The sequence below is a fragment of the Rhipicephalus sanguineus genome, chromosome 10, assembly GCF_013339695.2.
Source record: "Rhipicephalus sanguineus isolate Rsan-2018 chromosome 10, BIME_Rsan_1.4, whole genome shotgun sequence".
NCBI classification, from domain to species: Eukaryota; Metazoa; Arthropoda; class Arachnida; order Ixodida; family Ixodidae; genus Rhipicephalus; species Rhipicephalus sanguineus.
This window is the reverse complement of record NC_051185.1, coordinates 85,165,494-85,237,582: the sequence shown is the minus strand read 5'-3', so window position 1 is coordinate 85,237,582 and position 72,089 is coordinate 85,165,494. Positions and strand designations below refer to the sequence as shown.

At 46.7% G+C, this 72,089-nt stretch overlaps 2 protein-coding genes across 3 annotated transcripts; both read right to left on the bottom strand.

Annotated features, from left to right (window-relative positions):
* Positions 1-25,717: 25,717 nt before the first annotated feature.
* Positions 25,718-51,694, bottom strand: LOC119372200 (uncharacterized). Of its 2 annotated transcripts, XM_049420230.1 has the most exons (4): positions 51,543-51,694; positions 41,017-41,177; positions 29,206-29,560; positions 25,718-26,747 (listed from the first exon to the last, which is right to left on the bottom strand). In XM_049420230.1, the coding sequence occupies exons 3-4, from the start codon at positions 29,542-29,544 to the stop codon at positions 26,415-26,417; spliced, it is 672 nt and encodes a 223-aa protein (XP_049276187.1). In that variant the 5' UTR covers positions 29,545-29,560; positions 41,017-41,177; positions 51,543-51,694; the 3' UTR covers positions 25,718-26,414. The 2 variants fall into 2 exon arrangements, with proteins under 2 accessions (XP_049276187.1, XP_049276188.1); XM_049420231.1 differs by lacking the exons at positions 25,718-26,747; positions 29,206-29,560 and adding an exon at positions 31,132-31,980 and having other exon boundaries at positions 51,543-51,691.
* On the bottom strand, positions 42,142-66,649 carry LOC119406566 (uncharacterized). The gene is made up of 5 exons (XM_049420139.1): positions 66,544-66,649; positions 64,622-64,875; positions 60,427-60,718; positions 54,995-55,130; positions 42,142-42,240 (listed from the first exon to the last, which is right to left on the bottom strand). The coding sequence occupies exons 2-5, from the start codon at positions 64,848-64,850 to the stop codon at positions 42,142-42,144; spliced, it is 756 nt and encodes a 251-aa protein (XP_049276096.1). The 5' UTR covers positions 64,851-64,875; positions 66,544-66,649.
* Positions 66,650-72,089: the final 5,440 nt, after the last annotated feature.

Below are 72,089 nucleotides of genomic sequence, written 5' to 3'. Positions count from 1 at the left end.
GCATGTCCGAAGACGGTTCTATGGGTTCGATGAGGTAGTTGACCGGGGATGTGCATTCGACGACACGGTATGGGCCTTCGTATTTGGGCAGTAGTTTGGAAGAAAGGCCAGTTGCAGTGGTAGGGACAGAGAGCCAAACGAGCGCTCCAGGGAGGAACGTGGGCGCAGAAGTGGTGTTGTCACCGCGAATGCTCTTCTGCCGCTCTTGGTTATACGTAGCGAAGGTCTTGGAGAGCTCACGACATTCCTCAGCAAGTCTGGCTGTGGCAGAAATAGGCGCACATTCAGAGCGATCCGGCTTGTATGGAAGTATCGTGTCCATGGTGTGCGACGGGTGCCTTCCGTACAGTAAGAAGAAGGGTGAAAAACCAGTAGTGCTCTGAGGGGCAGTGTTATAGGCGTAGGTGACGAAGGGAAGAATGGCATCCCAATTGGTGTGATCGGCGGCGACGTACATCGAGAGCATGTCGCCGAGCGTGCGGTTAAAGCGTTCGGTTAGGCCATTCGTCTGCGGGTGGTAAGCAGTAGTTTTGCGGTGAACAGCATGGCACTCTTTGAGAATGGCTTCCACGACTTTCCGACAAGAAGACACGGCCTCGATCGCTGAGAAGCTCTTGGGGTGGTCCGTGACGCAGTATGAATCGGTGTAGTAGGAAGGAGGCAACATCGCGCGCTGTAGCCGCTGGGAGGGCGGCGGTTTCGGCGTATCGCGTTAGATGGTCAACAGCGACGATGGCCCAGCGGTTGCCAGCCGAAGTCAGAGGAAGTGGTCCGTACAAATCGATGCCCACGCGCCCAAACGGACGGTTAGGGCACGGTAATGGTTGTAGACCTGGTGGCGACACGTGCGTTGCAGGTTTTCGGCGTTGGCAATCGAGGCAGGAGCGAACGAACTTCTGCACGTAGCGGTACATCCCTCACCAGAAGTATCGTTGTCGAATGCGGTGGTAAGTTTTGGATACCCAGAGTGCGCGCATTGCGGGTCAGAGTGGAAGGCCTCGCATATTTCAGAACGCAGAGTGCGGGGTATCACTAGTAGCCACTGGCGGCCGTCGGCGTCGTAATTGCGTCGGTGCAGTAGGTCGTCGCGAACGGCGAAATGGTGGGCTTGACGACGCAACGCGCGAGTGGATGGTGTTGCGGACGGATCAGTGAGCAAGTCGATCAGCGAGGTGATCCATTTATCCTTGCGCTGTTCGGTAGCGATGGTGTGAACGTCGATTGAAGCAACAGCTATGTGAGATACTGAGCAAGGGGCATTGTCGTCAGGCAAGGGAGAGCGCGAGAGGGCGTCGGCGTCAGCATGCTGCCGTCCGTTGCGGTACAGCACTCGGATGTCGTAGTCTTGCAGGCGAAGCGCCCAGCGGGCGAGACGGCCTGAGGGATCCTTCAGTGACGACAGCCAGCATAGTGCATGATGGTCGGTGACATCAAATGGGTGGCCATACAAATAAGGTCGAAACTTTGTAAGGGCCCAGATGATCGCCAGGCACTCTTTTTCCGTGACCGTGTAATTGGTCTCGGCTCTGGTAAGCGTACGGCTTGCGTATGCCACGACATATTCTATGAACCCTGGCTTGCGCTGCGCAAGGACAGCGCCGAGGCCTACACCGCTGGCATCCGTGTGTACCTCCGTTGGGGCCGTAGGATCGTAGTGGCGTAGTATGGGAGGAGACGTCAACAAACGACAGAGCTTTGCGAACGCGTCGTCACACTCGGACGACCACGACTTTAGGGGTTTAGCTTCGTCAGCGGTGATATGATGGTGGCAAAGTTTCGTATGAAGCGTCGAAAGTACGAACACAGTCCTACGAAACTGCGCAGTTCTTTGACGGACGTAGGTTTGGGAAATTCGGCCACGGCCCGAAGCTTGGTCGGATCGGGAAGAATTCGTCCTTGGACCACGACGTAGCCGAGGATGTCAGCTGCCGTGCTGCAAATCGGCACTTCTTCCGATTCAGTTGGAGGCCGGCGTTGCGCAAACGCGTCAAAACATGCCGCAGACGTTGGAGATGCGTGGAGAAGTCCGGAGCGAAAACCACGACGTCGTCCAGGTAACACAAGCACGTGTGCCATTTCAAGTTGCGCAGAACGGTGTCCATCATGCGCTCGAAGGTCGTGGGCGCATTACACAGACCAAACGGCATGACGTTGAACTCGTACAAGCCGTCGGGCGTGACAAAGGCTGTCTTCGGTCGAGCGTCATCCGCCATGGGCACTTGCCAGTACCCCGAGCGCAGATCAAGAGATGAAAAGAATTCGGCTCCTTGCAGGCTGTCAATCGCGTCGTCGATTCGCGGCAGCGGATAAACATCCTTGCGAGTGATCTTGTTGAGCCGTCGGTAGTCCACACAGAACCGCACGGAACCGTCCTTCTTCGCAACGAGAACAACGGGAGACGCCCATGGGCTGTCCGAGGGCCGAATAACGTCGCGTCGAAGCATATCGTCGACTTGCTCATTAATGACCTGACGTTCTGCGGGAGACACGCGATATGGACGTTGCCGCAGTGGTGGTTGGGCGCCAGTGTCGATGCGATGCGTAACAACGGAAGTTCGGCCAAGAGAAGTTTGCCCGATATCGAAAGAAGAACGAAATTCGTCCAGCAGGCACAGAAGTTGGGAACGCTGGACCGATGTGAGCTTGTCAGCAATGGAGGACTTAAACACATCAGCAGGTGACGAATCGGACGTGGAAACAGCACTGAGCGTACGGGAACTGGGACAGTGCGTGTCGTCGGGTGCGTCCACAACTTGTGCGTCTTCGAGGGGTTCCACTCTGCCGAGACATTCCCCTCGCACCAACGTAACAATGAACGGGGATGGGTTGGTCACAAAAATATCCGTGTCGCCCTGAGTGATTTCCACGGTCGCAAATGGCACCAGCAAGCCTTTCCTAGTGAAAACGCGGTCACATGGAGAAAGGAGTGCAACGGCGTCGCAGAGACCGGTGCAATAGACTGACACAGCCCTTGACGAATTTGCAGGAACTGTGACGTCGTCTTTGACGAATACCTTGGTCGCAGCCGATGAACTGTCTGCCGGCGTCAAATCTGAGAATGGTGAGAGCTCTATTTCGGCTGGTGCGCAATGAATGACGGCGTCGTGGCGGGCGAGAAAATCCCAGCCCAGGATGACATCGTGAGAGCATGAAGAAATTATAATGAATTCGACGGCGTACAGAGCGTCCTGAATGATGACGCGGGCGGTGCATACCGCCGTCGGGTGAATACTTTGGGCGCTGGCTGTACGGAGGGAGAGCCCGGAAAGTGGCGTCGTCACTTTTCGTAGCAGGCGGCTTAGTTTAGCGTCCATAACGGATACGGCGGCTCCAGTATCGATAAGGGCAGAGGCGCGAACACCGTCCACAAAAACGTCTATCACGTTCGATGGGCTTCGCTGAGGGCTTTCGCAGTTCGATAGCGTCGCAGCCCTTGCCTCGTGGACTGCGACGACTAGTTTTCCTGATCGCGTGGGACCGGACGTGGCCGCATCGGTGACAGCGAGCGGCGTCGTGGTGACTGTGAACGGCGGGTAGATGCAGCTGGGCGAGACGTCGGCGACGGAGGCGCAGGTGGGTCGTAATATGGGCGGTTCGACTGGCTGGTGGCAGGCGACACGTCTCTAGGCGGCTGCACGCGATTGCAATAGCGCGCCACGTGGCCGGCGTAACCACAGGCGAAGCATATGGGGCGATTGTCAGGTGTGCGCCATCGGTTCGCCGGGGCAGGGCCCGCCCATGGTGCAGGACGGGATGGACGGGGCGGCAACTGATAGGACTGCATGGTGGGCTGCAGTCGTGGCCTGTGCGTGACGTCAGCGTAGGTTACCGGTACATCCGCTTCGAAAGAGTGAGGTCGAGCGGAGGCTTCGGCGTAAATGTGTGGGGCAGCCGTAGCGATTGGTGGGGGCGTTCTTGCGACAACTTGGGCGTAGCTCAAAGGTGCAGGAGCCAGATGGTGCTGGTGGTACTCGGGCATGACCTCCGCGATTTCCTGCTCGATTGCTCGACGGAGGGGAGGCAGAAGGGTGGGCGACGGCTGTTGAGCGTACCGAGGGCGAGCAAAGTCCAGCAGAGAGAACTGGCGCGCGATTTCCTCGCGCAGGAATGTCTTGATCTCTGCGAGCAACGCGGAGTGGTCGGGTACGGTCGACAAGCCAGCGAGCTCGGCGTCGCGTGATGGAGAGCGACGGGTCATCGATCGCTGCCGGCGCAGCTCCTCATAGCTTTGGCAGAGCGTTATGACCGCTGCCACTGTGCTGGGGTTCTTGGCGAGCAGCATGGTGAAGGCGTCGTCGTCGATGCCTTTCATGATGTGCCTGATCTTGTCACACTCGGACATGGTGGCGTCGGCTTTCTTACAGAAATCGAGGACGTCTTCAATGTAACTGGTGAAGGATTCGCCGGCCTGCTGAGTGCGTTCACGTAAGCGCTGTTCGGCCTGCAGCTTACGAACGGCAGGGCGGCCAAACACGTTGATAATAGCGGTCTTGAAGTCGGACCACGTCGTAAAATCGGATGCGTGGTTGTTGTACCACAGGCCCGCCACACCCGCGACGTAGAAAACCAGGTTAGTCAATTTTCCTGCCTCGTCCCATTTATTGGGGACACTCACGCGCTCGTAAATCGCGAGCCAGTCCTCCACGTCGGTACCATCGGCGCCAGTGAAGACGGGAGGGTCGCGAATACGAGGGACACCAGGACATGAGGTCGGTGCGGGCGGGGGCGTTTGCTGGGAGGCGTCTTGAGGCATGGTAGGCGACAGGGTACGGGATCGAAGAGCCAGGGGCATCGAATGAGGGCCGAGGTTGTTGTGAAGGCCCAGCACTCTCCACCAAATTATAAAGAGGTTTATTAGCGGCGACGATACTCGACGATACAGCGACAGTCAAGGCGTAGAGTAGAGTAGAGTAGAGTAGAGCCTGGAAGCTGTGGCTCATACCCACACTGGGGGATTGGCCAAGAACCGGTTAGTTTTTAAAGGAAAAATTGAAATTGAAGTTCAAACTTTGTTTAATTAATACGAAAGAAGTATAAATGAATTAGAGTTAAAATTATACTACTATTATTAATATAGAATAGAATTGAATCAATAAAACCGATAATTTTGGGGAAAAATAGTAATTTTGGAAAGGTAAATTTTACAATCTAAATCTTTTTGAACCTTTAAGAAACTCCTGCAATGCATCAGCAATCTTCCCGTCACTGTGGCCCAGAGAAAAAGCCCCGAAAGACAGTACACTTTGTTCATTTAATTCTAATCTAAGCAGACGGAAAACAACACCTAAGGTATTTTTGCGCAAGGTAGAGTACCTCTTGCAGGAAATGAGAAAGTGCTTCGTTGTCTCATGTATTCCGCAAAAAGGACAATTAGGTGATGCTGCCAGACCAGCTCTGTGTAGATAAAAATTTAGATAGGGAGTTTGACAACGTAGTCTTGTGATTGCGACTTCTATTGCTCGTGATTGACATACTTTACTATTCCACTGATGATTTAAATGCTGGAATTCTAATATGGTCGTTAATGACGGTGCGGAAAATTCTTCTAACATCATTTTCCTCCTAAATCTAGCACCTGTAATGAATTTGGATGCGGGCAATACCTGAATTACCGGGCCATTCAATGATGACCTGGCTAGCGCGTCTGCCATTTCATTCATAAATATGCCCTTATGCCCAGGAACCCACACTAATTTGATGAACTTTATGTGCAGTGGAACTAATGATTTGAACGCATCCAAAACATGCGAGTCCTCGTTTGCAGTGAGGGAGGAACATACTGATAGTGAGTCCGTCAAAATGATTGCGGAGCTTATTGATGCTTCTAATTTACGTAAGGCTAGACTGATGGCTAAAAATTCTGCTACAAAGATGGGCACAAAATCTGGAAGGCGAAGTGAAAACGACCAGTCTAGAGTAGGAGAGAAAATCCCAATTCCACATTTTTCGTCATTTTGGGAAGCATCCGTCGCTATCACTGTCTTAATTGGCATATGCTCCAGGTAATCACTTAATATATCGTTTAATAATCGGTATGACATTAGTTTTGCATTTTTTGGAAAAATGTCATCAAACTGTATTTTAATAGAGTTGTTACTATTACTGATTATACACAGATCATTAATTTGAACGTTTATTTTGTCAAGAAGGCTTTCTATAACTAAAATTTGGGGCTTATGAAATCGCGGCCAATATAATCCTAAATACAAGTCAGGACGTGTAATAAAAACTGTTTCGGGACGTCTAACGGAGGATTCATACAGCCTTAGAAATGCCTGTACTGCTAACAATTTAAACCGGGTAGCAAGTGAGGGGAGTCTAGCTTCCATATACAGGACCTTTATTGCAACAAATTTATGAAGACCTAGGCATAATCTCAAAGCTTGTCTCTCGAGAACTACAAGAGGATGAAGCTTGTAAGCAGCAGCCCCAGCGTATAATATGCACCCGAATTCAAGCACTGGACGAACATACATGCAGTATATTGATATAAGTGTATGTCTCCTCATACCTAATCGGCAATGACTGATCTTCCTTAATAGTCCGACTGCTCGAACACCCTTTGTTGCGATGTTTTCAATATGCGCCTTCCACGTCATAGATCGGTCATATATGACACCGAGATATTTTACTTTCTCTACTTGTGGAATAGGCTCGAGATGATAGGAAAGTGACATGTGGATAGGGTCTTTTAATGGAAATGTTAGCACGGCGCATTTACTGACATTCAAATGTAGATGTATACTATCAAGCCAGCTTTCTAGTGCTGACAAGTATGACTGTAATATTTGGAACAGTTCGTGAATATCACCTGCTGATGAAAAAAAAATGCGATGTCATCAGCATATACATAAGTGTGGACATCGCCATGTAGAGGGATAGAACTCATTAGGATATTAAATAATACTGGGGAAAGGACTGCGCCTTGCGGGACACCTCTAGTTTGAGCGTAAATAGAAGACGAGATGCCGTTTTGGAAGCAATAGAATGTTCTATTTCTTAAGAATTCCGCAATCCACGCCTGAATATATTTTGGAAAGTTAAGGTTGTGAAGCCGATTGATTAAAACGATGTGTTCAACGCTGTCGTATGCTTTTGAGATGTCAAGAGTGACTAACGCTGCATATTTTCTTTCACGCCTAGCTAATAGTATACGACTTTCGAGATCTATATGGGCCTGCCATATAGAGCATCCTGATCTGAACCCAATTTGTGCTGGATTTAATATTTGTCTCTCATTAATGAAATTTATTATGCGGGTGTTTAACAGCCTCTCGATTAATTTTACAAAATTTGAAGTAAGCGCAATGGGCCGAATGTTGTCCAATACATACCCCTTACCCGGAATCTTAAGTAATGGTATTACCTTAGCTAATTTCCAATCTGATGGTAGCCATGCCATTCTTAGTGAGTGATTGATTACATCCAATAAAAACACTTGGGATTCCTTATTTAGCATTTTCAGCATTGAAGACGGGCCAGGAGCAGCTGATGGTAATGTACCTAACATCTGTGATAATTCCGAACCGGAAATTTCTGAGAAATCTTCATCAAATAATGCTTGCAAAGGAGGTAGTGATAGTTGAAAGGAAAAACGATGTTCTAGCCCTCTACCAATTGTTTCCAACGATTCTTTTATTTCTTGCGGAGACAAACTGATAGAATCTGCATTGATAGGCCGCGGAATCATTTTCTTTTTACGCAGAAATCTATATAATGCGCCTTTATTGTTAGATTTAGAAAGGTAATCGAAAGTCCGAATATAGTAATTTTCTTTTGCGTTCAAAACAGTTCTTTTAAAAACACCAGCGTAGAACTGGTAGTCCTTCCAATTTTGAGGACATTGATTGCACAGCAACTTTTTCCAGGATGCTTTTCTACGTCTGTAGTCCCTAGAACAATCGTCAGTCCACCAAGGAGAGTTAGGATTGTGCGCAACTGACGAGACCACTAATTCAGCTTTCTCGCGAGAATTCTGTAAGACCGAGCAGATGCTCAACGCTTTCGACTTCGTGCTCATATGGGATATTGAAGCGAGTGAAGAAAGCAGTGATTGTTTAAATTTTTTGTAATTAATGAACTTATGCGCGTTCGAAACTGATAGGACAACCGGACTTATTATTTCAAATGTTATCGGCAGGTGGTCGCTATTTGTAGCGCAGTCAACCACTGACCAAGTCGAAATATTCATGCTGGAGCTAGCGAAAGTCAAATCCAAGGCTGACGCGATGCGACCTTTCACGTACGTAGGGCTTCCTGAATTTGAGCATGTTAAGTGATTATCCTGTGACCAATCCCACAAGCGGCTGCCGCACGCATCAGTTTTTAACCCCCACGTAACATGATGGGAGTTGAAGTCTCCTGCTAATAAAAAATTTCTTCCACACATGCCAATTATCGTGTACAATGGCCGGGTGTCGTGCACGCCTGAAGGGAAGTAAGCATTGGCTATTGAAAAATTCTGACCAGACGGAAATTTTATGCTTATAACTAATATTTCATATTCTGGATCGAGCAGTTTTAATGTCAACTTTGCTTTGTGACAAATCCTGTTTGATATCAGTGTAATTATGCCACCACCTCGAGAAGGGCGGTCTAATCTAAAGGAACGATAATTCTTAAAATAAAACTTGTTCTCTGGAGAAAGCCAATATTCTTGTATTAGAATTAAGTGAGGATTTAACTGAGAACTAAGACAATGCAAATCTGTAATAGCAGCAAATATCGAGCGACAATTCCACTGTAAAACTTTCAGGGATCCTATTTTGGCTGAAGAATTGTTGTGGAGATAACTTTCTCCAAAATACTCTCCTTCAGAACTTTACTGGGCGGAAGCTTTTTTGATTTAGTCTGAGGAGAAGGGGGAGCAGCACTGTTCAACGGGGATCGGCTGCGTTTTTGAGCCCGGGCCTCAAGATCGACATCTGTGACCACATGCAGGTCAAGCAAATGTTCCCGACTAACATCCGAATGACACGCTGGGGAGCCACAGATGGTATCGGCAGCATTCTCCTTATCGTTACACAGTGTATTAGCTTCACTTGCATTTAGCAATTGAGGGGACTCCGGAGTGCCTGTTGGTGCTGGCGTTAGAAGCTTAGCAATTTGATTACTGACAGCTTGAGCAATGCACTCGGTAATACTAATTGCTATTTGATCCATTACCTTAGCCATAGCTTTTTCTACAGCTATCTCAACCGCCTGTGCAAGAGACGTCTCAGTGTACATTTGGCGGGCTGTAACGCCAGCATAACCATGCAACCTCTCCTTTACAGTAGCAATGGCTTCTCTCCTAGAGCACCGTCGTTTGTCTACAATTTCTAGGACCTGCATTTCTTGCTGTCTAATTGGGCAGTCTGCATTGTCAGCAGCGTGTTGTCCACCACACAAGCAGCACATGTCTTCTTGGGCCGTACATTCTCGATTTGAGTGGGCGTCGCCACATCTGCAACATCGACCGTCTGATTTACATCCGCCGGCGCTATGCCCAAATCTCCAACAGTTCCTGCACTGTAATGGACGAGACACAAGCTGATCCACTCTGAAGATTAATGGCCATGCTTTAATTTCAGAAGGACATGAAGTACCAGCAAAAGTCGCAATCACTGACTCCGTGGGGACTCGCTTGTTGTCTACAACTCGATTGCATCGATAGACAGCCACTACTCCTGCCACAGAAAGCTTTTCAAGTGTCTCAGCAGGGCTCAGTTGTGCGTCTACACCTCTTACGATGCCTTTAGTACAGGCCAGATGTGGTGGTATATACGCACTCACCGGGATCGATGCAAAGGAGGAACATTTTAGAAGGTCTTTTACACATTCCTGGTCTGGCGATCGGCACACAATTCCACCACGACCAAACTGCCGCACGTCGGTGATACTCTGGTAGCCTGGAGTCACTGCATGGAGCTGTTCCTGAATCGCCTTGGGGTTATTCAACTTAATGAAGTGCCCACCCAAGGGTACCAGAGCGACGGGAATGCTGCTTACACCACTGCGGAGAAATAGGTCCAGAGGTAAGTCATCGTTATGCAAAGACGCCGTCCACGGGGAACGATCCTGACCAGGAGAATTCCTGGCCATCAGTGCGATCTCAAGCAGAGAGAACCAAGCAAATAAATCGAACCTGCATGAGATGAAAAAACCTAACGATATTAGTCAAATAATACAAACTATCCGGTACTCAGCCAATCAAACCAGCACAAGGACACGACAGCAAAGCACCGAACACCCGCGGACCGCAGTCTTGTTCGAGCTCAACCGCTTCGTGCTGAAGCCTTGGGGCCGACTCTCAGCGCGAGCTGCGTTCTCTTCGAGCCGGAGAGGGCGACCCACTAGAAGGTGCTCGAGAGGACGACCCATTACGAAGTTCGAACGCTTCGCTACAATATATATATATCAAAGCCACAAAGAAAAATAATTCAGAAAAACTTTCCGACGCGCGGAATCGAACGGGCGACCTCCCGCTTTCCAGCGCGCGGAGTTAGACGATTAGGCCACCAACAGCATCGTCTTTCAGCCTGCTAACGGCGAGCTATTTATATACGCCACACACATCAGCATGCTTTCTTAGTTACCACAAAGATGGAGCGATGTGCACGCGTGGCGCGCTTTAAAGATAGTCGCCCCGTTCCTGAGAACGCCGTTGCTCTTCGCCCTACAGGGCGTGGTCGCCTTCGTGCGCTTATCTCGAGGAAAAAGGGGGCGGCTGGCGGGAGGAGGGGGAACGGGGGTTGTATGTCTTGTGCTTTCCCCGCGATGTCCGCGCTGAAGTCACAGAGCGTACGAAGGTCGCTTCGCTCGCTGCAGCGGCCGCGTTTGCGAAAGGAGCGCGCTGTTCAAACAGAAATAAGTAACAACTGTGACAGTTCGCGCTCGTCCCGTGTGTACCTGTTCGTTCGTTTCGAGCGTCCTGCTTTATGTTTGAGCAGTGCGCTTCCAGTGTCGAGGAGTGACGCATGATAGTTCGTGCTCGTCCTGTGTGCGTTCTTTTCGTGCGTCCTTGGGGTCGAGCGACGCGCTGGCAATTTCGAGCTGCTTTCCGTTCTTCGCGTTACATTCCAATTTATTGCTATCGCATTCATTGCTACGCCGTTGCGGCGAAACTGTGACTTTTTTTTTCTAGTCCTGTAAAATTAATTTTTTATAAATTGTTAGTGCGTTTAAAACGGTAATATGCTACATCTGTATAGGACCCCAGTCAATGAACGTTCATCTCTCATCTTGAATCTGTCCATAGCCGGGCTGCTCGTTTCATTTTTTCTATCATCGCACCTGCAGCGTCACTTCCATGAAAACAAGCTTATCATTACCTCTGTTGTCACAACGTAGGAAAATATTTCGCTTCTGCCTGTTCCACAAGGTATATTACGACAATCCGATTCTCAAGAATAAATTGATAACCCCTTCTCACGTATCTGCCCGCATCGGCCATCGTCATTAGGTTGGTATTCCCACGTGCCGCACTCACCAATTTTACAACTCATTCATCCCCTGTACGTAAGCAAGTTGGAATCACCTTCCCCGATCTGTCATCAAGATTATTGATAATCGTAAGTTCAAGGCTGCTGCAACTAAGCTGTTGTTGTCATAAGGTTACTATTTTTGTAGCATTACAATCTTTTTGGTTTTGCGTAGCGCTTTTGTTTTCCTATTTCTGAACAGGCCAATATTTGAACCTCTTGCTAATACGATGCATTCTTTGGTTCATAGTCACGTGCTAGTGCTTTGAGTGTTATATTCGTTCCCGTTGTTTGCTTGTTGTAAGAGATGTTTTTACGTTATGTATTCTCAATCAACTATTTCTTGTTGTTTTACTGCGTGCCGTTTATTGAAGGTTTCCTTTATTGTATCTATATAACCACTTTTTTTCTTTTTTTTTTCATTTTAACTCTGTTTTATTACAAATGTAACCCTCTCCCCTCTGTAATGGCCTCGAGTCCTAATGGTGAATAATTTATTATTATATTAATAATTAGACTGTTCGGTTTCTTGCATATTGGCTTTGCGCAGTATTCGTCATTTTAATTACGTTATTGATTGCCTTTCTCGGCTTCTCTGCGCCCAACCATAACACTTAATTACGCATGCTTCTTACCAGAGTTGCCAACATGCTTTGTGGCAGCACGGGACGAATGCGACGATGAAGAAGAACCCTCGGTCGTTCCGTGACTAAGGCAATGGCGGAATTCCTCGAATATGGCGGCCACACCAGCAAGGCTTGGCGCGCTCTTCGTCCTGCACAGGCTCCGAAGCCAGCGCATGTAGTTCGTAGTGATGACGCTGACACCTTTCTCCTTTGTTGATCCTGTCATGCCTGTAGAATGAACGAAAAGACCACCGTGAAGAGTCGGTCAGCGCAAAGAGTATCTTACTATGTCATGGCGCTCTTCAACCCAGCAAATTTATTTAGCTAACTGTGCGAAGCTTTGGCACCTCTCACGGAAAGAAGGTGTCGCGTGCTACCGAAGCGAGCTTATTTCTTTTCGAAGGTAGTGAGGGAATCCAAGGTGGAAACACCCACAGAGAGACGACTACTCGGCTGAGTTTACGGCGTCCGTTTCACGTGATATCAAAACGTGTGTGGTACTGGGCAACACCAACGGCTAGGAAAGAAAGAAGTCCACATGACGGGCTCCCAATTTCCGCTACAATAATCCACGAGGAGTACTCGTTCAATGCATTGAAAATACGAAATACCTAAGTCGACCAATCATGCGTCACAAATGCATCAAACTAAAAGAAGGTGCAGCACATCAAACAGCGAAAGCTGGAAGAGCGCCCTTTCTAGAGTCCGTTCAAAGCTCTCTGGAGGATATTTATACAAGTTCACTGGCAAGGCACCTACTACGCCATAAATCATATTTTTTGTTAAGTTGGGAAGCACCCACTACGCCATTAGCCGTCATTCTACGGAGAAGCGAGGTACCCGCTAATGATCTCTAAGGCATTTAGCGCCCTTTATTGATACGGTGGCAGATGACGATGAAGAATCATGGCTGAACATTTTGTAATGGGTAGGAAGCTTTAAATGACCCACTAGTTACGTGATTCGCATTGTGTGATGCCCAGACATTATTTCACTCTCCTACCACGCTAAATAGCATATGTTAACGTGTGAAAGAGAGAGAGGGAAAGGGCATTATTGAAGTCCCGAGGAAATGGATCATGTAGGCCTTATGGGCTTCCTTGGAAACTAATAACAGTGCACTTGCGAGATACCCACTACGCGAGGAACCCACATTAACTTACGTAATATAGAGTGATAGAAGAGTAAAATAACAACCAGGCGTCACACAACGTGAATTCTGTAACCAGGCCTCGCACAATGCGAATTCCGCAATCAGTAGGTCTTTGAATGCTTTCAACCCATTACAGAGGGCTCAGCCATAATTCTTCGTCATCTCCCACCGCATCAATAAAGTGCTCAAAAAGCCTTAGAGATCATTAGCGGGATCTTTATATATATATATATATATATATATATATATATATATATATATATATATATATATATATATATATATATATATATATATATATATATATATATATATGTATATATATACGAATAAAAAGAAGACACGTCAAAAAACAGAATGGTTTCTTTACGGTTCGGCCGTGGGACCGGCCTTCGTCAGAATTATTCTGGTTATTCTGACGAAGGCCGGTCCCACGGCCAAAACGTAAAGAAAGCATTCTGTTTTTCGACGTGTGTCTTTTTATTCATATTATTTACCGGCATCCAAGAAGTTATTCCCTGCAATTATATATATATATATATATATATATATATATATATATATATATATACATACAAATGCACGCACGGACATACATAAAGTATGGTTTTGGTGGCTCCTGGCTTTGGTGTCGCGCGGCGTAGTTCGCACGAAACATCTTAACAAGTAGGCCCCCAGCGCATGATTCTTCACTTATGAGTTGGAATCAGAAAAAAAAATGGGGAGGGGCGAAGCATGTAGGGAAAGGTGTTTCAGCTCCACTTGCGTGAAACCTGTGGAGGGGCGAAGCATGCAGTGTACGCCGATGTTTCCCACAGCAAAAACACTGCTAATGGGCAACGAGAGACAGAAGAAAGATTAGACACAGAGACAAGCAGTCCGCTTTTAGTTAACGGTGCACGCTGGGAATCATTATTGTTAAACTACGCACAAGAGAAATCTCCCACCCGCACTACATTGCAGGTCAAGATCCAGTGCCTATATATACGGGGTGGCCGGTGAACGGTTCTGCAGCGCGACCTGTCGCTTTTTTGTTTAAAAAATCAAGAAAATCGCTAGCACACGTTGCCTGCGTCGGCTTTGTCTCTCGCGGGTGAGGGTTCGTTTTCGTTCCTCGCGAGCTGGTAGTTCAGCGTTCATCGCAGAAAGAGCGCTTCCATAGTTAACGCGCGCCGTTCGCTTACTCTCGCCACACTGCGAGCGCTGAAACGGTGGCACCCTCTCTTGCGCTCAAGGAATGGACCGTCACAACAGCAGATGACGATGCAACGCCGCGACACCAGGCGACGACGACGATGCACGCCGACACGCCGAGACTCTAAGGTGCTTCGCCCCTAAAGTAACGTCCAAATACACGCCACTATGCAGTTCTTCCAGTATTGCGCTACGAATAATGTTTTATATGGGGTGATTGCATTAGAACTGATCTATTTCATTGGAATGTAGTTTTGTCACAAGTTACCCTATTTTAATGCGGTTTGGAACAAAGGATTCAGAGAAAAGGAAAATTGAATGGCCCGTCGCGTTTATTCATCTGCAACGCTGAAAAAAAAGAAAATAAGAAATAACTAAAACCACGTCATTCCGTGAAATTCCATACAAGAGGGACTGCACACTGAAGTGGAAAGGGTTTGACGTTTCGGTTGGCCATTTCAACACCTGCTCTGGGTAAGTGATTTATAACATTTACACACCTTTGCTTGTCCCGTTTGGTAGGCCGCATGGCAATCAAAGCTTTTAACAACGTTTCATAGGCGCAAGGCATCCCTTCTTGAATAGCATTTTGCGGTTTTTGTATTCCTTATTTCTTGTTTTTTCTGAGTTGTATACCAAAACACGGGAAGGCCGGTAAATTATCATCCTTCATGAATGGTTTCGTGTAAACCCCATCAAAATCGGATACTTTCTAAGAAAACTACAGCCTAATAAAATAGGTCAGTGCTCAAAAAAATCACCCGGTGGTATGTCTGCAAAAGAAGCTAGGCGCGCGCACACACGGACACAAGATGATGTGTTGTCTTGACCTCTTCTCTGGGGTCCGTGTTCGCACGACTGTGCCTTCTTTAATCTTGATTCCGTAGCCAAACATCCAAACTTTCTGTGGTGGTGCAAGTTGTTTTATTACGATGGCGATTATATCGACACTCTCGGAGGGTTCTTGCCATCGCCGTCATGCCCAGTATAAAGACCAAACAGCTAACATCGCCCCGCACATCGTATGCTCTCTGGGCTAGTAAAAGCGTGCGCGCGGTTAGCACGAATGCGGATGCTGAAGGAGAGATCAAACGACCCCGTCATCTCGATTGCACGAAGGACGCATGCGATAACATCACGCGTGCGAGACCTACCATTTATGGCTCCTCACGCATGGAGGTGACACCCGACCGTGTTTCGACAGAGGTGGGGAAATGAAACAGGGAGGGGAGCTGCATTGCTCGAGCAGCCTATGCGAAGTTTGATCATAAGGGCACGGTGGCGGGAGACACCAGTAGTCTACTGCCGCCGTGCCCTTACGATCAAACTTCGACTGATAGGCTACTACCAGACAACTACTAGGGATCGACTGGTAGACTACTGATGTCTCCCGCCAGCGGAGACGCCGGTGGCGGGAGACATCGGCAGTCTACCAGTCTGCTCGTATACGTGCTGTGCTCTCACTCCTTACTTCACGTTTAGACGACAGACAGCATCAAAACCGCTTCCCTCACTGGACCGGCCGTATATGCTAAAACAAGCATTTTGTACAGTTACGCGAGATCGAACCTAAGAGAGTTAGCTGCTAGCCTTACTTTGCATAACATTCCATTTTGTTGCAATCGCATTGATTGTGTTTCCCTTGCACCGAAAGTGATTTTTTACACTTGCTACATAAGCATGTTGGCTGTAGACCAATTATCTGAAAGATATTACAGAGAAATCAAATGCCTTTCCGCCTCACGCTTTCGAATTGTTTCGCGCCGTCGCCTAGCTCGTTGCGCCGCTTCTCGTTCCGCACGCCGTGTACTGGGAGGTTTGACTTTGATGATCGACTTCACTGCCTGCGTCGTCCCACGTTTTGCTTCGCTCTCCCGCTCCGTTTCTTCGTCTGCCGTATAATGGCACGGACGGCCACGTTTCGGTGCTGCCGAGGTTGCGGCCGCAGACGATGTAAATGCTTGAGACTCCATAGCGGTACAGCTGCCCCAGTGATCCTGCGCGAGGAAAGGCCGATGAAACAGCAGCAGTAGCAACCACAAAGCCAAGTAGGTGTGCTCACCAGCTAAGCCCAGTAGACATGACAGAGAGACATGTACAAAGTGCGCACACCACCTCCAAGTAACAGGCCTGTGCTTTAAGCTTCATCGCACAATGCAAATTGGACCTATTAACAGCGGTGCTGTTTGAGCTTGGCGTAACTCCGGGTGTCAGACGCAAAAACTATGTACAGTACAGCAAGGACGTGGGAAACGAATGTGGGGGTGAGGCGGAGCGGAAAGAGGAGGAGAGAACGTGTACATAGAGAGATAGAGAGAGGGAAAGAAAAAGCTGAGACAGAAGGCGAGAGAGAAAGAAAGTCATAGAAAAGAAGGGAAAGAGAAATAGAGAGAATGAAATGGAAAGAAAGACAGAGAAAGAAATAGAGAGAGAAAGAGATAGAACGAAACGGGTACAAAAAAAAAGACAGAACAGAAAGAGAGTAAGCACAGCCGTGTATAATATAGTATAGCAATGAGTAGGGGAGAGGGTAGCAGCCTAGCCATGCCAGGACAAGCTCGGTGCCCCCCAGCACCGCTGTGGCCAAGCCTTGCGTGACTTTGTGAAAGCTGCGCTATTTTTTAATTGCGCAGCACTTTAGGGGCCCGCAATGTAGTCTATCTGCTGTCCCAGGTCGCATGATCACGCAGTGGTCAACGCAGGCTTAAAACAAGGCTAAAAATGTTCACAACCAGTGCAAAATAAACTAACAAGGTCTAAAGTAATTTAGACTACTTAAATAACCAGGTCTTATTCGCAATGAGTTACCTAAATTGGCGAAAAACGCTTCTGAAAAATGCGGCTGATACCCGCGGCGTACAAGAGTGGGTGTTATATAACCCTAGATTGTGCATGGTTTTTTATAGTGTATAAGCTGCACGTGTTTCGTTAACTTTTGGTTTTTGTATCGCTCGAGTGTGCGCAGATAGTTTGGTCCTAGATAAGAATACATGGACTGTCGGTTTGTCTTCACACGTGCATAACTTATCCTTTCACAGGAGTGTGCAAAAGTTTTTCTTTGATCAGATGATATTCAGGGTTGGTTCATTTCTGTGTCGCTCGGGGGTGCTTGGGTGCGTATATATTGAAGTATTTTTCCTGAAATAAATTCAGCTGCGAGTTTAGCGAGTGTCGTGTCCTTTCTGTTTCTTTTGTCCCCGTCGAAAGTGCGCTACCTAACCACATAGGTATAATGATGTGTGCTTGAACACAACAGGACAGAAAAGAACGTGCATAACTAGCCCCGTCCTAAAGCTATCACAGATGGCGAAGTTGCAATGTTAGTTGCAGCTGCTGTCCAAAACCCTTTCTTGCCTGCCGCTACAGTTCGCGAGGAGTTTAGATTTAGTCGTTTCGGATACCACTGTTCGACGTCGCCTGCGTAGTGCCGGCCTTCGCAGTTGCGCCCCATAACAGAAGCTACGACTCACGGCTGCCAACAGCGACGCACTACAGTGGTTTGCTGAGCTGCACGAATCGTGGACAGTACAAAAATTGGGTGGTGTCGTGTTTTCTGATGAGTCCACGTTTTTGACGCGACAAGACCAAAGGATTGCGTGTCTAGAGATTGCCAGGAACACGGTAAGGTAAGCTTACTGCCTTGAAAAGAGTTTTTTTTTTTACTTTCTTTAACAACGCCACGCAGGAACGTCCCAGACAACGGGCAACAAGTTTCTCCCAGCGGCAGATCAGGTGTGAGCATGTGGGGTGTGGTTTCGGAATATGGTTTAAGGCCCTTGCAAAGTATACGTGGGCACTCATCGTCCAAACAATACTGCAATATTTTGAACAATGCGCTGTTGCGAGCAGTTTATTCCCCGAAGGCAATTATCCTCTCCAACTGGACCGGTCGCCTATCCACACGGCACGTGTTGTGAAGGACTTCCGGGCGGAGTAGCACATACACCTACTGGAATGGCCTCCAAAAGGGGCGGGCGCGAAAGTTATCGAAAACGTGTGGGGCCACCTGAAAGCTGCCTTAGGAAGCAACTCCGACCAGTTGTGGACCGTAGTCATCAACGAGTGCGAAAGCCCAAAGGCCAATCTCGAATATGTTCGATCACTTTATGGCTCCCTGCCGTCCACAACAGCTGCAGTCGTTGCTGTCGGTGGTGACACGGCTCGATGTTAGAATTTTTGATATTTTATTTTGATGTCTTGCGTTTGTTTAACTTGAATTGAAAGATTGCAGCTTTCTTCATTAAATAGTTGAAATGTAAACTGTCTTCTACTTACTTTTTTCATTCACGCACTAATTTTTATTCCAGATGGCCCTTTAAATGCAGGATGCATGCGCTTAGCACACAAGGATGCGGCTAGCACACGACGAACAAGCCTATCCATGACGTGGTGCGCGCAGTGCAAAGAGTATCGCAGACCACATGCTGCGCATGAGCAATCTTTCCAAAGATATCTGTTGCCCGGCGCTTACAGGGCCACCGGCTGCGCACTCGCGTGTTCAACCAAAAAGTGCTCATCGCTGTACAATATTTACCAGAATAAGCATGCAGGCGGGACAAGGAGGCAGTAATGGATGACGTGCCATCGCATAAATTACATCAGTAAATAGACACCAATGTAGTCGCTTTATTTAGCTGGAATATCAGAATATGCGTTGCATAAGATAATTGCCATACATGCGATGACGTGTCATATTTAAATCGCATATTAGAAACCCTAGTTGCCAATTTTCGGCTAGAGCTGGCTAATATGGCACCAATGATGTTAGCTAACGGTTCGCCTACATTGGCTAGTGCTGGTTAACTAGCCGCTTGTGCTGCGCGATGTTAGTTATAGTCGCGCAGGTGTGCCTATCTACTGTTATAGCAAATAAATATTACACACATACTACAATGACCTCAGTTCGAGTGTAGCGCGGCTCGATTCCACAGGAATGGGCCGAAAACGCTGGTTATAATATAAGAATTGGTGGGGTTTACGTTGCAAAATCACTATATGATTACGAGGCATGCCGTAGTGGAGAGCTCCGGAAATTCCGAGCACTTGGGTTTCGTTAACGTGCACGAGCCTCTTCTAAGTACACGAGCCTCTTCTATTTTTCTCTACACCGAAACGCGACCGGGATTCGATCCCGCAACCTTCGGGTCAGCAGACGAACTCCATAACCACTAGACTACCGCGGCGGGTTAACAAACGCTGATTATGACACGTACGGCAGCTCGCCGACGATGTAACAGCTTACGTCTGAACTGGAGCGAGACAGCCGACTTTACGCCGCACAAAATGCGAGCGCGTAGTCGACGTGCCCGACAAACCCAGGTGACGCACACGACTGCTTGATTTGCACAAGGACGCTAATCCGCCTCGTAACGATTGCCTCAAAGTCAAACAATGCGGCACAGGCAACTACTCACTTACCGATTCGCACAACATCGATTCACACAGTGCGTCAGATCTCCAGGAATTTAGTTATTATTTGGTATCACATGCCTTGTAAATAAGTTAGGGTGTAGGGGGTTTGCCTCTTGTTTATTCCTGCCCATTTTCTCTCTGCTAAATTGCAACATGAAGTAATCCCAAACGAAAACCGTAAGCTTCTTTCTGCCGTTATATCACTGCCTTACTGAGCGGTTAGTCATTACCGCACTCGTGAGTGTGCGGCTAACGTTCTGTGTGTGTGTTTCTTCTCGCAGTTTCCAATACGTTTTGGAGTTTTGCGTAAAGAAAGTCAATCGTGAGGCCTACCTTCGTTGCAGTGCGATGAATGGCCGTATTTTAAGGTCACCGTATTGAATGTCTGGTGGTTGCTTCACACGGCATCGATTTGGGGCCACATGAGGTCGACTGTTGCGCGCCGCATATTGCTTGCTATGGCAAGAAGTTAGAACTGATCAGAATGCAGGATGGCTGAACGCGTCTCTGACGTCAGCGCCAATTTCGTCATCAGCAAGGCAAGCTTTCGTAGCCGCGACACCTGGGCGTGTAGCGGATATTCATGCTTACAATGTTACCCGCCGCGCGCATGATGAGGCGCACGCCGCAACGTAACGATGCATTTTTAGTAGTGCATGAAGCTTCCCGTAGTTGCCTGGGTGATCTGAGTACTGAGGTAAGAACAAACGGCGGAATGCACCAACACTGCGACGCCGCCATAACTCTCGCCGCTTAGTATGAGTGACGACCAGTTTTAGATGCGAAGCATGTTATGAGCGAACTTGATACGGTGGCGTCCGCGCTCCACTGCGCATGCGCCTAGTCTCTCTCTCCCACTCTCCTCCTTTACGCAGGGTTCGGTCGCATTCTCTCGTCTCCTCCCCCGCGCCGCAGCCGCTGCAGCCGTACACACTCCTCCTTTACGCAGGCGTTTCTGCAGGAGTCGCCTTCTCTCCTCCCCTCCCCTCGCGCTGCCGCCTGTAAACCCACACTCTCCTCTCCCTCCCCGATTTCATATAAGCGCGTGCGCTGGGTCGGCTTCCGTCATTCTCGCTTCGCTCCCGTTCAGATGAGCTGTAACGTCAACGTCAGCGTTATTCTCGCTTCGTTCCCGTTCAGATTAGTTGTAACATCAACGTCGGCGTCATTCTCGCTTCGCTCCCGTTCATATGAGTTGTAATGTCAACGTCGGCGCCAGTTGCAGCGACACTCCAACCTCTGCCGAGATCGATATCGTCGTGGAGCAGCAGCAGCGCAGGGCTCGCTACGTAATGATAACACAAACACTAAATACAAACCGCACACACTAACGGAAATGCCGAGTGAACGTAAACAGGAACTTCGTGTGCACCCCCAATGCTGCTTCGGTTCCTTCGGTTCCTTTCAGTGGGAGATAGTATAATTTTTTTTTTAACCAGGTGTGTCTTGAAGCGCGTCGGCAAGACCACCTTCGGAAGTGTTTTACAGCGGCAGTGGTTATTTACAAAAGCGTGTGGATGTATTCTAATGAGATCTTTTGAATCCTCACAGTCTTGAACAGGCAGGAATCCGTAGAAGCCTCAACTGTGAAAAGTGTGGCGATAGCTGCGCCTTGCAAATGGGGAAGGCCGGTCGATTGGCGGTTTTCGCAAGAGCGAGCGAAACTTTCTTAAACATGCGCAGTTTCACCTTCTGGTCTACTTTTCGCTATAAAAAACGTGCTGCAAAAGTTGTTTGTTGCTGTACTGAACTTTCATAGATTTTTGTTCGCCATATTTTACTAATGTCTAAAACATCGTCGCACTGGCCTGCAGCTGAACTTGTGCAAATGTCACTTTGGGCGCCACCAAACTACAGAACTTGGCCATTTAGTGGACGCTGACGTTGTACAACCAGACCCTGCCAAAATCAGCGCAGTCAAGAACTTTCCGGTACCACGACCTGCAGAGGATATTCGCCGCTTTCTCGAACTGTCTTCTCACTTCCGACGCTTCGTGAGAAACTTTCAGACATAGCGAGACCTCTTACGCAGCTCCTCAAGCAAGACGTCCCGTTTCCATGGGGCTAAGAAGAGGCGTCTGCGTTGTTGAATGTCATCGCGCTCCTTACTACTCCTCCGATTATAACCCCCTTTGACCCTGCTGCCCCTACTGAGATCCGTACGGATGCAAGTGGCCATGGCATCGGCGCAGTGCTAGCTCAACGACAACGTGGCCATGACTGCGTTATCGCATACGCTAGCCGCCTTCTATCAGCCCCTGACCGCAATTATTCTGTCAGACAGCGCGAGTACCTGGCTCTCGCTTGAGTGGTTGCAAAATTCCAGCCATACCTATACGGACGCCCATTTTCGGTTGTTACCGACCACCACGCACTCTGCTGGGTCTCTTAAAATCCCTCAGAGTGGCTTGGTCGCTGGGCTTTGCGCCTGCAAGAATTTTCCCACTCGGTCATGTGTCAATCTGGCCGGCTGCACCAAGATGCCGATTGCCTCTCCCGGTACCATGTCGACGATCATGATGACACCGACGCGAACACGGTGTACTCCATCTTTTAGATGTTTAGATGCGAAGTATCTTATGGCGGAGTTCAATCCGGTGGTGGTGGTGTGCGGCGTGACCTCCCTTACTGCTTCAATAAAACTTCCTCTCGGGCTAGTTGGTGTTGTATCCCAGACGTCATATTTTTTAGCGCAAACAGGAAGAAAAAGAACGAACTGGCTGAGAAGAGAAGAAGACAGTGCACAGGGCAAGCGCTAAACATCAACTGGCTTTATTTAGAAAAAAACCACGGAAAAGACAGATCGCCTAAAGCGCATGCGCGCAGTCGTAGCATAGCTAATCAAACATCGACCTGAATAATCTGAACTCGTTACCGTACAAATGTTTAGACGTATCACTAATACACTCTGTGCCCCTGCTCTTAATATGGAAAGCTTCCAGCAACTCCCTTCCCAAGGTATCACCACCCCTACCCAGAATCTTGATCACGCTTAGCCGCGGTGCACACGTGCAGGCTGCGCAATGAACCGGTAAATGCGCATTACTACCATTTTTCAACGACAACTCATGTTCCCGCGCACGATCGTTGATGCACCTCCCGGTCTGACCTATGTAGGTCTTCCCACATGATAGTGGTATGGCATACACCGCGCCTACTGCGCACCTCACGTACGGCCTGGCATGGTTCTTTTTGCATCCATGCTTGTCTTTTTCATCGCATACGCGTGCCCACAGGACACCCAGTTTCCGAGGGGCGCAGAACACGACAGAAACGCCGTGCTTGCTGGCGACCTTTTTAAGATTGTGGAACATCCTGTGGATATACGGTACCACTTCAGGTCCCTGCCTCACTCGTGCGTCACTGGCAATTTTCGGTTTCATGCATCTCATCTTCTTCAGGATGTTTTGGGAAACTGCACCAACGACCGCGCACGGATAACCAGCTGCGCGTAGCCTTGCTAATTGAACTTGAAAGCTGTCCTGCATAGTGTGCGTACACGACTTCACCAGAGCAGACGCGAGGCAAAGCTTCGCAATACCCCTTTTCAGCAGCTTACAGTGCGCCGAATCATAAGGCAACAAATCTTTTTGCGCACGTTTTAGGCACGATTTGTTGCCTTATGATTCGGCGCACTCCAAGTTAGTGAAAAGGGGTATTGCGAAGCTTTGCCTCGAGTCTGCTCTGGTGAAGTCGTGTACGCACACTATGCAGGACAGCTTTCAAGTTCAATTAGCAAGGCTACGCGCAGCTGGTTATCCGTGCGCTTTAGGTGATCTGTCTTTTCAGTGTTTTTTTTTTGTAAATAAAGCCAGTTGATGTTTAGCGCTTGCCCTGTGCACTGTCTTCTTCTCTTCTCAGCCAGTTCGTTCTTTTTCTTCCTGTTTGCGCTCAAAAAATATGACGTCTGGGACCCTTACTGCGCATGCGCATACCCTCTCCACTTTCCCTCATCCCTCCCCCTTTCCACTCTTCCTCTGAAACGCGGGCTAGACATGCCGAAATTCTCTCATGCGCAACGCCGCGATGAGCACCAGCGCGTGCGCGTCCCCTCCGTCTCTCTCTCCTCTCCTACGCTGCCCCCCCCCCCATTATTACGAAGTAGAGGGCGTGTGTTCTGCCATAAATAGTCTGTACGAAGACAGGCCTAGAGATATCAATAATAAATTTTCCAAGCGTGCCGATCACTGGGTGCTTCAGTGCAAAAGAAATGTAGTTTATAAGATTCCGTTCAAGTGTGGCCGGTGTTATGTTGGCCAGACTGGCCGATGCTTGAATGTTAGATTAAACGAGCATTTGGCCAATTTGAAGGGAAGGCCGGAGACACATTTAGCAATGCATTGTGCGCGTTGTTCTTCGGGTACCTGTAGTCCTTTGTGTAACCTAACTGATGTTTTACATGCTCGTACTAATGAAACAAGAGAGATTGTAGAAGCTTGGCATATCTCTAGCCTTCAAGGCATGTGTGTCAGTCATCCATCCGTAGCGCTGAATGACAACGAAATTGACTTGCTAAACAAGATGTGATAGCGCAACGTGTCTGTTAAAGGTTTTTTGGTTTTTTATGCAAAGGAATGCACTACGCTGTTCTGCTGATTCGCAGGGATCATGAGGTGCTTGTAGCGAGAGTATATTGTGTTTTCTTATTGAATAAAGGTCAGCTGATAGTCTGCGCTGGTCCTTGTGACCTTTGCGGTTGTGTCTTCGTGTTGCGTGCGCAAAAAGTATTATGCAGCTAAACCAACTAGCCAGTGTTTCCGTTTTATTGAGCTACATAAGGCTGGTGCACCTACAGTGGCCGCATCTCTGTACGCTCGCCGACGAGCGGTATTTCTCATACTACGCTGAAATCTGCTAGTTGTAGAAGCTTCGCTGAAGATGCTTCACTTTAGACTAAATGCAACTTCTACGGTAATATTGGTAACGCAGGAACCTAAGCTCGGATCCACTATGGATCACTTGATCTAGGGCATCAAAACCTGACCGAGATCCATAGGTCGGAATACACACTCATTAGTTGACTCACTCAGACTCAGATCGAGCCGTGAGTCTGAGTGAGTCCGGGTGAGTAATATTTTGGTGAGCTCGAGTCCGAGTGAGTCTGGTTGTGAAAAAGTTGAGCGAGTCTGAGTCCGAGTGTGTCCGGTTGAGGGAAACATTGGTGAGTCCGAGTTCGATTGAGCTCTAAGGCCAAAATATATTTCTTGAGTCAGTCACAGTGAGCTCCACAGCCTTATGTCGGCTCACGTTTATACTCCCGTCGACTCGCACATACTTCCAAGAACTAGAGTTCATACGCCAGATCAATATTTATTGATCAGAGGCGTGAACTACAGAGGGGGGCAGGGGAGGTACCATACCTGCCCGCGAAAATGTCTCACAGGAATTTCTTGATAAAAATATTTCATGTGAATTATCCCTTTCAATAAATATATCCTTACTGGATTGCAACCACTGATAACCCATATTTGACGGTACGCGACCAAAAGGCGCCAAGTAGAGCACCAGTTATGCGAGATTGGTGTGAAAGAGCATTGACACCATGGTCGACAACGCCAATTATACGCTAAGACACTCTTGAGTCGACTCACTCAGACTCCTTCAGACTCAGACACAGCCGTGAGTCTGAGTGAGTCCAAGAGAGTAATAATTTGGAGAGTGAGTCCGAGTGAGTCCGGCTGAGAAAAACTTCAGTGAATCTGAGTCCGAGTGATTCCAGCTGAAGAAAATTTTTGTGAGTGAGTCCGAGTGAGCTGTAAGGGCAAAATATATTTCATGAGTGAGTCTGAGCGAGCTCCATTTTTGCTGACTTAGACCGACATCTAAATATAATGAAACAAGCCAAACACAAACACACAGCGCTTCTCGCATGCTGACTTTACTTTCATACACACCAACAGCGGCATTACTTGCAGTACTTAGTAGCACACAAACGCTTGCGTTCAGATAGGATGACACTTTGCGACAATGTGCTTTTTAACAAAGCAAAAGCAAAACAGTTCAGAAATACTTTGAAAGCTTCGAGGTATTCCTACAACTCCAATCAGTTTCACAAAATTCGCCACATCGTATTGCGAGGCAGCTTAGCATTTTCTCAACAAAAACCGTTATGAAAAGCATGTGTGCTTGTGTTCCGTCCACGTGCTGTGGTGTAGAAATTGAAGCTGCGCCATTTTTCCTATGTTACGTGGCAAAGATATGATATACGGTGGTGCTAAAAAAGAAATTAATAAAAATGAAATGTACCACCGTAAAGAATGCGTCACGTTCGGAAGTCCAGCCGGTTGATATGATGTGCATAAATATGCAATTGTGGTATGGCGAAAAAGGCTGATAAAATGCGAGAGCATCGGTCAATAATATGTAGTTTCTTAATTGGTCCATTAAAACACATCGCTTGATGTAACTGTCACCAATTAAAAAGTGCTCAGGGTATGACGGTTTCTGATGTGGCAGTTTCTTTAGAACCTGATTCGATAATGTTTTTACATTGCGCGCGCGCTGACGTACGGTAAAGTCATTCTCATTTGATGGAGGATTGAGGCACGAAACGGAAAGTGTGGACCCTCAGATGTCCACCACGTCGGTCAAGCTGAGGTAGGAGCAGATGCGCGCCTGCATTACTCGGCCGATTTTGTCGAGCAAGGTCATTTTCTTCTCCTCCTTGCGAGTCATCTGGCACACAAGTTTGGCTTTGACGACGCCCGCGAGGACGAAGTAGTTCAAAGCGAGCCTTTCGCGCGCCTCGGCGACCTTCTGGAGCGCTGACTCGAGGGAAATTCCACCATGCGAGTGCATCCTTATTGACACCGACCGACAATGCTGCAGGGTCTCGAAAGCCAGGGCGTCAGTCTTGTCCATGGAGCCATTGACGAACCGGATGGCTTGGTTGATGAGCGCCTGCATTTTAAAGCGTGCAGTTGATGGCGAGAGCTTTCCGACACCACACGATGCCATCGCGTAGCTGTTTCAATATCGCAGAGCACTTTTTCTCCTCGAACGGAAAATATAACCAAGCAGATTCTACAGCAGGGAGAAGTGGTACGCGCAAAATTTAAAACAAGAACACAGTAAAAAAAGCACGGACTTTTAACGCAGATGCTACGGAATGGAAAGGAGTTCAATGGCTTGTAGGCGAGGCAGCCCCTTTACATGGCAGCGACATCTTATAGACACTCTTTACATGTATGAATCTCCGAAGTCAAGAAGGGAGTCGACAGGTGGATACACGGAGAAGTTGAGCGAAAAGGAGAAAATGCCTCAGACAGGCTGGCCGACGTTTCGATAGGGGACCTATCTTTGTCGAAGGCGCCTTGTCATCCCTGGCGTGTTAGTTTTAAGGGGTTAGTGATTACGTCATGTTCAGCGGTGGCGCGTCTGTTGCTGTTGGTAATTGCTGGCTGGAAAGAGAAAGTTTTTCTTTTTCCAGGCAGCAATTACCAACAGCAACAGACGCGCCACCGCTGGACATGAAGTCACCACTAACCCCTTAAACTAACACGCCAGGGATGACAAGGCGCCTTTGGCAAAGATAGGTCGCCTATCGAAACGTCGGCCAGCCTGTCTGAGGCAGTTTCTCCTGTTCGCTCAACTTTTACATATATGACTCATTTTGCGCACACTATCAAATCGTAGAATTCTTTAGGCAATATAAATGAGAACCAACAAGCATTTGATCCCAGAAAAGTATAAGCGACGTTATTTGTAGTAATTATGCTGTAAATGTGAAGTAGGTAATATGGACGAAAAGGCAACTTGCCGCCGGCAGGGATCCAATCCTCCCGGCAGGGATCCAATCCTCCCTTTTGGTCCCTGCTGGAGGCGAGGTGCCTTTTTTGTTCACTTTACTTTCGTCACATTTATGTCATTATTACTGCAAACACTATCCCCTGTAAGTTCCTTTGCTTAAGTGTCTATTAGCTGTCATTACTCTTGTGTCCAACAAAGAAATCTAGCCCCTAGAATTTTCTTTCCCTCGTCCCTCGGGGAATATAAGGAATTCAGTATAAAAGGGAAACACAGAGGGATCAATACAGCGCCACCTAGACAAATACAACATAAATCAGAGGTACTAACCTCAGTTTGTCTTATTTTATGTGATTAAGAAACATCTACAGATTCCTTAGCAAAATTGAGCAATACTGGAAGGCTTAGCATAGAGCAGAACGCATTCGCCAAGTACTCGGGGAACGGGTATTGCACGCAAACATTTTTTTTTTCAGTTGGGATATTTTCTTGTAATATCGGTTGTTCTGTCTTCAGCCATGTAGTCATTGTTCTAAAGCATACTTATTATGATTCCTCGCTTTGGTAGCTGAAGCACTTTGAAAATTTTCAGTCCATGCAGGTCATATAAATGATACAATGTCCTTCTGCAAGACAAGCCTTCTAGCAGTTAATTGATCATCTTTAAATTAAAAGAACGAATGATATACCTGGATATCGAAGAAGCGTAGTACCCTCGTCTTGCGTCCCTCTTTTTCTTTTTTACTAATCTTTTAGGTTAGCGTTGTTACGTATGAGGCGTTCTTTCTGTTTCCCCAGTTGTCGACCTTGAAGGTGAATGAGGCACTCATACTATTTAGTCTTTGTTAGAAGCTCGCCATTTTATAACACTAGCAAGCCATCCTAGCCACGACAGGACCCTTGGTAAGCAACAGACGATGTAGAAACAATTCGCAAATGGCTCAGCCGCCGTTCAGTGCACGGAGAAGCTCGTTGTGACAGTGTATTTTGGCGTAAACAGCTCGAACCCAGTTAAGGTTTCACCAGTGCAAACGAACTACACTTTTTGTGAGTACTCAAGACACTGTTTATTGACTTAGCTTTAGGATATGGGACATACACGTGCAGAGTACCAAGGAAGTTTGAGAAGTTAAGAGGCACGAAGTGTGCACTGGAACAAAACATGGTAGGCGTAACACTACAATATAAGAAGAAAGAGTGGATCAGAGAAGCAACCGACGTAGCCAATTTCTTAGTTAAACGAATTAACTACTAAATTAATAAATACATAAATTAATTGTTAACAATTAATGCACATCATGATACAAGAGGAACACCACGGTATAGATGCGACGTTCCTGTGTGTTGTCCTTCACCACTATGCTCCTCCTGGACTCATCCAGAGCGTCAGGGAAGTAGTGGCGCCACTGCCAATAACGCGACATTCCGTTAACCTTACCAATCTGACCGCGAGCCTGACCGTGATTGATACCTATAGTCAGGGTGTCAATCACGGTCGTACACAACTCTGCGAGTTCGAAGCTTCTCCCACCCATGCGGAATTAGTTGCGCTGGCCAAAGCAGTGATCTTCGCATTTTAAAATCTATTTAAGACAGAAAACTCACTGCTCACCGAGTTTCGCCTGATAGCCTCCTTGATGGCAGGGTCGTTGGAGAGATCAGAATTGCCTAAGTTTATGTTTATGTGCGCAATGAAGCGGTTTCGACGAAGCGCCTCCTTGAGTTCCCGGCAGATATTGCGGAACTGAACCATGCGGTCGACGCAGGGCTCACTGTGGTTAAGATCGAGGATGAGAGAATTGAACGTTCGGTTGCGTTCGACCAATCGCCCCAGCGCCTTGGCATTTCTTTCGCCGAAAGTGATGGCATTGAAGACCATTATAAAGATGGTCCGGTTGCTTTCGAGGGCCCGAAACACGTTGAACACGTCAGCGTCGGGAAAGAAAGCCATGCTCAGCACCAAGTGCCTGCGTAAGAAAAAAAATAATGCGGCTATTGTCATTAAGAGAAACCGTCGTAATGTGTGAAGCTTTCTATATGAAGCTAGGCAGACGTACAGTGATACACACCTATACTACATTGTTATAAGGGCGCATGGCCAACAATTAGCTGCACCGCCAGTGATATACGAATGAACAGAGTAGGCTACACACAGCGGGCTTTAGATAAACTCGCACACTTGTCTATGAATGGTTATGATAATACCTTCTGGCGAATCATTTATGCCCCACTTTTGATCATTAGCTGTTTTTGATGGGTATTTCCCTAAACGGTTTGTTGTCCTAACGAGAACGGAAATCTGGGAGAGTTTGTTCTTCCAGGATTCTTCCAGGATTAGGTTCTGGGAAATGTTCATTGCATACTAATCACATTGCCATCCTCGGAAATACGGTTTTTGCTTGCAGAATTTTACCAATTTAGCGGTGAACAGAGTGTTCCGCTGAAGTTCTATGTATTTCTTTTAGTGCTGTTAATAAAGCTCCGTAAACAAAACGGGCCAATTCACTCTCCCGTTTTATAATGGTAGTTGCGCGTGCATTGTGTAGCATAAGCACGCATACGATGTGTTTTTCCATTGGTTGCATTGACCTGCTCGACCATTCCGGTGCCCTCACGCGTACGTTAGTGCTAGTGGAAACAGCTTCACATGCAACGACTGATTGTTAAAAGCATGGCTGTGACATCCACCACACACCAATTTCGTAGGCTCAAACGATGACAGTTTCTATCGGGCTGTTGCGCAAGGTCTTCACGAGCTTTAAAGCACTTATGTCTCAAACAACAAAGCAACATGATGTTTGAATGTTCATATTTGATAATATAATTAGTAGCAACCGGTAACATCAAGGCACCTAAGATATCAGAATGGGTCGCGAAACAAACAAGAGTGGTGGATATTCCAGTTGACTTTGAGCGAAAGGAATGAACCTCGGCCGGCCGCTTTACGCGCTGGACAGAGAACAGGTGGTCAGAACCCGTGGCGTAGCCAGGGGGTGGCACACCGTGCCCGTGTCCAACCCTCCAGTATTTATTTTTTTGCCGCGGCATTGAGAGCCCTAAATAACACTCGGCCACATCTACCTGCCCGGCCCCCGGTTCAGATCAAGGAGGTGCCGTCCCTGATCTGACATCAAAGAGGTGCATCATGTGAAATGAAGCAAATAATACCATAGCCGCGGTTTTGCTACGACACGCATGAATACTCTTCTTAGGTATACGGTCGTCCATGGGTTGCGTACGTTTGGGTCGTTACAACGTTTATTCTCATAAGAATATTGTTGTCCTGGAATATTTATTAAGGTTATCTGTACTCTTCGCCTAACCGTTTGAATCAAGCGGAATTCAGTAAGGAAAGTACACAAAGAATTGACGATGCTCTATGCCCTGATTTAGTATCGATTGGTTGTGCATCACCCGCTTCATGAAGAGTGGTTACCTGCATCATTAACAAAGTTTATTTTCTTTTAAAACGTGCTTTACTTGAGCAGCGCAGGCGTCTTAATTTCCTCGATATTCTGAATGAAATATTGTCTGTTCGTTTCATTGAGTTTTCCATAGCATCGAGCGTCAGAGTTCCGCCAACTTCCTTAATCAGCCTGAAACTTCAATTTCTCCTTAGGCAAATGAAAAACACGTAAAAACGTGCCACGGTTACCCACTTTGCATTCCACACCTATAAGAAATTACGTTGACCCTGCAATGTTCACCGTTTCATACTCCATACAAAAACGGTTCCTCCCAAAACACAAAATAAATCACGTAAAATTTGAAGGAAATCCTATCCTTGCATTTTCGATGAGCCGGAATTATACTCTAGCGACAATATTTACACATTTATTCATTGCTATGCCTACTCTGGTGTAGGGAAAATTATATTGCAGTGCTTTGACTCCATAAGTCTACCCTCTATATCCGGAACGAACGGTGAGCACGTTGTTCGACTTATGTTTTTTTGGGGTGGTATAACTGTCTGTAGGCCTTGCAAGATAGAGTACGCGTGCACTGCGGTGCACGGCGCGTAAAAAATAAGCGGTACTTGCTGAAGAGACTTGGTGCTTGCGAGAGTGTCGGCCAGTCTCTGAATCACGGCTTTCTTCACATTCGCACTACATTGAATTGTGGCCATGTCGAGGTTGCAACTGCTGGCAATGGTGTCCAATGCTCCTGCCGCGTCCTCTGCTTCGTAGTCGTCCAGTATCATGGAAACTGAGGGCGTACTAGCCATGAGGGCGCTCTTCGGAAAGTCCGACGCTCGGGGATAGACCCAGTGAAGCAAAAGGCGGGAAAAGGCGTTGATCCGACTGACCATGTCGAACAGCGACGAAACATCTTCCTGCGAGTGCTTGGTCGTCATGTTGAGCACCAGCGCCTTCAGCGTCTTGTTAGCCTGAAAAAAGGGTTCATGCTAAGAAACTCGCAGTATACCACGCAACTTGGCAGCCTGAACAGGGAACCAGTTTAAGCTCTTAAGGGTGATTTACTGGGTTCATAACTTACTTTACGCTCTTAAGGGGGAATTACTGGGTCCATAACTAACTTCGTTAAACCATAGGAAAAAAGCATCTTCACAAATGAAACACCGGTGTAATTCGTGTAATAGGTATAATAGGTATAATACGGGTTGGCAATCGTTTAAAAACCCTCGTAACTAAAACTAAAAAATAATCGGTACCAGTCAGGTAACATCATATTATGCCAACATAGGAGGCGCACATAAGCGCCCACCCGACATAGCATTATGAAACACCAAATTGACAGAGCCCTCACGCTATTCAGCCATGCACCGAGCATTTGGTATAAACAAAACAGACATGCCATGTTGAGCAGTCATTGAGTGCCGGTGGGGATATTCCTGTCCTGCATAATTAAATAATAATAATAATAATAATAGCTTGGGTATATCATCCCAAAACAGCGATTTGATTATGAGAGACGCCGTATTGGAGGGCTCCGGAAATTTCGACCACCTGGTGTTCTTTAACGTGCACCTAAATCTAGGTACATGGGCCTCAAACATTTTCTCCTCCATCGAAAATGCAGCTGCCGCGGGCAGGATTCGATCCCGTTACCTTTGGGTCAGCAGTCGAGTGCCCATAATTAAAGAATAAGCATTCACAGAACACAGCTATAGTTGTTGTGTGCCTGTAGATAGCCCTACAACAGACAGATCGCTAGGGTTTAACCGTAGCGCTTGTCCGGTCTTCATCTTGCTTCGTGTTCGTTTATTTCACTGCGATTTCTGAAGTACGATGCTAACGCGTCAAATATTTCACGCTTTTTCATTAGGCGAGTTCCAATTATCGGCTGGCACCCCGTCGTACGGGCTACGGGTGTTTCGATAGCCGATAAGCCCTCAGCTCCTAAATGATGTTTTAATTAAAACGTTAACCCTCACGCGAAACAAAAGGAAGCAAAACAATCTTATACTGTTATCTTCAAAATGTCTGGTTAATCAAATAAGTGTTTTGCTTGCTTGAAGTAGCTTTGGGGTGTCAAGCGGCTTACACTGCAAATACTCTGATCGTTTACGAAATCATAAGTATTGCTAACTTTACAACGTGTCCTTTGTTTGCAGGTTCTTCTAGACTGTCGTTGTGCGAAGTACCCAGTAGCAACCAATACACGTCGGCGTGCATTAGGGAAGTCACGATTTGATTCTGAAGCACGCCGTCCTGGAGGGCCCCGTAGAATTGAGACCATATGGGACATCTTGAGGGCACAGGGTAAGCCTTAAAGATCCCATGCCTTTTTGGCCATCTTGATGTACCGTTTTCTCAGTGACTAAAATGGATATCCACGCAATGCATGCACAATTTTCTTCCAAATTTGCAGCTATTTTAACTCAATTAGATTTATTTAAAGCTGACAAATATTAGAATTTTCGTGAATATTTTGCCACTAGGACTTCAATTTTTCAGTTGATTTGCATCTTTGAAAATTTCTAACACAAAACCTGTAAATTCCAAAACTTCAATTCTGGTACATTAGTTCTAGGCTTTCATGCAGAATACAAGAAAAAATAATGAACTGGTTATCTTGGAATACATAGAAAATAATGGTACCTATAAAAAAACATAGTTTTGAAATAATAGAGTTTAAACTTAGAAAACAGCTGAAAAGCGATCATACTTTGTCACAAACACCGTTCAACTACATTTGTTACCAGCTACAAACTTGGTAGTCATGGCCAAAGTCAATTTTTCACTTTGGAGCCTCTCGTCTTACTTGCCTTGCTTCTTTTGTGAGCTGTCGTGCAGCTATATACACAATGTATTGTCGATTGTAGTCAACTTTTTTCAGCAAGTCAACTGTATTTTGGCCAGGCATCAATTCTAGTTATTTAAACGGGTCCTGCAACACTTTTTCAGCATGGTTAGAAAACGCTGCCGATCGGTTGTTGAGGCTCCCGAGAACACGCGAGCCAAACATTACAGCGCAGCACGCGCCCTGGGATTTACTAAAAATTCTCAAAACCGCTTCCTCTTCTCTCGACAAAATTTATGCTTACGGCGTCCCTGACAAGTTCCACGCCATTGACTGATTTGAACATGGCGCACTCGGTAGTTACTGCGGCCGCCGCGGGAGGCCGTGACTTGACCGCCCGCGGGCGCGCGCACTAAAAGTACGCCGCGAGTTCGAAGAAAAAAAGGGGAAATGTGCTCAAGGTGACTAGGCGCGCGTGACATACCTGGAGGGATTCTAAAAAGTTTGCGCTGGTCGACTCGTGAGGAAATGAGCTGCTTTAAAGAAGCCATTCCATGACTATATGGAAAAGTGTCGCAGGGCCCCTTTAAGAATTTCGGCTGGTGTGATACTGCCGTCATTGAACTAAAGAACAACATCCAATGTCGCAATTCTCAAGACTCCGAAGCCTAGACAAAGGGCAAAGGCTCTGTGACTGAATTCCCATTATCTCAACACTTGCACCGCAGAGTTTGCATGCGATATTACGTCTAATGACATCACAAGTAATATTCATGTCCATTAGAGCATACCCGTTGCTACCCTGCACGCGATTCGCCTCGAAGGACGCTGACAAGACTGATAAGTTCAACAATGAAGAGCTTACTGGTTGAGTGTTGAGTACCTCAGTACGTCACGAGCATTTATACGAATTTACAAGTGCACTGTATTGGTTGCCACGAAATTTACACTTGCTGAAGACCTTCTTTACCATCGGCGTCTCAACTTTACGAGAGGCACAACAGACACAAGGTGTAATGAAGCTAGGAGCTGAAAGTGTTCGAACAGAAGCACTCCGAAGAACAAGTGCGAATAAAAAGGCGCACAGAGTCTTCAGACTGCCTTAGAAGTTGCCCGACAATGTTCTACACACAGCTGTTTCCATACAAGCATTTTAGGTTTCATACACGAAGTGTTTTATTAGAAAAATAGACCTTAAGCACAGAGCGCATGAGGGCTTGTCCTAGGGTGCATGTTCACTCACTGCTTCCTTTAGGGAAAACTGGTTTTTCAGCCACAAAAACTAGTTTTTAAGGAAAGGATGAATGTGGAAAATATGCACAAGGGGAACCCTTCGCACATTGTAATGAAAAAAAGCGATTTGTTTTTCAAATTTTGCCCTACCCAGTGCCCTTAAGCTGTACTGAATTTAAGCACGCCTGAGTTTATGTATTAACGCGATAGCGTTAGAGAGCTCGTGTCGCAGAAATTCCGGTGTCGGCGTCGGCACCGCTGGTTGTGAGCGAAAAATCGTCCGTGACCGAAAAATCGAGAAAGAAGCAAATAAAAGAAACAACAAAAATCTTCGGTTCTATTGAGGATCGAACCCGGGCCACCGTGTAACTTCCAGCTGCTGCGGAAAAAAACACTACATAAATTCCATGTAGTGGAAGGAGTCTCCTTAACGCATTTTGTTCGGCAGGTGTCACGACGAAAACGAGCCCATTCGGCGATTTCTGGGTGCATAGGCGAGGCCATCAAACTACGTCGAAAAACTACGTCGATGGACAACTATGTCCATCTAGCGGAGAAACATTTCAAGCCAACGCCAATTTTCTAGAGCAAGCGTTGATCAAGGAAACAGCAAAGGCTAGATAATGTGCTGCCATCTGTGAGGCAGTCTGAGAAATATATCTCGACCCTTCATGGCCTCCGAGATGGCGAGCGCGCGGCGTGTATCTTGGAGGCCATGCGACTTTTGCTTTAGATAAAAAACTTGTACCATTCGCGCGCGCGCGCGCGTGTGTGTGTCTGTGTGCGGGTGTGTGTAACAATACACATTAATAAGTATGCACTTTGTGGTTGAAGTGTGCACTAGAGGCCGGATTTCGCTATCGCGTTGCACTCTTCAAGGCGAAGCTTAAGGGTCCCCCATTTTTTTTTTCTTGCGACTGCAGTTTCCAGTAATGGAACGCGGCAAGAAAGTAATGCCGCTAACATTAATGCAGCACCTGAAAACATCCCCTGTAGTGACAGCTACCTGAGACACGGTTTTTTATGGTAACACATCACGAATTTCTCAGAAAGAAAATAAATTCAGTAAGCAAAAAAAATGCCAGGCCTGCGCGGAAAGCGCAGCACAGTCACAGCGAAAGCTCAAAGAGCGGCATTTCTAGAGCCCGTTATAAACTCTCTTGTGGCTACTTCTACAATTACACTAGCAACTTACCCACTACGCCACGAATCATAATTTTTGTGAAGTTGGGAAGCACCCACCACGACATTACTCGTCATTCTGCGGAGAAGCGAGCTACCATCTGTAAGGCGTTATGAGCAGTTTCTTGATGCTACGGCTAATGACGATGAAAAATTGACAGCCTTTTGTAATGCGTTGGAAGCTTTAAAGGACACACTAGTTACGTAATTTGCATTGTGTGACGCCCGGTCGTTATTTCACTCTCCCACCACGCTTTATAACATAGGCTAACGTGATAAAGAGAAAGAGGGAATTAACTTTATTGAGGCTCTGAGGAAATGAATCATGGGAGCCTTTTGGGCTTCCATGACAACCAATAGAAGTGCACGTAAGATGAACCCACTACGCTATAAATCATCACAACTTTTGTGAAGTAGGGAAGCAGCCACTATGCAATTTTTCGTCATTTTGCGGAGAACCATGGTACCTGCGAACACCTCTAAGGCATTATGTGCACTTTGTTGATGTTGTGGCTGATGACAATAAACGATTATGGCAAAGCCCTTTGTAATGGGTTGGAAGAATTCAACAACCCACTCGTTGCGCAGTTCGCATTGTGTGACGCCTGGTTACAGAATTCGCGTTGTGTGACGCTTGGTAATTTTACTCCTCTACCACGCTACATTACATATGTTAATGTGGTTCCTTCTCGACATGAAGCCTGTATAGGGTCTTTTCGCAAAGCGGTTCCAGGCCCCGGCATGGCTCTGAGGTAGAGTACTGGACTCCCACGCAGAGGCCCAGGTTCGAACCTAGTTCTATATTGGGAATTTTTCTTATTTCGTTTTTTTTATTTTATCTAGAGCGATATGGTTACGGACACCGGCGGCGGCGGCGGTGGTGGCGGACAACTACGGCGCCAAAAATGGCCCTTGTTGTGATCTCATAACAGCTTTCGCTGTAAAAACTGGGAAGCTAGGAGTTGACAGCGTGAGGGCGTATCAACCGGCACCTCAAAGCACAAGGATACCAAGCATTGGTAATCATTCAAGATGGACTCATTTTCCAATATGTGGAACAGTAATAGCTGGGCCACTTAGAGTAGCGGCAGTGCTTCACTAATTAGGAGAACTGCCACAGGGTTTTTTTTTTTCACTTATCTCCGATGCGTACGTCGAATCTGGTGTCACCCTGAAAATTTTTGTCAAGTGGTATTGCATTTCAACGAAATGACTACTATTTCAAAACTGCACTACATGTACCAAAGCGACTATATAAACATTTATTTGCAATAAGTTGTTGTGAGGTCGGCTACGTTAGCTGCATACATTCGCTTTACGGACAGTATTTCATTCTGCTTACTCATTGTCTCATCTGGCCACTCTTCACAACGAAACCGAGAAAGAACCAAGGAAGGAAAACCGACAGACTACGACCACCGCAATGGTACACGCTATTAATGTTCCGCCATACTGGCTCCCTCTGTGTATATATACATAGAGGGAGACAGTCTCTTTATAAGGTTTACGTTTGAGACAACTCACAACCACCCGCTTCAAGCCCGAATGAATGAATAAGCGGATAGCAAAACGGCGCGTCGTCTGCAACGGTACCTCCGGTTCGAGGCCTAGCTCTTTGCTGCTTCAAACGTGCCTGTTTAGTGTAATCGGGAAGGAAACGCGTGCACTTCTGCGACGCGCTTGTTACCGGTTGCGCGGCGATCGTGTTCTTGCGTTCCTTTGTGAATCGGTAGGAAATATTTCGCAATTCGCAGGACGAAGCGGGTAGTTAAAACAGACGGTCGTTGCGAATGAAACACGAAGAACAGTGAGAGTGGGGTCTCGGGCGCAGCAGCTAGCCTTCGTATACGGTTATGCTTTAAAACCCGCAGTATTATTTTACCGAATAAGCTTGACTTTGTATTTTCTGAGCACAAACGACGGCTACCTCAGAATCATACACATATGAGTACATATGGGGCCAAAACAGGTTACGTTCCCAAATTGTTTAACAGGTTCTGACAACAGTACAGGTGCTCTGCCATCAAATGCACCGATTTAGTGTTCTTGCATTTCATGTACTGCATTGTCATTGCCTACTTTATGTCAAATTTTTGGAAAATACTGAGCGCGGAAAAGGCCGGCCAATGGAACAAAACGGCCTATCAGTTACTGGCATCGACTAGTGCGTAAAACGATCGACATCGCTTTTAAAACGACTTGTGACGTAATAGATATGGCGTCTGTGCTATTTCAGAGACTTAAAAACGTGAAGTGCCGAAACCTTAGAGCTGAACTTGACAGAAAAATGTACGTAGAGTGCGCAGAATTTCGCTTGGCTTCAAACGCGAAGTTCGAGGGCACAATAGAACGAGCTGTCAGACAAAGAAAGATTGTCTTAAAATAAAAACCAATCGCATTTTGAGTAAGACGTATTTTACAACTTCATTCACCATATCGAAAGAGATGGTATATTTGTGGCAAAATTAAAGTAAATAAATCAGTTTTTAACCAGTTCGATACATGAAAAAAGAAGTAAGTCTCACATTGGACTGATATTTCATGACATCAGGAAGTGCAACGAATCTATATAGCCCAAACCATGCGCGAAATCACTCTCCACTGCCGAACAACAAGCATGTGCGAGTTCGGTGCCCCCTGAATGAAGAAATGACCATTCCCACATTTTATATTTGTCCAGTAGTGATTGCATTTTTCATTCAACTAAGCTGCGTGACTTTTCAAGATGTTATGCAGTAACATTTGAGAAGAATATCACTGCGAGTGCTAGGTGGCACACGGAGAAAGCGACGCCATATGTAACTGCCCGTACGGCGGCGGGGACTCTCGAACCGGAAGTCGATGCAGACTGTCGCCGTAGCCCACAATCATTTGCAAAAGTCATGTTTTTGCTATACACCTATTGAAAAGCTTTCTTGTAGCACAAATACACAATAAAATCGATACAGATTTGCTAAAGTAGTCTCTCAGTTCAGGAGATATTTGTCCTGGTACGGGGATAGAACCCGTCACGAATGCCTTTTCGGGTGGGCAGCCCCAATAGGACAAATTTTTCAGAAACTAAGATGCTTTCCATTCTGAAAAATCCATACGGATTTTCACGTGGCTTCGTGCAACAGACGAGTAGTTGTAAAGTATACCCTTCTTAACCCTTCCGCCACCTTGCGGGATTCCACAGAATTAATTTGCAAAGTTTACCTTTCCAAACGTGTTTACTGATCGTGTTGACTGATAGCTTCTTGGCCTCGATTTCTGGAACAAACCTCTGGGCTCACTGACTCACGATTTTCCCTCTGCCACGCTAAAGATAACCTATATGATACTTTGTATGGAGCGATTGCTAACAGAAATAATACGACATTAGAGTACAATCAACCAAGGGACCAGGCAGGATTTCGTACAGGCTTCTCAACAATAGACCATATTCATACTACCAATCAGGTGATAGAGAAATGCGCGGAATACAACAAACCCCTATACATAGCCTTCATAGATTACGAGAAGGCATTTGATTCGGTGGAGTCATCAGCAGTCATGCAGGCACTGCGGAATCAGGGCGTCGACGAAGCCTATATAAACATAATGGAAGAAATCTACAGCAGCAGATCCACAGCCACTATAGTCCTCCATAAAGAAAGCGACAGAATCCCAATAAAGAAGGGCGTGCGGCAGGGAGACACGATCTCTCCAATGCTATTCACCGCGTGTTTACAGGAGGTTTTCAGGGCCCTAGATTGGGAAGAATTAGGGATAAGAGTAAATGGAGAGTATCTCAGTAACCTGCGATCGCTGATGACATTGCATTGATGAGTAACGCCGGAGACGAATTACAGCTCATGATTACTGAAGTGGATACGGAAAGTAGAAGAGTAGGTCTGAAAATTAATATGCATTAAACTAAAGTAATGTGGAACAATCTTGGCAGACAACAGCGCTTTGCGATAGGTGGCGAGACACTGGAAGTTGTAAAGGAGTACGTCTACTTAGGACAGGTAGTAACCGCGGAGCCGAACCATGAGAGTGAAATAACTAGACGAATAAGGATGGGATGGGGCTCATTCGGCAAGCATTATCAAATCATGAATGGTAATCTACCACTATCCCTCAAGAGGAAGGTGTATAACAGCTGCATCTTACCGGTACTTACCTACGGAGCAGAAACCTCGAGACTTACAAAGAGTTCAACTTAAATTGAGGACGACGCAGCGAGCGATGGAAAGGAAAATGATAGGTGTAACCTTAAGAGACAGGAAGTGAGCAGAGTGTGTCAGGGAACAAACGGGGGTTAAGGACATCATAGTTGAAATCAAGAAGAAATGGATATGGGCCGGGCACGTAGCACGTCGGCAGGATAACCGGTGGTCCTTAAGGGTAACTGACTGGATTCCAAGAGATGGTAAACGCGTGAGGGGGAGACAGAAAATTAGGTGGGTAGATGAGATTAAGAAGTTTGCAGGTATAACGCGGCAGCAGAAAGCACAGGACCGGGTTGATTGGCGGAACATGGGAGAGGCCTTTGCCCTGCAGTGGGCGTAGACAGGCTGATGATGATGATGACGATGGAGCGATTTCCTTGAACCTGGTTGTCACCCGGACTGACTGTCATTGTACGTTCTCGACAAAGCTGTATCACAGAACTAAACTGTGTCCGACATGCATTCAAGAGCAAAGGAGTAGCTGCCGCAAAAATAGTGCGCCCTATCATCATGTGACACCTGTATCAGTAAAGAAAATGATCATATGTGGTGTTTTTCATGTATTCCATCGTACGTATCAATGAAAAACATAATCGCGTGTAACTTACCTGTAGGACTTCTACCATGCTCTTAATTGAGTTGACTGAGAAATCGTTATTTTCCACGTTGAGAATACGCAGCCGCCTGTCGTGGAGTAGTCTCTCCGCGGCCCGCGACGCGAACACTTCACCCAGGCCGCACTGAGACAGCTCCAGCTCAACCAGGACACCTACGTCGACACGATGCGAATAACGGTGAGCAACACCTCTTGTACCTCTCAGCGTACACGGTGAAGGCAATCGGTGCATTTCGGTAAATGGTAATCCTCTGTAGTAAGTCTAAACTGGATATCTCACGCCGAAACCCCGAACTCGAATTGCACCTATTGGCCACTGAAACGGAAGATAATTCGAAAAAGCTAGCGCCGTCCAGTTGAAAATGACAACCGAACCGAATTGCCGTTGTTACAAGACTTCTCTGCACTTAATAAAATTCCTGATGTGCAACGGACAGCGCACGCCGGTGCTTAGCAGAATAAATAGGGGATGCAATTATTGGGGCACATTCTAAAACTCCGAAATACTAGCGAGTACGCTGAAATCTACGATGACGCATTTGTATAAAGCTGACGCGTTTCGCCCGTACATTGTATTTCAAGAACCGTGACTGCCGCTAGATTTGAGCTTCTTGCGATACTTGCTTTTGCAGGGGACAAGTTGCCCCAAAGAAAAATTATTTTTCGTTCCAATATTTTGTCTGCCGCACCGTTTACCGTTACTACAGTGTGACAATGTAATCGATTAGGATAATCACAATGAAGTGAACGAACGACGCCAGTGGCGTAGGCAGAAATGTTTTTCAGGGAAGGGGCGCCGGGGAAGCAGATGGTGGTCGAGCGGCGTTTTGTGCTGTGTATGTCATGGTATAAAAATTTTGTGGGGGAGGAGGACACGCGCCGTTGTGCCAGCTCCCTGGCTTCGCCACTACCCGACGCCGACAGAAAAGAATTGACTTGCCTCCAATGAGCGTAGCGTACGCCCGCCTGCAGTTGCGAGAAAGAGGGCCTACAATTCCTAAAGCAGAGTTTTCGGAGTCGGCTCACTTGGCGGAGGTGGTATCACCTCTGCGTAAAAATCGGGAGGCTGACTTGGTATAGCCAGCGCGGAGGGCCAGTAGCTTCGATGTCCGCAGGGTCAATAAAAGAATCCCAGCAGTATAAGCGACTGTAACGACCGGCTGTGAGCCGCCGCCGCCAGCAGGGCAGACGGGCTGTGGCGCCGGGATCCCTTCACCTGCAGCATGGAAGCAAACAGCACGTGATGAGTCTTCCTGCGTGCAAGGGGTAAGGGGGGAGGGGGGGGGGGGCGTTGAGGCACACGAGTGCGGTAAGATATCCTAAAGGAGCCCCGAAACCACCCAGAGGTCAAAGTTCAGTTGTGGTTCTGCAGCTGTGCATGATTTTCGACGAACCACGCAGCCGCGTGTTTCTAGAAAAATCTCTCCTGAGCACTGCTGCAGTATTTGCAACAGAGGTGATCAATGTAGTTTACCTTAAGTTCCTCCAGGGGTCACGTGGTTTTATGACGGCATCTGCGAGAGCCCTGCCCTTCCGCGCGAGCAGGGAAGTTTTTTGTGCACATGCAGATACTTCAGACTCCGGTTGCGAGCCAAATGGTCGAGGAAGCGGCCAGCGTCTTGTGTCAACAGCCTGCATGACCCGCAATTTACAGAGAATTTCAGTACCAGAGACAGGCAGGTACACATACATGCAATATTATTCGATGCCTTACGTAGTCAAACGAGTGCCCCTTGGCGGAGAGCAGGGAAAAGGCGTTCGTTAAAAAAAGAAAAACGTATGGAAACGCAAACGTAATGAGGACGCTGAATGACAGGGGTGCCGTCCGTTGCCTCCATGCCATACTATTCCCACCTCAGATAACCTATTGTAGCGGCCATTTTGCATGCTGAATGGACAAGGCCTTCAGGCAGAAACGAGGAACTAGGAGGGTGGTAGGGGAAGGCCTGCCCCTCCCCCATCTGTCTCATCGTTCTCCCAACCCCTCGGGTGCGCACACTTATGCATATCATGTCTTCGACGTCGGAATGAACAAGCGCTTAGCGAATCGGCCACAATTATGTGTACAGCACGAACTTCTGCTGCTTTTGCTGTGAAACGTCCCTACGGGACGTTGTTATTCTGAATAGCGCCATCATCGCTAACAGATCAACTATCTTCCGTTCGCTTATCGTATGCACTGCGACACAGGAATTGGCGTTTTCTAGCGATAAATTACAGATATCAAAAGAAGGAACAAGCTGCTACCTGAAAAAAAAAAAAGGTGAATATGCCACCATGTTCCAGTATGGGAACGTGATAATGGGCCGGAGTTAAAATATGTAATCCGAGAGTGTCAAGAGTTTCAATCTTGCGCGCCGCGTCTTGTGACTTCTGTTTTGTTGCAATGCTCACGGTTTAGTTACATTTACGAGTTGGGAAGGGTCAGAATTCTCAGAAGTATATTTATAGGCCAATCTTTGCCCCAGGGTTCCACGGTCCATAAGGCCAGCGTCCCAGCGTGTCAGTGCTCCAGCACTCAACGCCATACTGGCCAATAATGACGCATTACACTGGCCCATCACTGCTGAGCTTTTTATAGGGCGTCCGTGATTGCCTTGGGTTCATTTTATTATTAGATTCATTAGGACGCGCTTGAAGGCTAACAAAAAAGCGGGCCCCGGGCCTCCATCACTTACCCCTTCTTTTGTTCATCGCTAGTACAGCACTTTTAAAAAAAAATGGAGTGACCCTCTCTCCTTTAAGGGAGAAACGGCGATGTCCCCAATGTTTGTCTTCAAATGGAGAAACCTTTCCTCCCTTTTCAATGGAGAAACCGTCAAAATCAAGATGGCTGACGCCAAGCCAGTGCAGCGAGCAATAGATTTAGGCCTAGCGAGCGCATCGATTCTCGACTGATAAAGAGTATGCGGCACTGGAAGTCACAAAAAACGGTCCCGCTGAGCTTAATATCGAACGCTATGACAAAATCAAGCAGACAAACCTGTAGTGATGAAAACCTCGCGAAACGGAACGACGGAACTCGTACGTTTCGCTCGGCCAGCGAGACAGCGTTCACTTTAAAAGAGACGGATACTGCAAAGGGGGTCTCACCCGGAGACTGTACGTTAGGCTTGCTGTCTTCATTTGTCGAAGCGTCACACGGTGTACGACGTATCCACGCGTTTGTGCCTCCAAAATGTACACAGGCGTCCACTGTTAAAGGGAACATCGGAGCGTGTGGCGACAGCTCGGCGCCCCCTGCCGGCCAGCGGCTGCACGAGTTTTCGCGCTAGGCGCAGTGCGCGCTGTGAGTCGTGCTCTTTCGTCGTCTGCTTCCGCGCTGCGAATCGTCGCGAAGCGAACCGCTGACCGCGACGAAAGAGCACAAGGCACGGTGCTCACTGCGTCTGCGCGAATCTCGTTGCAGCCGACGGCCGGCGGTGGCGCCGAGCTGCCGCCACACGCTCCGATGTTCCCTTTAACAGTGGACGCCTGTGTACATTGTGTCGCATCAAAACATCCCGGCGCAGCAGAGCATAGTTTCGATAGATAGATGTTCAACTTCATATAAGTAGGTGGAGCTATGAGAGCGCCGCGGCTGCGAAGTAGGTGGTAGCTGGCGCCATCTAGAGGGATTAAACAATACTAAAAAGAAAGTTCTTTCTGACTGAGTGCGGCGTACGTTGATACTGCAACGGCATTCGGGGAGGTAGGCCCATTCATGGATTACTCAAGGACACCGGAAAGTTTATACGCACACGTTCACTAGGCAGACACATAGTACGCACATTCAATTCAATACATACACAAGTCATTCGCATGTATAAAACCTACAACACAAACAATTCACTACAGAAGCATACGTACAGACGTTTACACATACCCCTCTAAGAAGCGCTGGCCCTTATATAGTCACTGAATTACAGTGGACCGTGTGGCACAAAGATGCGTCATTTTCTTCAACTCTTTACGATTTCGTGGCTGAGTCACAATATACGCCGACATTATTAAATAGTAGCTAAGGCTTAGCCAAGCGCACCAGTTAATCTAAAGCCGCATGATAATGAACAATATAATTACAGAGAGTTGATTAAGTTAGTGCGAAAACGACCATATTGAGAACACTTCATACCATTCCGACGACATTTTGAAGTAGCGCCATCTTCCGACAGCGGCCACAGATGAAATTTCTCTCCTGATTTCTTTATTTTCAATAGTTACTGTGTGAGAGCGCAAACATCGGCTACATAGTTCAGATTCCGTCGCCTTCGTCGCGTCGACTTTCGTTGAGTGGTTGGGCGTAACATCTGTTCACATTCTGTTCATAGCGTTGACCACAAGTATGACGATGGGCCATGGATTCTTTCAACTACTAGCCCTTCAATGACAATGCTTCTGATGCGGTACGGCCGTCTCATTTGTGTATACGTACGTTACAACGCGGGTCGTGCGAAGAAACAAGACAAGATGGCCTCGCACCGGACGGTGGGTCTTTCGAGAGCGATGTCAGTGGCTCTTGGCGTCGCGGCAGCTCGATTACTTGAGTAGAGAAACTGGCGCTACAACCGCGCGAAATTACGGAAAAGAACGCTACCCACACTACGTGTTCTGTAATATTTCAGTACGCTGTACCTACAATGCTGCTCTGCTACTGTTACGTCACGGTATTCGCCTGGCGTGTGAAATTGTGGTCATTGTGCGACAACTGTGTAGTTGTCGTTGTGGCGGTGGTTTGTCTTGCGTTAGAATTTGGAATACGCTTTTCACAAAGGTGAGGTGAGAGTGTTAGTGATTACCCACTGTGCACAGCTGTCATTAGAAGCGCATTTTGTGTTGAGTTTCGCACGCCAAAGCAAAATCCTGAGAACGAGAGATTACATACTGCACGCGTGCATAAGTCGGTCCTAATTCTCAGTGATGGGCATGCGTATTCCAAAACGCATGTGATTGAGAATTTTGGCTTAATTGACAGAAGTCATTGACTTATTTTTCAGATATGTGCAATTATGATGCAGGTTAACGTTAAAATGCGGCCACGGCGGCCGCATTTCTATGGCGACGAAAGGCAAAGAACAACCCATGTGCTGATGTTCGGGTGCACGTTAAAGAACCCAGTTGATCGAAATTAATTCCGTAGTCCCACACTACGGCGTGCCTCATAATCATACGGTGGTTTCGACACGTCAAACTCCAGCAATTATATGTTATCGTATTTTCACGCATGCACTGTCCAGTGGTATCACGTTTGCTAAAAGTTGTAAAATTAACCTTCATGCTTCTTATATTGCTTGGTTGTATTGATAAGTGCTATAAGTTCTGTGTAAAACTAAAAAAACGCGTGCTCTAGCCAAGTGTGTTAACGCCGAAAAATGTTGAATTATTGGTGTACAGTCTAAGGTGTTCATAAAACAAGACTGTTTTGTGAAGCGGGACTTACTGTATTTATGACAAGCAGATCGTGCGCAAACGTATACAACCAACACGAGACTCTCACACGGAGTATGCGGCGCATCGCGCACAACGCCGAGCCTATAAAAAAAAAAAAAGACGCCACACACGTTACTCAACACATAGAACAAAAACAATGAACGTCACTCGTGTGTTGCTCGCATCAATCCTAAGTACAAGTAAATGCACGCGACTGGCCGAGATCGGTAGCACTGGATAGTCTGGTCTGCGGCTGCCGAGTGAGCGCGAAAGGGCAGCCGCTCTCCGCAGCACGGAATCACGATTTAACTCGGCGTGCGCATGCGCGCGCGCGCAAGTCACGTGGTTGAGGAGAAAAGTTTCTCCCTTGGCGCTTGCAGCAAGAGGGCGCGACGAGTAAACGTCCGCAAAGGAGAAAGCCGCGGCTCCGAAGGAGGAACGGAGCCCGTTGCTCCATTCTCGCTCCTTTTTTTTTTTTAGAGTGAGACGTTAAATATGGCAGTATGAAGGCGTAACATTCACGAGTAGCACCATGTGTAAATATGAAAGTAATTAGAGGATTGTTTTGCGTGATACGGCGCTAAAGGACACACAACAAAACTGCGATGTATTAAACTATGCCAGCGCCAGTTATACTAGTTCTTACCGGCGCCTTGAAAGCAAGCGTCACGCGTTCTTCACGAGCACCTTTTAGGTGCGTTATGGTGCAAGCACGTTCAAAACTTCGTTTAACGCAAGGGATCGTAAACGTAAAGAAACCGTTGAAAAATCGGGTTTCGTCTGGTGCTTTGTCGCTGAAAGGTCCGAGCAAGAAAAATTCATTTGTGACCATCCTGTCCCTTCTATGCGGACGTGTTTTGGATTGGCTAATGGACGCTACAGTAGCCTAACGTCAAATGCGCAGAATTATTTAGTAGGTACCATTACAACCACCGGCGCTTCCTTGGTTTATGTCAGGTGTACGAGGCGATGTCGGTTGGCAGACGTGCACGCACGAAGCACATGTGTCTACGCACGCGCGAATGCGGTAGGGAAACATGTGTCATAATTTTTTTTTAATTTTTATTATATTTTACCGGTTCAATGCCTCAATATTGCTGTGGCTTTCTGTGCCATCAATGTGGAGTGTCTGACAGCGAAAGAAACTTGGCATGCGTCCTACATGTCACCGACGTTCGGATGGCATTGGCAAGACATTTAGTTATCGCAATGGCTGTCGGACGAGATTCAAATGATTCATCCTTAGCGACACGAAGGCGAACTTCTGGGCTAAGTTTAACAAGTATGCACTTTGAATTACATGCAGCTTACGACAAAAACTGGCTGGTGCGCAGATGTCCTGTTCTTCCACCAAAAATGTGCGCCTTGTTACTCGCAAGGCTTTGGGTGGGTTGGCCGCCTGGAGTGTGGGTGTGCGCGTGGTACTTTAATATTGTCACACGCTTTACACTAGTATTAGGACACCAAGCCCACGAGGTTCCGTACATCATAAATACGTCGCTGCTTGTCTAGTTGATGGGGCTTAACATCCTAATCCGACACTAGAGGATTAAATTGCCCGAAAGTGTCCTAGAAAGCTCGCTATTGATGTGAATCATTCTTTTGAATTCCGCGACCATCAGGGTGTACCCGAGGCTACTTTGAGCCTAGTAAGAGGAACGCCTTAGCAATTAGGCAGACGCGGCACCTGTTTGGTGCACTCGTGTTGCTGGCACGCAGGTCACCTGCGCAATTACACTGTTTATGGCCGATTATCTCAACAAGCATCAGGAATTTAATGTACGCTCGCAATTTGAAATTACACTAGCACACGAATTCAACGTACGGTGAAGAGTTTACTTGGATTATTACAGCACGCCTTACGAGCCTTGTTCGGCGCATTAATTAAATGAGACATCAACAGGTAACACACATTACGTTCATCCAAATAATGTACAAATATGCATCAGATTACAAAAACCGACACCAAAACGTCAGGAATGTTTGACATGATATAAATATGGTTACAAAAAAAATACAAGCGTACAATAGGGTTATTCTACAAAGAAAGGGATAGCTTTGGTCGCCATTGCTCGCGCACTGAACATGTCTAACGAAATTGTATTAAGGTAATAATTAGGGAAACGGCGCTACTTAGCCGCGCTTACCTAACGGGACGTACGACGCGTACGTCTCGTTTCGTTACAACTTCTTTGTGAAATCGGTTTAGCACATCTCGCGAAGGAGGTCTGTGCATGATTGTTACGATGTAAAATGTTGTACACATAGAGTGTTTTACGCTCGTTTGTCAGTCAGCTTCTCTAAGATAACAAAACGCACAAGCAACGAGAAACCGAGCTCGTTAAACCTGAGAATTCACGGCGGTGTTCCCACAAAGACCATGAGCACTTAAATTAAGGCAACCAAACAAGAAATATAACTTCGTAAAGTAAAGCTTTGGGCTAGTTTGTTTTGCATTATGAAATAGTAACAGCGCGATATTCTACACGGGGACACACAAGAGAAGCAACACTGAGAAACGCCGACTTTCAACTGAACTTTTATTAACACGAGAGGAAAATATATACGGAAAAATTTTAAAAAGACATTAAAGCATGACAAAAGAATCGTCGACGAAAGAATTATCTTTTTGAAAAAGCACGTGTGATCATCCCTTGATATTCTGTCATGCTGTAATGTTTTTTTTTAATGTTCTCCGTATATATTTTCCTCTCGCGTTCAATAAAAGCTCAGTTGAAAGTCAGCGCTTGTCAGTGTTGCTTCTCTTGTGTGTCCCCGTGCAGACTATCGCGCTGTTACTATTTCATCATGAAACACGAAGTACTAAGCACAGTTGGTACAAGTGTGCGTTCATGCCTGATATTGTTGACCTCATGGAGATGGCGGCTCAAGAAATCTGGCTCACTGTTGCCCGACGTTCGACCAATTCGCATATCCCCTATTGCAGAGAAATCTTAGAAAATGGATGCCGTATGTACCAAGAACAAATGTTAGCGGTTAATTTACAAAATGTGAAGGCTCGATTCAATGGTTGATGACTATAATGAAAAACGTAGCAGTCGCGAGAATTCAAGCTGAAGCGGGAGCCACTGGTGTCGCCACGGTCGATATCGCCATTCGTAGCGTGAGTAAGCATTAGACGCGTTATCGCCATGTAACTTCAGCAAAAACCAAACAACATCCGGCTAATTCGTTTACAAAAGTGTCGTCTTATTACAAACGTATCCAGAACACTCAGTGGGTCAGTGCCACTGGCTAATCACCCCTCAATACAAGCTCTGCCACAGCCGCTTTGTTATAATGCTTTCTTAGAAGTGCAGATCCCTCGTGTAACGAGCCGTAGTTGCACGATTTGCAAGCGAAGCTGATTATGCCGATGCGAAACAGCTGTCCGTACGCAGGTTGTCCCTCGTGCAGATATATGCCACAGAAATTGGGCAAAACCCTACTGTTACCTACAGGTCCACTGAAGCGCTGCGAAACGGGGAATGCGGCAAAAATATGCGCTCTGCTCAGGCTCCTCAACATTGTGCACGAAGCGCCAAGCGCATTCGGCAAGCTAGACAAGATCACGTATGACGCGGAAAAAAGAAGGATGCTGCTCAAATGACAAATATTTAGGTGCTTACGCTATATTGAGAATGGACCTTATATACTTTTCATGAAGATTATGTCCGTTTCTGTACCTTTCATGAAAATTCGTAGTCGCCTCACTGCCGTGTGTTACACAGCTTTGCTGGCCATCCAACTTCACAGAGTGGAATGAATGCGTGATAAAACCGGTGATAAATACTGGGGCCATTCCTTTCTGCTTCGCTGGTGAACAGCCTCGACAGGGTGTAAGGGCGGCGATTTATTCGTTTTTGAGTCGCACGCTCTAAAGATGGTCCTTATTTGAAACGTACTACGTTTCTCACACAATAATCGTCATCTAGCTACCACTGTCGCGTTTTCTAAGTCGAAAACTGTTCACTCGCAACTGACTTATCAAGAATGATACGCCACGCGCTGATACAGCACACTCATTTCCAGAAACGGACGAACAAGGCGGGTGGTGAAAGCTCAAGGAAAGGCGCGCTTCATGCAGTCCGCACGAATCGAAACGCGATAATTTAGGGCTACGTAATGCTCGCACTTTCGTTTGCAGCGTCTGCAGTTCGTGCAGTATTGGTGTAATTTATAATCACAACTGTGGGGTTTTACAACGGTGTTCAAATGAAAAGGTACGAAACGACACTGCGGGTATAAACGAAGACTTTATTCACAGTCCTTCACAGCGTCCTTGAATTTGTCGTCCGAGTTGAAGAGCTTCCCTTTCATATGTTTTTTTTTTTTTTCAGGGGATCAGACACGTGGAAATCGCAGGCGATGAATGGTGGCCGGCTTGACGCCTTCCGCTGTCAGAAATCAGATAACGCGTCGCTACTCCTTAATCGTCACAATATGCGATGTGAACGCCATCCTGTCCTCACACGTACTGCCGCGTCAATTGGACGGCACTATTTACAAGAGCATCTGCTCTCTCCTGCGTATGCGGGGCTCCCCGCATACTCCGATCCACGGCAGAGACTCCAATCGCATCCCTAGAGGTCTCGCTATGTTCTCCCATAGCGGCATAGGCATCTATGTTAATGGTCATGTTGTTACGACCTTTCGTACATTTTCATTCAAACACCGCTTGTACGTAACAAAACCACCATTTGATTCCGGGGGACGCAATTGTGGAGGGCTCCACAAACTTCGGCACCACCTGGAACTCTTTACCGCGCGCTTAAATGTAAGTACAACGGCCTCTATCACTTCGCCGACAGTCTAAATGCAGCCGCGACCTTAGGGTCAGCAGTCCAGCGTCATAACCACTAGACAACCACTGTGGGTCACGGCGTAATTTCGACTAAAACGCTTACATCGGCGCCAACATCACCTTTATCGGATGGATTCGCAGCGACGTGACGCGGTTATCTGCAGTGGTTATACTAAAAAAAAAGTGTCGCGTTTCAGTCAGTGCGTACAGTACATGACGACTGTTAGTTTTATTTCGGCCATCCACTACTGTCGCCCCAAGAACATTCGCTCGAAATAGTTGATAAACACTTTTCTTACACTCACCAAAATGTTGAGTAACTCCAGATGAGTGAGCGAAGTGGCCTGCTCCACGTAGCTACCAATAATACGCACCACTTCTCTGGTGAAACACATGCCCGAAATTTGGAGGAATGTTACGTTCGTCATGCTTGCGATCGCCTCGCAACAAGTAGTTGACTCGGAAAGCGGCATCTGAAGTGACAACAAAAGTAAGAAGGGGGTGAAGAATGCCTGCCAGAGGCTTCTACGCATTTACTGTAATGGCGCTAGACAGCATGTAATTTCAAAAAAAGTGTACACAACACTCCAATCCCAGTTGCAGTCTTTGAGACGTATTTGTCAAGTAATGGCCATCTACGTGGGAGTGGGGGATGCAATTTTTTTACCTCCGTGCGGCCGCTCCTTTCATGTCACCAAAGGTGGGCGCGCTATCTGCCTGGCGCATAATTCTTGCTAAGAGTGAACGCGGGCTTACAAGTCAAATAGTACGCAGCTCGCACTAATGTCGCACGGCTAGAAACATCAGCGGAGCTAGTGTTTGACGTAGGTAAGTTTTGCTAGTAATGCCAAGCTTTTGCAAGAGAGGGCACGTCTCTACTAGTATTACTAAGTATGGTTAGATTTGGCTAGACTTCGCTCGACGTGTCATGTGACGACATGTTACGTGATGTGATTTTTGTCACGTGACTAGCTGCCACTTGGTTCTTGGCGGGGACATGTCACGTGACTAGCTGCTACGTTGTCTATGGCAGGACCGTGCCACGTTACTAGCTATTACTCGATGTTGCGTGATTTTAGTCACGTGAGTAGATGTTGCGTGATGTCACGTGATGTCTAGTCACATGATTTGTTCCATGATTTTGCCACGCCCACTTGTTTTCTTTTGATGTGTTCGGGTTTTACCAGCAAGGACGGTTAGCAACGCTCGACGCTGACCGTGCCGCAGTGTTCGAGAAGCTTCGCGATTGTAGTTAGATCATTTTTTTTTCAGATTGCGCACAGGACGCGAATAGTCGAGATTATTCTGGAGCTTGCGCGACCACCAGTGATAAGACTGGAAAGTTCGATGCGTGATGCATAAAAGACGGCGTCCCAGCCATGAGTAGATTATCGACGGCCGACGCCCAGTTCGCCGCTATCAGTGAACAGCGTGTATTGCAGTTTTCATTTCGCGGCCACAAGTTCGGCCAAATAAAGAGTTTCAACTTGAGCACGCCAGCTGTTGTCTTCGTCGATGTCACGACGACGTGACAATAGGTGGTTATCAAAATGACGTCTTCCGGTTCGATGCCTAGCTCTTCGCTGTTTCAAGGTGTGTGCCGTTCAGTGTAATCGGGGAGAAAACACGCACTTTCTGCGACGCAGTTGTCACCAGTTATCGTGCCTCCTCTCCGGTTACACTGAACCGCACACACCTTGAAGCAGCTAAGAGCTGATCCTTCAAGGTTCCGTGAACAGGAAGTGCCGTAGCAGACGACGCGTCGTTTTGCTATCCACCTATTACGTGATTTTTAGTCCCGTGAATACTTATAACGAGATGTTCACTCTCGCATGTTTGTCATGCATGCATGCACAATCTGGTATGTACCACGCTAGTGAAAGGTATATTCTCGTATACCCAATGCATGACCTGTCATTCATGTTCGTCACGCACTCATGTCATGCCATATCAATTTTGGTGTATATACAGTTAACAAAACGGCCGCAAGCGCACAATGAGCGTCGCATGTAAATCAAGCCATACAAGACATGCATGTCATGATTTGCATGTTAGGACCTGCCATATATGTTCGTCATACCGTCCTGTCGCGCGAATCCGATGTTGATGTATATCAAACTATCGAACCGGCCGCGGACACACCATGACAGTCGCATGTAAATGATGTCGTACATGGCATCCATTTATTAATTTTCATGTTACCACCTGTCACTTGTGCACGACATACAGTCACGTCACCTAAAACCTATATTCGTACACGTGGAGCTAGCGAAAACGTCGCGAGCACACCACGAGCGTGGCATGTGAATCATAACGTACACGACATAGATGTCACGATTTTATTGTTACTACCCGTCGATAATGTTCGTCATACAGTCGTGTCACGCAAAACCAATTTTGGTGGATACGTACCAAGCCAGCGAAACGGCCGCGAGAGCTCCATGATCGTGGCATGTAAATCATACCGTACATGACATGCATGTCATGATTTTAATTTCAACACCTATGTTTGTCACAAAGAAATGTCTCGCCAAACCAATTTTGGTATATAGCCATTTAAATATAAGGCCGCGAGCGCCTAGAGACCATGTCATGTAAATCATGCCGTACATGACATGCATGTCGTAGTTTGCGTGGTAAAAATTTGGCACTTATCTTCGCCATTCACTATTGTCACACCATACCGATTTTGGTATATACCAAGTTATCGAAACGACCGCAAGAGCACCAAGACCATGGCATTTAAATCATGTTGTTCATGACATGCATGTCATGATTTTTATGTTATGAGCAGTAATTTATGTTCATCATGCATTCTTGTCATGCCATACTGATTTTGGTATACATCCCATCAACTAAACGGCCTCGAGAGCACAAAGTCGTGGGCACATTAGATAGATACATAGATAGATAGATAGATACATAGATACATAGATACATAGATACATAGATACATAGATAGATACATAGATAGATACATAGATAGATAGATACATAGATAGATAGATAGATAGATAGATAGATAGATAGATAGATAGATAGATAGATACATAGATACATAGATACATAGATACATAGATACATAGATACATAGATACATAGATACATAGATAGATAGATAGATAGATAGATAGATAGATAGATAGATAGATAGATAGATAGATAGATAGATAGATAGATAGATAGATAGATAGATAGATAGATAGATAGATAGACTAAGTCCCGTAAGAAATGGTTGGCATTTAAAGCGAACCGTGAGACACCTTTGGGGTGATCCTTTGACAAGTTTCTAAGCGCAGTGTTTAAGCTCATGAGTAAGCGCTCTCGCTTTCGCCTAAACTTCTTGGGCGGCGTATTTCCCTAATTAAACGAGCGCCATAACCGCTCACCATTTCCGCTTTTCTTAGTCCTTGTAGAAATCCTGCAGTACCTCCCATAACGTATATGTGCGAACTATAAACTATTTTACATAAGACATATGAGCGCCGCCGTCTTGGGCTGTTAACCCGATGTTTTCTTGTTTTTGTATATTGCGACGTGAATTAATAAGGCCATGAAACATCGTATGCACTAACCCAATCGCTTTCATGCGTATGCGTCTATACAGTAACACTGCTCGCTTAGTCGTTAGAGAAGCAAAACACAAATGCTAACAGCCCAATATGGCGGCACTGAAACCCATCCGTAAAATAGTTTATATCCCATTGAAATAACCCAACAACATATCGACAGCTTCGCGGATCCTCTGAACGCTCACCGCGCAAATCATGTCCATGAAGTTTTGCCGGTACTCCAGTCGCTTGACTCCCATGGCGCCAGTCTTGAGGGCGTGCCACAAGACGTGTTTCTCGAGTGCCGTATAATCCAAGTCCAAGTATATGTACGTCACGCACCTGCACCGCGTAAATGCTCGTCACAACAAACAGCGTAAAAGTTCGAAAGCATGCTGCACTTTACCACTCGAAGGCAAAAGCCTGCCGCAGTTTTTGATAATGCATGAAGTGATACAATTGCTGACCGGAGTTCATGCAATACAGTGACCTGCAGTGTTAGCGACGCACATTACATTTAGATTACCTTGCCGTTGTAAGTCGAATGCATTGCTCCTACTGCCTAAAGCTTTCTTCACCGCACGTGGCGTTGCAATACCTCCTGGGCCGGCCAAACTTTAAACAAGCGACGATGCCACGCGATGGCGTCACGACGTGTCGTCATGCAAGGACGTCCTTACGACGTTACGTCTTTAAGCGCGCTCGGTGTGACGACATTAGGACGTCACGGCGTGACGTCATGGGCTTTTGTGACACTTCATTGACCTGCAGTGTGCAGCTCAACAAGAGCATTAAGGCTTTCGCGTTAAAATTAACGAAAGAATTGTGGTTCATGGGACAGCTCGCTTTTATGAACCACAGCCGTGAGCAGTGAGCATATCATGAAGTGAAAGAAAGCGTAGAGTCGTTAATTCGTGGTTTTAATTAAAATCAAGTATAAGAGGTGATGAGAGCTCAGTCGGGTTTATTGACGCAATAGCAACTTTTGGTGGGTTGCGTTGCCTATAAGTTAGCAGAAAAGCGATAGTAAAAGCAGCGAAATCTGCACTGATCACAGTATACTCTGCACGCGAGCTTCAGCGGAGAAATAAGGAACCATCCGAATACTAATAATAAGTGCTTGGGTACTAAGCGCCAACGCCTCGAAATGACCATGAGGGACGCCGTAGTGGGCGACTCCAGATTTATTTCGACCATTTGGGACTCTCGGACGTTGGCCCAAATATAAGCACACGTCTGTTCTTTCCATTTTGCCCCATCTAAATGCGGCCACGGTGGCCGGGAATCGGGCCTGCGCCCTCAAGCTTAGCAGCGAGGAACCGTTGCACTCTGAACGTGGATGACCAGCTAATCTAGCGCACAGCTTTAGAAGAACGTACATTTATGTATTGTCTTCATTAGGCATTGATAGTCACGACAGCTTTATTATTTCTTGGTATATACACCAATTCGTTAGGTCAAAGCCTAAATGTTTTGGACAGATGGTTAATCTATAAGCGATCGGCAAAGATGCAACCAACATGTGAGCAAGAAAGCATCGCAATAGAGTAGCAGCTAAAGATGAGATATTCCCGAGACATGACGACTACAAGTGCGCATATAAAATGCCAAAGTCGCACTGGTTGGCTGCTGTTGTGCACCTGCGACATTGGATAGATTCAAGAGCTCCCTTAGAAACGTATATACCTAACACCTGATAATTGGTGTTATACAACTCAGCGGCAACCACCACTATTTAAGGCTGACTTGAGCGGGGAATGTTATGTTCAGTTGCTATATTGCGCTTAAAGCAGGGAATACGCGCAAGCACTCGTATGAGGCCACAAATGGTGCATCGCCATGAGAACCGGCGAGTTTTCTTGATTGGATCGCTTCTAACAACGCACGCACTATAAGAACAAATGTCAAACTTTGAAAGTTTAATCTTAAAACCAGACAAACGTTCTATCAGTATCACTGTACCCAATACCCTTTACGAGTGGCGCGATCTGAATACACGTTTCAATAAATCCAAGCACAAAAGTGGTGTGGAAAGCGCATAATAGGTGGCAAGGAACGTTCGAATAATGGGAAGCACGAATCCCCGCATGTGTTCCCCGCATGTGTTTCCCATGCGGACATACAGCGGAAGACAAAATGAGTTCGTTTGCGCTGCTAAAAAATTCGGCAGATCCTATGTATTGTGGGAATCAGTTTCATGCGAAGCAATCAGCGAGTCAGTATCTTTTTTTTGTTTTCTTTTGAGTTCAGCGTTGCGAGGTGGACCGGCATGTTTTTGTAATTCGACTAGTTTTGTGCACATCGTGAGCTTCCCAGACAGGATTAGTACTGAGCTTAGGAACACCAGAAGCACATTCATTTAAACAAAAGGAGCTTTCACTTTCAGAAACGCAATCTTATACAGACCTCGAAAGGTCAAGCTTTTCAACAGGTTTCAGTACCGGTTTCAAACAGTGTTTAAGGCCCAGTTGCAGGATACGTCGGTAAGCGTCCGGCAGGTAACAGTCACGAAGAACCAGCTCAGCTGCTTTTACTCTGGTCGACAGACAGACAGACAGACAGACAGACAGACAGACAGACAGACAGACAGACAGACAGACAGACAGACAGACAGACAGACAGACAGACAGACAGACAGACAGACAGACAGACAGACAGACAGACAGATAGATAGATAGATAGATAGATAGATAGATAGATAGATAGATAGATAGATAGATAGATAGATAGATAGATAGATAGATAGATATAGATAGATAGATAGATATAGATAGATAGATAGATATAGATAGATAGATAGATAGATAGATAGATAGATAGATAGATAGATAGATAGATAGATAGATAGATAGATAGATAGATAGATAGATAGATAGATAGATAGATAGATAGATAGATAGATAGATATATAGATATAGATAGTAGATAGATATAGATAGATAGATAGATAGATAGATAGATAGATAGATAGATATAGATAGATAGATAGATAGATAGATAGATAGATAGATAGATATAGATAGATAGATAGATAGATAGATAGATAGATAGATAGATAGATAGATAGATAGATAGATAGATAGATAGATAGATAGATAGATAGATAGATAGATAGATAGATAGATAGATAGATAGATAACGCTCAAAGTGCCTAGTGTTCGCTGAGAAATGCTTCACACTTAAAATTGGAGGACGTTTGAGGTTTGCCATCAAGAATAGGAAGCGATAGTGTAATCGGGCCCTCTTGCGCATCGCCTATTCAATTGCTAGCCTGCCTTCAGTTCTCGGTGAATGTCTCAACCGTGCCCCAAGGAAAGGAACGTTTGTGCGCGTAACATTGGCCGTTTCAAACAATCCTAGAATGCCTACTGCAAAACGAGCTGTTTTGCGAAACGAGGTCGTCAGCGCTAGTGTGTTTAAACGCCTGGGTAAGACCGCGGACATTAATTCTAGCGGACTCCCGATAGCAGCGCGAACGCTGCATTAGCGTATATAAATCGGCGCGGTTTCTGAGAATAAACAGTTGGAAGTTGGCGCCCGTGTCTGTCTGTTCGTGTCTTCGCTTCGTCACCGTCTTCTTTGCGTCATTACAGTTTTTCCTCAAGTTATGAACCAACTAGCTCAGCAACAAGCCCTGTTGCATTACAGGTCATTTAATTGTCTCTCTGTAGATAATCGGACGCAGTGCATTGCTCAACTGAGGCGTTTTTTTTCGAAATGGGTCAAATCCATCCAAAGAGAATTTGAGAAAACGGCAAAAATTTGCTATGCAAACTAAATACAACGCTGTCAAAGCTATTCTATGATATGTTTTACATGTCGGCTAGGGGAAGTTTCTGGCCACAATCATTTAAAAAATATGCAGCGGATTTCACCATTATTAGCATGATAACTTTGGATTTGGCTCATTTCGAATTGAGACATGGAATTCAAAGCGGTATTCTTGAAAAAACTTTATTGAAATTCGGGCAGTGGCACATTCTTGCTTCGTCGGCGTCGACATTGCTTCTGTTCACGATGTCGTCGACGTCTCGGGACCGATCTCTCGCCGATCTCTTCACATCCACCAGAACCCATGATAAGCCAGCTCCGAAAGGGCAAAAAAAAAAAAAAACTTGCACGAACACCCAGAAAACAGGCAGAGTAGTCAGGCTAGGCGGGAAATCACACGGAGGCTTCCACGTTCGCCGAATCACGTGATCGCCGAAGCGCTCTACTATCGGCATACTGGATTTGACTCATTTCGATCCATACAGCGCATGGATCTGGCTCAATTTCGTTTTGAAACGGGATCTGTGAGCACACGTAGCTGTTGGTATTTGACTCATTTCGTTCCGATCTCTCATTTAGAGGAAAGTTGAGAGAATGTACTTGCCAATGGAGCAATATTTGAGCTAGTTTCGGTTTCTGGATTTAGCCCATTTCGAAAAAAAACGCCACAACTGTTCAAGGCTACGTTAAATTGTTGCATCGGATCAGCTGATAGCTTGATTGGCAAATCACATTCACAGCGGCAATTGTATACTGTTACAGCCAAGCTTATTTGACTAGGCGAAACAGCCCGTCTTGTTTACCCAAAAATTCCTAGCGCGTATGTGCGACAGAAATTGACCAAGCCCCACTACTCGCCACTAGTCCACCAAAAATGTCGAAGTTGTCTACTCCAAAAATTGAGCAAATCACACTACTCGCCAGCGCTGCACTAAAACTGAAGAGAACAGACGGGCGCTCAAGACCAGAACAAATTACGGGACGCAATGCTTGAGATACATTCTCGAAAACTTTTCAGCGCGAACTGGACGGAGCACAAAGAGGACACAAGACGAGCGCTGCCTAGACAGCGCTCGTCTTGTGTCCTCTTTGTGCTCCGTCCAGTTCGCGCTGAAAAGTTTTCGAGAATGCATCAGTTCCAACTCGCCCACCTCTCTACTTTACTGCAGCTTGAGATAAAATTCCTAGGCGCTTAAATTCAAACAAAAACTGTTAGAAATAATAAAAGAATCGTCCTCTTTAACAGTGTACAAAAGAAAAATCTGCAAATATCCTTAAATGTGTTGCACATTGTTGTGTTGTCAGTGCCAATGACTGCAGGCGGAATAATATGGTGTATTGTTCCTTATGCTAGTTCCGTCACCTATCTTTTTTATTGTACTAATGGTAATCATGTTGATCATGTTGTTAATGTTACTCGATCATGTGTTGATTGTCTACATAGCTGTTTTTTTTAATTATGTTGCTTCGTCGAGCACTGATTGTACAGGGGTCAGTGCCTCAGCCCTCACCCCTTTGGTTTTCTGCAAGAAAACTATCAAACCTGCGAATAAAAAAAAACCAGTTAAGGTTCCTGAACAGACGTGACCAGACGTGACCATATCACTGAGACAGACATTAATGAACCATCGAGGTTAACCGAGCGAACAACGCCCGGACTGCACATTTACGCTTGTTTGGTAAACCATCTGACGTAGTGCTTGAATGATTATTTTCCTTCGTCTTACGTAGCGTTGCCGACACGATAAAGCACAGGTAGTGGCGCCTGGGGTCGCACGACGCGTGCTTTTTGGATCTGGCATATCTGTCGCCGAAGTGCGTAATGTGAAGCGCTGAAGTGAAATCTATATAAAGAGCCTCGAAATACCTGTGTTGTCGAAGCAGCACGTGGATGAGTAGCGAGGCGCGAAGAATGTCTTGGTCACCCGTTTTCTTTTCGGGCCAATGGTAGCCCATTAGCGCGAGCTCGCACCACGTGAACTGCCGAAGTTCAATGCAGTCGTGGGCGAGAATGCGGTTCCACAGCTCCATGTCTGACATGATCCAACAGCGCTTCTCGTCCGGCTCCCACGTGCAGGAGCGTTCAAAGCCCACAGAAGTGTGTGCTATTCCGCAGTCGTCGCCGCCGGCATCGTCGCTCGCAGCACTGGCACGAGTAGCTGGAAGTGTTGAGCAAGCAGCAATGAAGAGTTGGGATACATACAGTGTACTATTACTCTGTTACTATTACTCTGTACTGTACTCTGTTAGGTTAGAAACAGATCCGCGCATGAATCTAACCTTCAAGCTCAGCGAAGGCCAACACCAGCGAAATGAATCCATTTTAAGCACTAGTACGGCGCGTTTGCGCAAACAAAGAGTGGGTGAAAGTGAGTTTCGTTCCACCACCGCCAGAGGCGCTGCCAACATAAGTTCACGGCGCGTTCAATCCTAGAGCGCCGGCGGCGCCTAACAGCGTTTTTGTTGTCTTGGAGTGCTACACATTGGCTCACTTGCCTTGCCGTGTACACTTCACGTGTAGCCAGGGTATCTAAACTTCACAATAATATTGAGGTTTTATGTCCCAAAATTAAGATATGATTATGTGGGACCCCGTGGTGGAGGGCTCTGGAAATGTTGACTATCATGTGCTCTTCAACATGCCCATAAATCTCAGTACACGGGCCCCCAGCATTTTGCCTTCATCGAAATGCACTCGCCACAGCCGGCATTCGATCCCGCGACCTTCGAATCAGCAATACAGCACCATTAACCAATAGATCATCGCGGTAGGTGAAGAGTGTAGACTTGTTGTCATTGGCTAAACGAAGACCTCCGATGAAGTAAATGCCAGCAAACCAGTAGTCTCATCCTTATACCAAAGCAAGCGAACCCGACTGTCGCTCGACAGACTTGTTTTAACAGCGATCAAGCTCGGTATATATTTTTATTCCTGACGCGTCAATGGCACTGCTGCAGACCAAATTAGAGGAATGCTCTCCGCAGATGGCGAGTCTTGCTTCTGTCGGGGCATATCTGGGCATAAAAGGGATTATTCAGTCTTTCCGCGCCTCCTTTCGGCTTTCTTTTAGGTCATCGCGAGTTACGCGCCCGCCATGGTGACAAACGACACCTAACAGACGTATACTGGCAAAGGAGTGAACACATTCTGGCTGGATGCAACTAAATGTTTGTTTTCTATTGTGTATGTGACATGAAAGGCAAATTTGCTTTGGCTTACTCTTATTATTATATGACTAGACTACCGAAACCATCACCACTCGTTACAAAGTGGGCTACACATGATGAGTCCGTATATGGCAGTCCGCTGAGAGGACAGTTGCATAACTGATAATGTAATTAGGCGGCTTTGCATGCCCGCCCACAGTATGAGGATGACGCTCGCCGTATTGTGGAATTACGGATTAATTTTAACGAACTGCGGTTCCATAACGTGCGCCTGCATCTAAGTACACGGTGTGTATTTTTGCATTTCGCCCCCCCCCCCCCCCCCCCCAGAAATGATCTTAAATTGAACCTGTGTCTACACGTTTACAAACACCACCCCTTGCCTGTGAGGAGTAGTGTCAAGTAATGAAGTGTACAGCCGACAAAGGCAGTCTAGATTGTCATTCAGCTAGAATAACTAAGTGATAAAAGGATAATGTACAAAAGGCAAGAACAACCTACATTAGCCATTCAACTAGCCGTCAGTGCTCAGAAAATATTTGTTCGTCTATTTCGTCTGCGTGCTAAACCAAGTAATTCGACTTCTGTAATCCTTCGCAGGAGGAAAGGATTGTGCAACCATGCGCGCGTTTTTTTTGTATTCATATAAGAGTGACTATCTTATTCCAGTTGACTGTGGCTCGTAGCCGATGGGCGGTCCCTGTACACAAAGTGCAGCTGATGTTCCGTGGCATCTGCAGCCCCTTCCACTGTAGCATCTCGATCTTCTTCGGCGATTTTGTTGTCATTGAATGGAGAGCAGGGGTTGCTTTGGCATGATCCAGTCATTTGATAAAGCGTCTTCACTAACTTGAGGACATCTTAATTTTTTCCAAATGTCGGTTAATTATGCAATCAGTGAAGTACAATTAACTAAATTCATACACAAAGGAAACGTCAAAACTTGCATCGACCATCCGTTGAAGCTGTTTACAAGCAGTCACTCGGCTACTCGTAACCTTGTCCTGATAGGACAATTATTTCCTTCTACGTACTTGAGACGACTGGCAATATAAAAGACAGAAACCGCGTGTCATGGTCCGTTACGCGGCTAGATCGAAGTGCTCACAAACTTGCCGGGTACGCATGAACAGCCTATACTTAGATACTTAGCCTCACGTGCTGCCGCTTGCGACGGTTACGAACTAACGCAAGAAACTCACGCCACTTCTACATCACTTATCTATGGAGCGCGTGCGCCAGAGCTAGTCGCTGAATATTCATACCTCCAACTACTTCGCGCGATATTTGGTTGCGAAAGACCATCCCACAACAATGACAAACATGCAATATAACTTTTATGCAGAAACCTAAATTCAGTCTTTTTTTTTCCAGATTTTTTTGTCACACACACTCCGAATGAGATATACCAGCGATAAAGAAGGCATCATGACGGCGAATTACCATAGCAGAAAGGAAAATAAACTGAAAAACACTCCTTACCACATGCAGGGAGGTAATCGTATTCAACAGCTTTTCAGCCATCCCATACACTTCAGTTAAACTGCATATTTTGCTAGCTGCGAAGCATTAAAGTTAAATTCTGAGGCACAACGATCTTATATGCAGGATATCATTACTAGGCAAGCCGTGATTGGGAACTCTGGATTAATTTTTTTTCCATCTGGAATTTTTTATCTTTACATTCGTGTTCGTACTTTTCACCCCTATCGGAAGGCCGCCGTTGTTGACGGGAATCATACCCGCGACCTCGCATTCAGCAGCTCTGCACTAAAGCCAAGTTATTAGGCCAGGTACAGGTAGTACGCAGTCCATGCGGAATTGACCACAGAGACGATTCGGGCGGGTGGCACAAGTGACAAGCCAATATCTGTTCGCAGAACAAACATGGCTCGCATTTCTTTAGCGGACAGATTTATTGTGTTAATGGATAAGACTAGAATGAGGCCAGCCTAATCACTGGTCAGATAGTGCAATGTTGCCAAAAGAAGCAAAGCATCATTGGCTGTAATAATGTTTCCGGCATCTTAGAAGAAAACCGTGGCGACATAAGTTGTCATACTACCAGTATGCCCGTTCATCGACATTTGTCATGTTTCCTTTGAATCATCTTAGCAAGAATCCGCAAAATTTCGTGGCCAACGTCCCCGACGCTAGCGTTCAGTGGAAGTGTTCACTCGTCAGCGCTTGATTTTCTTAAACAGCAGACGTCCAGAAGGCTAAAGGGGGAAAAATGAAGGGGAGAGCGCAGCAGGACAAACATCGATATGGGCGTAGCTACACAACATCATGAAGAAGCTCTTTGTAAAATAAAGACTAAATTAATAATCACAATAATAAGAGATATGCTTGAATGCACTAGATGAAAGAGTATCTCATTCTAATAAAAACCCTGGGTGGCGGCTGGTCCGTGCCCGTTTAGATAAAAGGCGAGGCCTGTAAACATGATCCCGGTTGTCTTGGATACGTGATCTGGTATTCGGCTTACGTTTCCAAGCGTGGTCAAACGTAATAATTTTCTGACTACAGAACTGACAGGACAAGGCGCGCACACAAACACGGACACTAGTAGAGAGACGCAAACAACACAGGCGCTGGGCGAACGTGGATTAGTGACGTAGAAGTGGGTAGCCTACATGAAATGGCCCGATGTAATCGAAATATATTACTAGGGTTTGTGTTTGTGTGCATGCCTTATCCTGTCAAAATTAAGAACTACCAACTAGGCCAATTAGCCGTGCCATTGAAACAGAACACACAAGTCAGGAGAACAGCGGTCACGCATCTTTCTTGAACTGGCTTTGCAATATGTATACACGCCCAGTTTTTCGGTTTTCCTGATATCGCTCCGATAACGCAACAAAATGTGAATAACGAAGGTAGGCGCTGCTTACCAGACTTGCGACCACGTTTTTCGGAAGTGCCGGAGGAACTCGGCGACGACTTGGATGGTTTTGGGGAAGGTTTGGGCTTTCTCGCATCCAAAGAACGGCGGAATTCCTTGAAGATGGCGGTGACATCATTAAGACTCGGCTTCGTGATGGTGCACATGCTGTGAAGCAGAGCCATGTAGTCTGGAGTTAAGATACTAATTTCTGTGCTCTGCACTGGCGGCGATGCCATGCCTCTGATGGGACAGGAACCAGACCTGGACCAGGGGACGAAACATGGGGACAATTGTCCGGTTATTGTGTCAATGAAAAGTACAGCAGGCAATGAGCCAAACAAATATTGAATTTTTGCTCAGTAAAGAAGGTAACAATCACAGCACAATGATAGCGGCGAGCACAGTAGCTGGTAGTCGAAAATCTCATCGGCGGATGTAAGAGTCTGGCTCTACGTTAATTAATCACTGTAGATTCCAGCATAATTGCTGATGCTCGAATACGTTTGAGGTTGTTTTTTGGTACTTGAACCAACCTGAGCGGAAAAATTTAAAAATAAAACATTGGGATGTGTTCCGACAATTCCGATATAACCAGGTAGAGCGACAACATATCTAACAATGTTATCCAGGGAAACGCAGCTACAGTGTGAAAAATTGGTAAAAGCACACGTGTGAATGTCACCGTCTGCAAAATATCGCCCCTATGCCGTAAACACTCCATAAATGTGTAAAACCGATACAGTAAAAAAACTTAACACGGAAAGTAAAAAATCGGGCTCTATATGCAGTCTCTTGGGGCACTTAAAAAATTTATCGGCCACACAACGTGGAGGACCTCAGCCGCCGTGTAGGTACAGTACATTGTTTACGGTGCTCGGCTGCTGACCAAAAATTTGCAGTTTTCACCCAAGCCTCGGTCGCCTATCGATGAAGGCGAAATGCTAGAGGTGCGTGTACTTATATTTAGGCGCACGTAAAAGAACTAGTTTCCGGAGCCGTCCATTACAGCGTACCGTATAATCACAGCGTGGTTTAGGCATGTAAAACCCCGGGAATTATTAACAGGGACGAACTGAGGCACCGCGCGCTGCCGCGATGATTACGCAGTGCCCTCTAAAACCACATTTCAGTGCGCCAACACGCGCAAGTAGATTGCAAGGTAAAATTGTCGCCGCATAAGCTTTTCACTAAGGTTACGGCGTGCCATGCAGATTAACGTATATACAGGGACAGTCAAAAGTTCCCAGGCCGCTATCTCACATATTCATAAGGCAGCGCGGCTTGAGAACTTTGGACCAGCTCTCCACGTCGTTTTTCCCTTCAGCTCTCTATAACCTCATTCCTTACGTAATTGCTTCCAAAAGGGACCTCGTGGTATTATAGCGCAATAAATATCTATGAAGCCTGTCCGTGCCGATTTACGTCACCTGTAGCAGATTACAAAAGCTCGACACCATTCCGCTATGGGAAGGCGGGTAACCAGCAGATCTGAGGGGTGCATCACAGTCTATGCTGTCGTCCCAGTTCTTAATAAGCGCGCTGCTTCTTGGGCGTAATAAGTATGCCCGGCCGACCCATAATTGCTACGAATGACGGTGCGAACGCAGCGCCTAGCTAAGGCGGAATAGGAAAAAAAAAAGATCCAGATACGCAGCCATTTCATTTTACATTTCACGGGATCTTCATCCGCATACGTCATTATATAATGATCGGCCCACTCTTGGCGGTAGACATTCTGTTGCCGCGCTTCTCGAACAAAATTTTTCGCCCCACCTTTACACATATCTTGGTTTTGTCAACCACAGTAACGCATCTATAAAAACAAAGAGCGCAACTAATACATAACCACCAAGCCATAAAGCAAAGCTTTACTACTACTAAGATGAATGCACTGTTAATCATGGCTACGCTCGAAAGTTTGAGGCTTACCTTCAAGAGCACTCGATGAACGGTCGTGCTGTAACGTGGCCCTCTCGAACGTCTGAACGTCTGGCGGAGTGAACAAGCGGCATAGATTTCAGGAGAGCTGAATTCCACCCGTTCAGCTGCCACGCTCTACTCGTTGTGGCAAAAGTTACGAATGCACGCCGAGCTGCTGAATCTATGACGTCATCGAGCAAGAATCTGCATCCACGACACCTATAGGCGTCACACATACTGACGATCCTCTTTTTTTAAATTTTTCCTTTCTTATGAGCGTTTTTCACAGATAATTGATTGGCTAAGCATAGCGCGCATGCGCATACTCTTCACAATTTCGCCGATGCGCTCCGTTGTGAGGTTGAAGTTAACGTAACAAGAATCAACTCGTGAGTTCGGGCACTCGTGGTCACCAAGCTCGCCGAACCCATCAACGTCCATGTGTCTGCTCAGTTCAGCGACTACGCTTTCCCGTCTACCAAAATTGAAGAAGTTGCTGTCCATCCACACACCTGCTGTCTTGGTAGAGTTGCAGAGGGCACTCCGGTCTCCGTTTGAGCTGGTAACACTGTTTTCACAAGACACGACTCTACCGTATGGTATGCAAACGTCAGAGTCTGTCCTGTATCTCATGGTCCAGTGAAGCATCCCTGACATGGCATTTAAATTAGTCAAAGGGTTCGGTGGCGTTCTTCTCAAGAAGAAGACCCATCTCTGCCAACTAGAGCCCTCGGATGGAAGGTTCGCGATGTCCATGTCGCGAACGTGGAATACGACGACGTCGCAATGTTCTACGAGCATTGGGTCGTTGATGATGAGGCACTCAGCCGTGCAGTTCTCTTAATACGGTTATACGCCCTCGGGAACGAGAATGCACCAGAGATGATGAAGACGACGAACGCAATAGCACTCGTGTTGTTGCTGTTCCGCCATCTTGGCTGCAGCTGCTTCTACCTCTCACTCTCTAATTTGTGAATATATTTGTTTATTCTGTACTCTCGCCTCCGTGACAATACTTTGCCATTTCACTCATAACTGAGCCTACCGTACCATTCCTGAAAGAATTTCGACCACACAATAATTCTCGGTAAGCCATTCCCCAAATTTCTACGGGTTCAAGAGATATGTGTAGGGTGGTAGCTAGAAAAAGAAGCCAAGATGTGAGGGAGATAATAGAGGCGGATTTGATTGCAAAGGTGGGTCAGTCATGCGTAAGCGCACCGTCCATTAGCTCGTCGTCGAAAGAAACACAGTTCCTCGGCACTTTCACGTAATATCAGCAGTACGATTTTGTGACGTCATGAAAAAAAAAGAGCTCATACTATGCATTTTCGTAAATAAATGTCAGTTGGAAGTAAGCGCTTGTGTTGTCGTCACCTCCCTTTGTCCTTGTCTGTGCGCGCTTAAGTATCGGTGATGGAAAACCAACTAGCCCAAAATTCAGTGCTCCTTCAAGAGATGGGGACCGGGCGAAAAAACTTTTTCGCTCAGGCATCCTTAGATATATCTTCTGTATCACTGCAGTGCGCCACGCTAATGGGGCCACGACCAACAAAAATAAATTCTTGCGCTGAATAGGCAACACACAAGTGTCAGCTGTATAGGCAATTCGAAGGTGAATCAAGCAGGAACAAGACAAACAATTCAGTGGGTCTAATTGGCATACGTTAAGTAAACTTGTGACAAGAACGTCACTTGCGTAGTGTGGGCTCTCGAAGAAGCGGCTCTCGGGAACCAGCAGACACAGTCACGCTGTTGTTGAACGAACAGGTGCACATTTATTAGCAGCTTTTACATAACGGCGAGCCCGGCACCTGAATCTAACAAGTAACTCATAACATGACAAATAACCCAACATAATGCCAATACAACGCACAGATGAAAGAACACTTACAATGTAGCGCGAATGCAGCGTCGCCCACCTTCGACTCATCACGGGAGTCCGCGTGCACGAGTAGCGGTATGGCATCCACGGACCTCCTCCGAGAGCCGACCGTCCACGGCCGTGCCAATCCCCAAGAGAGATGGAGTTCCACATCGCCTGTGTAACCTCTTTCCTGCGAGGCGGCGCCACCGCGCAACCACAGCGCCAAATCGCTGGTGCTAAAGCAGTAGTGCTAAAGTTGACAACACTAACTACGACGCGCAGGCGCCATGAGGCGAAAGCGACATTAAAGGGGGTGATATCGCCTCCACAGTACCCAAGCATCAGGATGCATCGAAACGACTGAACAACGTTGGAGTTCACGCGACTGCTATTTAAAGGTGACTACGCACTGCTATACAGACACGGGGAAATTAACATGAATATCTATGTGTTTTATGGGCTAAAGCGCGGATATTTGCAGGAAACCGGAGTGGAGGATTCCCAATCGTTCTAACGCCATGTAGGTTTTAACCGGCTCCTAAATCTAAGTCAACGATTGTTGCATTTCGCCAACATTTAAATGTATGGCTTGAAGCGCTGTAATAAAGTCAGTGACCACACTTTGAACGCGCATCGTCCAGTTATTTTTTATATTGTGACCGCGTACCGACTAAAATTTTAAAATTCTAAAACTCATATCACTCGACGCCCGCCACGGTACAGGGCAGGGGAAACTCCTGGAATGCTTTTCGAAGGTTATGATACGATTGCGCGCATTATATGAGTAGTTGAGCTTATTCTTTAACTTCTGCAAGCGCCAGAGATAACGTTAGAATGTACGATGACACACGTATAAATTCCGGAGCGTTTCACCCGCATATATTATGATCGACGAGTGACTACCCTGCTCGTCTCTACTCAAATACTGCGAATGTTGCCGGTACTGTGAGTGGTTCTGGTACGTAGAATCTTCGAAATTATATTGTAATGAGCAGGTGGCTTGCTTTGCTGGCCACAAGTTCGTTCAATGCAAAGTTCAGTCTTTAGTTGTGTTTATGCAGCATTCATCACCGTCACAAACGTGTGACATCTGGTGTAAGTCCTTCTACGTTCATGTACCGGGCACTCCCGACAGTCCGTGAACCGAACCCATGCCGTAAAGAAAACACCAACAACATGCCGGATCACCGAACGGGCCGAAGGCTACTGTGTTTGTACCCTCAGTACTGACCACTACTCGAGAAGGCAACGGCCGCAAAGACGACGATAGTGGCGATGGCAGCGGCAGTGTCACCTGTGAATGTCCTTGGCCGCCGACTTTAGATGGATCATCGTTTGGAGATCCAAGAACCTGGCTTAAGGCATACGATCGCGTCGCTCCCTTTAACAGCTGGAGTACAGAAGAAAGGCTGCGTCACGTCTACTTTTACCTAGGAGACGCATCAGGGACTCTGTTAGAGAATCGGGAGACCGCACTTCAAACCTGGGATCTCTTCCGCATTGCATTCCTGGAGACGTTCACGAGTGTCGTTCGCAAGGGCCGCTTCTTTGCTGCAGACACGGGTGCAACTACAAAACCAAAACGTCACCATCTTCACGGAAGAGATGAGCCGACTCTCCCACCATGCCGACGTTGTCATGCCCGAAACGAACAAAGTTCGCTTGCTTATGCGGAGAGTCAAACAAGAAACGTTAGCAACATTGCTCTGCTACCCACCCAAGACTGTCGCCGAATTCTTCACTGAGGCTACAAGTATTAAGACACCTGAGATGCGGACGAATCAATAAAACCACTCTCCGCTAGCGGGCTGCCACTTATTCCGAAAGTGCATTCGCTGGCCACCGACGGCTTTAGCGTGACGATCAGAGCGGTCGTGCGTGACGACCTGCGCAAGATGTTCCCTGGATCGCAGCCCCAGGTGCATTCAATAGCCGACATCGTTCGTGACAAAATCCAGAAATCTCTGGGAGCACCAGAACTTGCCCCAAATGGTGAGCTACGCTGCTGCAACTCGCTGTACCACTCCCTCTCCGCGCCCGCGTCAATATGCCGCACCACCGCAGTATGGTCGGCAGGCACCGCCACCGCCACTGACCGTTGCCCGACACCGACCGTCGCAGTACCGTTGCCAGACACAGCCGCCGCTGCATCTTGCTACAACGCCCGCACTAGAGCGGCCCTACCTGGAGTCCTTCCGCCAGCCCATATGCTGGAAACTAAAAACAGCAACAGGAGTTGCAGCTGCTGCTACAGGAACAAGAGCCATAACAGCATTAGGAACAGCAGCCGCAACAGCAGCCGCAACAGCAGCCGCAACAGGAGCTGCGGCTGCTGTTTGTCGCAATACCGAGATATTCTGGTGTCGTCGACGACGCCGCGACAAAACATTAAGAATACGCCGCAAGCCACACAGAGCTCTGACGACGAAACTTCGCGACTTGAAGAAGACCTGACGACGCGACGTAGAAGTAGAGGAAAAAGCCGACGTAGCCGTGACCCGACGCCGCGACCTAACCGCAACACAACACGACAGACTAGGGACCTCGACGTGCTATTCGACGGCTACAACGTCACCGCTCTCGCCAACACTGGAGCCGACTATTCCGTCGTCAGAAAACCGTTCGCTGCGAAGTTGAAGAAAGTTAAGACTGCTTGGTAAGGCCCCGCAATGCGGACCAGTGGAGGCTATCTGATAATACCGGCTGGAGTTTGCACAGCAAGAGTCCCCATCCATAACCGGACTTATCCTGCGTCATTTGTAATCCTACAACATTGCTCCAAGGATGCGATACTTGAGTTGGACGTCCAAATCACCGTGGTGCCGTCATGGACCTGAGATTTTAGTCAATGACACTAACCTCAGAAAAAGCTATGCCATCCCACACGACACCAGAGAACCACGCCTTGAATGTGCTTGACGAGCTGGTCACTGTTCCGCATCTCTCGAGCGTCATCATTTCCGTCGGCACCGAATAAACCACAGGTTTAGAAGCCGTCATCAAATGCGACCAGCACCTGTTGGTCAGTCGTAACATTTGAGTCGCAAGAGGAATAGCCGAGCTTCGTAGACGAAAGGCAGAGGTCAATTCTCGCAAATTTCAGCAACTACAAGCACGCCAACATAGGCACGACACTCGCTGATTTCGAAGAAATTATGGAAGCCAGCAATTCTTTCTCCCTCACAAACTTTAGCGAACCAACTCCGAAGACGGAAGTTCCTGAATCCGTTTTTGACGTCAACCCGTGTCTGCCCCCGTACAGGCACGAACATATCAAAGTCCAGCTCCGACATTACAATGACTGCTTATCGTCATCATCGCGAAATGCACAAAGCCTGGTTGCCAAACACTGCATTGTAACCGAAGACTGTGCCCGCCCGCTGCCTCAGAGCCTGTGGAGAGTTTGGACGCGAGAACGTGAGGCTGTTAAGAAACAAGTCGACAAAATGCGACGCGATGACATCATCCAGACGTCCAAGAGTCCGTGGGCGTCTCCCGTGGTGTTAGTGAGGACGAAGGATGGAGCCCTACGTTTTACTGTGTCGATTATCATCACCTGCACAAAATCACAGAGAAGGCGTGTACCCTCTAACACACACAGACAGCGCCCTGGATCGACTCCATAACGCGAAGTACTTTTCGTCAATGGACCTCAAGACAGGCTACGGGCAAAACGAAGTCGACGAAA

Bases quoted from the DNA above. Each gene is read 5' to 3' on its own strand.
- LOC119372200 (XM_049420230.1), bottom strand. From the start codon at position 29,544: ATGGCTTTCTTTCCCGACGCTGACGTGTTCAACGTGTTTCGGGCCCTC. The intron at 26,748-29,205 runs GTGAGCAGTGAG...TTTAAAATGCAG, and splicing joins AGGCTATCAGGCGAAACTCG to GCGCTCATCAACCAAGCCAT.
- LOC119406566 (XM_049420139.1), bottom strand. From the start codon at position 64,850: ATGGCATCGCCGCCAGTGCAGAGCACAGAAATTAGTATCTTAACTCCA. The intron at 60,719-64,621 runs GTAAGCAGCGCC...CAACACTTCCAG, and splicing joins AAAACGTGGTCGCAAGTCTG to CTACTCGTGCCAGTGCTGCG. The intron at 55,131-60,426 runs GTATTTCGAGGC...TACGCGGTGCAG, and splicing joins GTGCTGCTTCGACAACACAG to GTGCGTGACGTACATATACT.